Source organism: Aegilops tauschii, chromosome 3, assembly GCF_002575655.3.
Source record: "Aegilops tauschii subsp. strangulata cultivar AL8/78 chromosome 3, Aet v6.0, whole genome shotgun sequence".
Classification (NCBI taxonomy): domain Eukaryota; kingdom Viridiplantae; phylum Streptophyta; class Magnoliopsida; order Poales; family Poaceae; genus Aegilops; species Aegilops tauschii.
In genome coordinates, this window is record NC_053037.3 from 41,985,992 (window position 1) to 42,058,080 (window position 72,089).

A 72,089-nucleotide genomic window follows, 5' to 3' on the forward strand; every position below is an offset into this window, starting at 1 on the left:
CCAGCTCCATGTCGGCTTGCGGCCGCCAGGTAGCCAGCTGGTCCAGGTTCAGGCCGGGATACCAGGCCTTGACGAACTCCAGCGCCCGCCTGGCGCCGGAGCGAGCCGCTGACGCCTTCCAAGCCTCGAAGCGGCCGACTGCCACCTCCAGCCAGTCGGCGGTCCGACTGGGGGTGCGAGGGACCACTTGGCCGGGCCAGAGGGCGGCCAAGACCTGCGACCCCGCGCGCTGAAGCCGGCGGAGCAGCCTGTGAGCCGGCTGGATGCGAGCCTGGATCGCCAGGAGCTATTCCTCCAGCGAACGGCCGGCGGTTGGCGAGATCTCGAAGCCGGCTTGCCTCTTCGCCTGGCGACGGGCTTCAATGGCCTGGTTGGCAGCAGTTGAATAGCCGGGGAAGTACTCTGCGCGAAGAAGAAAAGAAAAGAAGAACACCAGAATCGGAAAAACAAGCCAAAGTGGTAGATGGCAAGAAAGGACGAAGGGGTAGACGACTTACCGTCAACCAGATCCTCGATCTGGCCATAGCCGGAGACCAGAGTCTGCCTGGCCTCTGCCCAGCCGGCCGCCTCCGTCTCGAACTCAGCCTGGAGGGTGGCTTCGCGATCCTGCGCAGCCTTCAGCGCCGCCTTGTGGCCTTCCTCCTGGTCGGCCAGCTTCTTGACCAGGCGGTCGCGCTCCTGCACCAAGGCGGCGAGCTCCGCGTCCTTGGCACGAAGAGCAGTCTGGGACTCCCCCAGCTGTGCCCTCAGACTGGCGTTGGCCGCTGCAGAGATAGAAGAAGAAGAAGAACAATAAGAAATCATCAAGGAAGATCCGAGCCGACTGCTCAGCAGTCGGCCCGAATCTCGGGGACTACACCCAGTCGGTGCGCTGACGCGCCCCCACATGAGATAAAGATCAAGTCACATACCTCGGCTCTCAGTAAGATCGGCGGTCTTCTGAGTCAGCTCTCGAGCCTGGGAGTTGAAGGCGGCCGCTCGGAGGTTGTGGTAGTCCTGCAAGACGGACAGAAGACCGAAGTGAGAACAAAAGCAGCAAAGACAAAATCTCCAAGAAGTTCCAAGCCGCCTGCTCAGCAGCCGACTCGGAACTCGGGGACTACACCCAGTGGGTGCGCTGACGCACCCCCACGAGAGAAATCAAGATCAAGAAAGAATAAGATAGGATTGCTAACCCGGATGGCTGCCCGCGTTGCGAGGAATTCGTCGGTGAACTGCCTCAGCGCCGCGGCTTGGCTTTGGAGCCGGGTCCGGACGTCTTGTGCAGCGACGTTCACCACGGCTGTCCCTCCGCCCGGCGTCCACCCCGAGGTAGCGCTGGCCGCCTCCGCGTCTCGGGCCGACGAGCTGGAGCCCACGGCCGGCTGTGGCTCCGACGCAGCCTTCTGCGGCTCCAACGCGTCCTTCCCTGCACGCCGGCTTGGCGGAACCCGAACCGCCACCTCAGCTCCCGCGGCCGGCTCGCCCTCCGCCGACTGTGCGGGCGCAGGCTCAGGCTGGCCGCCTTGGGCCGCCCTAGTCGGAGGAGTCGGCCCCGGCGCCTCCCCCAAGATGATGACGTCGTCGCCGCTTCCTCCCAGCCCCGGCTGGGAACCGCTGGCTCCCCCTGGCGAGGGATCCACATCCCCGGGCGCCATGGTGCACAGGCGGGTGACCATCAAAGCCTCCCCTGCCGCCGCCTCGGCCTCTGCCTGGGCCTTGGCTGCGGCCTCGGCGAGCGCCTTCGCCGCCTCCTCCTCCCGAGCTGCCTGGGCGGCGGCTGCCCCCCGTGCCTCCGCCTCCCGCGCTTCCTGCTCCTCCCGCACCTCCCGCGCGTTCCTTTCCGCGCCTCCAGGAGGGCGGCGCGGGGATCTACGTGGCGGGTGGTGCTCCCAGAGCCCCCTGGCGACCCGACGACGGAGCCGGCAGCCGCCCGCTCAAGTGACAGCGGAGCTCTGACCGTTGAAAAAGAAGACGAAGGTTCAAGAACCACCAAAGGAAAGAAAGAAGGAAAGTACATAGTAAAAGAGAACTTACGCCGACACAGTCTGCGGCTGCTTCACCACTTTGCGGAAGCGAGCCGCCTTCGCGGCCGCCTCTTCCCGCCTGGTGGCTGCCGCCTCACCCCTGGGCTTCTTCGTCCGGCTGCCGAACATGCCCTGGGTGGCGCGACGTTTCTGGCCTCTACCCCGAGCAGGCTGCGCGCCGAAGGAGCCCGCGCCGCGTCCGGATGCCGGCTGGCGGTGCGGGACGGCTTCGGCTTCGTCCTCGTCCGGCCAGTCGTCGAAGGTAGCGGTGAACCCGGAGCCGCCTGCTTCGCCGCCGGCTTGGCCACCGGCTGGCTCGACGGCATCCTCCATATGGACCGCCCCCAGGTCGGGGTCTTCCTGGTCGTGCTCGGTCCGATCGGGGACGAAGCGGCGCTCCACGTCTGTCCCGCCGGCCGGCCGAAGCAGAGGACGCTGTCAGAAGAACGAGCCGACTGAGTTAGAGTCGGCCCAGAAGAACTCGGCGACAAGGCTAAGGGAGAGAGAGAAAAAGAAACGAGGGGAGCGTACCGCAGGCGGAGGATTGGCACGGCTGTATGGCTCCTTGCCGAATTGCCAGTCTTCAGAAAGTTGGCAGTTGGCAAGGTAATTCACCATGGAGGCGGCGTCGTGCTGCGGCATCTCCTTGGTGCACATTCGGCTCGGATCGAGCTGGCCGCTCATCTGACAGATCAGATGAGGCCGGCTCTGGAGCGGAAGAACCCGGCGCGTGACGAACGCGACCAGGAGGTCGGGCCCCGTCAGGCCCTCCGACTGGACCATCACCCGCAGTCGGGCGATGGCGGCATTTCCTGCTTGCGACAGCGTCACGGCCCGGAAGGACCACTGGGGCAGCCTGCCCGCCGGCGGGCCGGCCACGTAGGCCGGCAAGTTGAGGTAGTCGCCCCGGGGAGCGATGCTCCGCACGTAGAAGTATGACTTCTGCCACTTCTTCACCGATTGGATCAGCGTGATGATGGGGAAGGGGTTGTCGGCGCCTGATCTCCGCGACGCGATGAAGGCGCCGGTCTGAGCCGGCACGCCCCGCACGCGCGTGCTCAGCTTCAACTGGAAGAACTCCCCCCAGAGCTCGAGGGTGGGGAGGACGCCAAGATAGCCCTCGCATAGGGTGACGAAGGCCGACAGCAGCACCACCGCGTTGGGGGTGAGGTGGTGCGGCTGGAGCTGATAGAATTCCAGCCAGGAGCGGAAGAAGGCGCTCACTGGCAGGCCGAAGCCGCGCAGGAAGTGCGAGCGGAAGACCACTCGCTCGCCCTCCCGCGGCGCCGGCCTGATTTCCTTCTCCGGCGCGAGGCGGACCTCCACTTTGTCCGCGCTGGGCAGACGCCGGGTGTCGCGGAGGAAGTCGATGTGGTCGTTATGGACGATGGAGCCGTCCCAATCCCCGCCAAGCTGCTCTACGTGAGGAGGAAGGGCGAGGGCTAGCGCGGCGGCAGAGGAGCGTGCGGAGGAAGAGCGCGGCGGCGAGGCGCTGTCGCGAGAACGAGCAAGGGAAGAAGATGGTGGGAGTAGGAGGAGCGTGCGAGGGCCTGCCGCCCTCCGCCTCCCCCTACTTATAGCCTCACACGGCCGAAGAGGCCGGACGTGGGGGGGGAGACGTGGGATTAACTGCGCCCACTCCCCCCACGTCTCGCGTTTATTACGCATAAGTGCGAGCAGAAACTGCCGCACGGAACGTGCGGGCGGTTTCGGGATACAAAGGATCCGCGCCTGGGCCGGGGCACGGACGTGGCGGGCCCCCTCCCTGCGGCGACGTCCCGTCACGCACGTGGGCTGGCAGGCTTTCCGGCCACGTGGCACGCCGACGGCCCGAGGCCGGCCCGCGGCCCGGTGCACGTGCCTGCGGGTTCCCGCCCCCCGAGTCCAGAAGATTTCGACTAAGGCAGCGCGCCTGACCAAGGCCGGCTCCCAGCTGCCGGCTTGTCACGATAGGAAGCTGATCGAGCTTCTTGAACCCTACTCCACCTCGAAGCCCAATCAGCTTCGGGGACTACTGTCGGAGTAAGGGGCCACGGGTAGCCTAACCGACTACCCCTGGCTCTTCGGAAAATTTATCAGGCCTTTGGGCCTTCAAGCACTCCAAGCATTTGGGCCACCTTCCCTGGCCGACTACTACTAAAGCCGACTCCCGGAAGACGACCCAGCCTCACCGACTCCTCCCTAGGGCGACTACAGGGTGGCCGACTCCAAGAAGCCGGCCAAGAAGGACGCCGACTCCTAGGAGCCGGCCAAGACCGCAACCACTCCCACATAACGGCGACGCGACGGGGTGAGGCCACAGTGCGGTCCACGACCCCTGAAGCCCGAGGCGGGCATGGCTACAGGAGGCCGTACGGGGTGGACGTCTCCCGTGCGGCTCGGCACTGTAGCCACGCTAGCCTCGACGTCATCCACGACCCACTCCTGTACGGCCCAAGGACTGCGGGCCCTTTCAGCCAGAGAGAGGCGTGAAGGCGGCCCGGCTTTTCCTAGTCGGCCAAGAGTATAGCCGGCCTCCTAAAGCCAGCTACTCTCTTCCTCGAAGCAGGAGCCCCAATAAGGAGACAAGACGAGGTGAGGCTACAGTGATAGCCCCCGAGGCGGCCCACTATAGCCACGCTCACCTCGACAAAGCCCTCATCATCAGAGGCGCGGCTACAGTAAGCAGCCGCCGACAGGACCCTAGGCGGTGGGACCGGCCTGTCGACCAAGTAGCCGGCAGCCGGCGGGACCCACCAGCCGGCGCGACCCAGCAGCCGGCGGAGAAGCCGGCGAGCGTAGACACTGACGGCTGGGACCAGTTCCCAGTCGGATTACCATCGTACCCCCGGGGGGTGGGCCTATATAAACCCCCCGGAGCACCCATGCAAAGGGTTCGCTTCTAGGTTCGACCCAAGCATAGCACACACACCATAGATAGAGAGAAGCAGGAGCTAGCCTTGCTCTTCTTCTCCCTTGACCTCAACAGCTCTAGGAGCGATTGTAGCTACCCTTTATCGATCTAGTGATCATGCGGAGACCCCGCAGAGCAGGACTAGGGGTGTTATCTCCTCGGAGAGCCCCGAACCTGGGTAAGATTCGCCGGCGTGCATGCCTTCGCCTCATCCCGTTTCCGGGCACCGGCGACGTTTTATTGGCTCCCACAATGATAAGCCATCCCTTGGCATATGTCGCACCAACCACCCGACAATCTGCGTAGCTTACAACTTATACCTGCAACGATCACTTACCCATAAGACACATTTAACTTGCGACTATGATGTAGGTTGCATCTTGCATTGTCTTCTTGCTAGTACTACTTCTAATTTCTTGAAATGGCACTTACGACGAGACACTTTTTACCTGATAGAGTGATATTGGTTGCATGTTCATATGGTGCCTAGCTTTCATTTCTTCTAATTTTGTTGAAATGCCTTCTGCTTACTGTTTTTTCATACATATTCCATCCTCCTATCGTACGTGTGAATATGAAACACTGTCTTTTTTTGTATATATTCCATCCTCCTATCCTACGCTTGCCTTACATCAAAGTAGTGTTCGTCTGTATCATGCATCAACCAGTTATGCAGAGCTAATTTTATTCATCTTCTTGTGGTTTTGACTTCATAAGGCAATATCAGAAAATAGGAAGGAAAAGAGTAAGTTAGGGGATGTTGGTGGTCCTCCGCACCGACGCAAACAAAGACTCTATAGATTTGCCACTGCTACTGCTAATGAAGTTGAAGTCCCAAGTCTACATGATGAGTTCATCTCCCGTACTCCACCATCGTAGGTGCTTGCTCTAAGTTGACAGTGTGATAATTGGTTTCATGTTGCATATGTTGTCTAGCCTGTATTTCTTCTATTTTGATTAAATTGCACCTGCTGAGTTTATACGTTATACATGTGCATATGACATGGCTTTCTGTGTCTAGAATACACTGCATCTATCTATCATACCATGTTCTTACATCAAAGTACTGCTGTTGTGTATCCCGCATCAGTCACTCATGATTGGACGCTTTTAACATGGCAGTTTGATAGTGTTTGCATCTTGCATTGATTTCTACGTTGTACTGCTTCTAATTTTTCGAATTGCCACTTATGACAAGACACTTTTAACTTGGCAAAGTAATATTGGTTGCATCTTTCATATGGTGTCTAGCTTGCATTACTTCTATTTTCTTGAAAATCCTTCTACTTAGTTTGCACATCATAGCTGTGAATATGTCATGCCGTCCTGTTTTTCTTACATATTCCATCCTCATACGGTTGTCTTACATCAAAGTATTGCCTGTCTGTATCATGCATCAATGAGTTCTGAAGAGTGATTTTATTCTTTTGTGTTGTGGGTACAGCTTGACATGGCAAAGTCAAAAAAGAGCAAGGAAAATAATATAGTAGGGAGTGCTGTTACTCGTCGGGTGAAACGGAAAAGGTTCTGCCGTTGAGATTCTGCTGGTACTTATAGTGCAGTAGAAGGTCCAAGTCCACCGGCTAAATCTACAAACACAGTATCACCTGCTCCACCAGCTGCAGCATCCGCTTCAACTGTACCAGCATCTCAACCAGTTACTCGTTCGTTTGCTCCGGAACTGGCCAGTTCCCAAGCTGCCTTCACACCTAACACTACTTCCGAAGCACTGCTGACACAACAGGAGTTGGCAAGATTAGATGAACCTCATGAAAATCAACACCAAGACGGTACCTGACTGAGTCAAGTTGCAGTTGCATGCTCCTTTATATGTACTCTCACAGTTTGATGTACACTAACACTTTCCATATTCGTTGTTGAACTAGCATGACGGCGCAAGCGAAAACAGACATCAGGGATAATGCTTGACAGATTAACAAAATCTAAAGGAGGAAGAATGGAGATCCATTTTGAGGCAGGTTTAAAAAGGCCACGTGATGCTACAGAGTCAGCCTAGTTAGTATCAGAGGCAGCCGTTGCCGTTAGGTGTCATGCACGTATCCTCCCAACGTGGATCTAGTACAGGAATGAGAAAGACAATACCCAGTTTAACACCTTCCTTGACCATTTATCCGTAAGTAATGTTATTCATCGCAATTAGTAATATTGTCTTGCTCTGTCCCATACTTTCTAGCTTCCTCCTAATAAGACTCACATTATTTTTTCAACAGATGAGGTTCAAGTTGGATCCGAAAGATGATGCAACTAAAAAAGCATGCACTCATGTTTTTCAGTCTGCTCTGCGACAGTATCGGTACCACCTTAGAAAATCTCACTTTGAAGGCAAGGCTAACAATGAAATCGCCCAAACATCTCCAGTGGAATATATTATAGATGAAGACTGGACAGCCCTCGTTAAACACTGGTCTGATCCAAAGTATCAGGTAGGCTATATGTATTTGATCAGACCACATATTGAACTTGTATTTATGTATGTGCCTTACAAGTGTATCTTCTTCTAGGCTAACTGTTTGAAGAACAAAACCAACCGTTCTAAAGTGAAATTCCAACAGACAACAGGATCTCGTAGCTATATTGCACACTGCGAGGCTCTTGTAAATAGCTGCTACTTCCTTCTTTTTTTGTGCCATATTATCGTATCTATATTGACTTGTTCCAAATACAGAGGAAAGCCCGTGCGGACCAAAAAGAACCTGAACCGAATGCAGTGCAAATCTTCAAGGATTGCCACACCAGCAAGCTGAAGGGCATGAGCACACCAGTTCAAGCCGCTATTGTAAGTCCTTACTCCTCCTGCCTTGAACTGATTGGTACTGTGATGTGTTCATTTAACTACTTGGTTTGCAGCCAATGTCAGTTACTCTGTTCACTTTTATTCACAGTTGTCTTAACGTATCATTTCACCTTACATGGTTTAAAAGAGATGAAGGATATTCTTTTGGTCTTGATCTGTAATCTAGTTGTTATGTTCACGTGCGCACACAATGATAAAATAGCCTGTTTGTTTTATATCTGTTTGCCCATGATATGAATGATGTCATACTATGTTCATCCTACTTTAAACCATGTCTCTTTATCCTTAGATGTCAACGAATGTGAGGAAATAGACAATATAGTAGGCATGCTACATGGACATATGTTCCGAAAGTGATTTTATTATGTAGTTGGCACTACAATACATGCTAATGTATTACAGTAGTTCACCAAAATAAGTTATGTATAAACGTTTAACCTACTTTGTTTGTTTTTGTCTCATTAGTAACTTATCTGGTACACTAATCTACAAGTTCAAACTTTCAGGAAGCTATGGAACAAATGATTGAACAGCCAAAACCACCTGAAGGTGACGAGGCTACTACAGGCACAATGTCACCTCTTGCTGCAGTGCGTCAGTATCTCTCCACTAACAGTGCAAAAAGCACCTTCCTGCGTAATTCTGGGTTGGTTGTCAAGGTAACCTCGTCCAAATCGCCTACTGAACAAAATCTTCCTGCAAGACAGAGTGATATATCTGTGCTCCAGACACAAGTCCAATCCCTAATGGACGCTGTTTCAGAAACAAGAATAGTGGTTGAGAAATGTCGTCAAGATATGAATGGTTTTGAAACCAGACTATCAGACATTCGCTTCGTTGTTCAAGAGCAATGGCGGAAAAAAGGTGGAGATCGTGCTGCTCCATCGGATTCTACAACCTGAAACATTAGCACTCAAGTCAAATGATCTGTGCTTCTATACATCTGATGGTGCTTTTATCTAGAAGGACTGTAAACTTTATGCCAACAGGCCTTTTGTTGTATGGTTGGAATTTATTTTGTTGTGATACAACATTTATGATGCTGCCTCAGGCTGCAGTAATTACGACGCTATTTTTGTATAGTGTAGGTTTATCTTAGTAATGTATTCGGCCGAAAGCTTCATAGGAGCCCAACATGCCAACATTCGTCGGGCCCATTCCAATTGGGCTAAAACCGATTACGGGCCGAAATTGGCATGTAGCCCACTAAAAATATCTGGGCCTCAATCAGCATAAGCTTTCACATTTTTCTGGTAGGCCTGTGCCCATAGTGGGCCTTTAACAGGCCTAAACATAATTTGGGCCCTCAGTAAAAATAGGCCGTTTACAGGTGTAAATATCTCGAGGCCATAAAAACATGGGCCTTTAATAGACCGAAAGTGAGATTGGGCCCTGATTGTGCCAAATAACCTACTGGACTTAGCAGGCCGAAATGGTGGCCCATTTACGATGCGGATCTTTGACATGCCGAAATTCGGACGGCCCGTAAATGCGCCGACCTAATACACGTGCCTTTAATAGGCCGGAACTTTGGTCGGGCTAGATTATCGTCATTTTTATATGGGTCGTTAATGGGCCCGATATGACGTTGGGCCATATATGGCCCATGGTCCGGCGTTAACAGGCCGAAAATGACAACAGGCCGAAAGTGGCCCAAAGCTATAGTGGGCCTCTAACAGGCCGAATGTCAGACATGGCCGAATATGACCCAAATCCTTCACGGTCGTTTATGGGCCCAAAGTTTTGATGGCCTGTAAATGGGCCCAAATGAAGCCGGACCTTTAACAGGCCGGAAATACACCGGGCCGTAATTCGGGCCAATTACTTAGCGGACTATTAACGGGCCAGAAGTGACCATGGGCCGCGTTGATGACAAGTTTAGGACGGACCGTTGACGGGCCGATTTGACAGAGAATGTTGGGCCTTTAGCTGGGCCGGCCCATTATGGTCTGCAGAATCTTGTGGGCCTTTAGCTGGGCCGGCCCATTGTGGTCCGCAAAATCTTGTGGGCCTTTAGCTGGGCCGGCCCATTATGGTCTGCAAAATCGTGTGGGCCTTTAGCTGGGCCGGCCCATTATGGTCCGCTAAATTTTGTGGGCCTTTAGCTGGGCCGGCCCATTATGGTCCGCTAAATCTTATGGGCCTTCGGTTGGGCCGGCCCATTTAAACTTTGTGTGCCACTTTTGGGCCGTCCACATGTCAACATATCATAGGCCCATCTCGACCGTTGGATGAGTGACACCTGTGCCAACGCGGAGCTGACGCGTGGATCTGTCAGCCAATGAGAATTTTACACATGGAAGATCGGCATTGCTCGTGGCAGTTAACGGGTTATCGGATCCAAAATCCGACCCGATAGCTTAACGGCGTTCCGTTACGGTGGATGCCACGTGTCAGTCACCCTTGATGAAAGCACTTCTGTGACGCGCGATTTATCGTCATGGAAGTGGACACTTCCGTGATGATAATTTTGGCAATGTCATGGAACACTTCTACGACAGCACAGGTATGACTATCTTGATTCTGTCATAAATTTGTCATGGATGTACATGCATGACAGAAAACGCGACCTACTGTGACAAACACGTATCATCACGGAAGTGTATTTTTTTGTAGTGAAGTGAGTGGGAGCTCTGTAGCATTTCTGATATTATATGTGGATGACATATTGTTGATTGGAAATGATATAGAATTTCTGGATAGCATAAAAGGATACTTGAATAAGAATTTTTCAATGAAAGACCTCAGTGAAGCTACTTACATATCGGGCATCAAGATCTATTAAGATAGATAAAGACACTTGATAAGACTTTCGATGAGTACATACCTTGATAAGATTTTGAAGGAGTTCAACATGGATCAGTCAAAGAAGGAGTTCTTGCCTGAGTTGTAAGGTATGGAGTTGAGTAAGACTCAAAACCCGACCACGACAGAAGATAGAGAGAGAATGAAAGTCATTCCCTATGCCTCAGCCATAAGTTCTATAAAGTATGCCATGCTGTATACCAAACCTATTGTGTACCTTGCCATGAGTTTGGCAAAGGGGTACAATAGTGATCCAGGAGTATATCACTGGACAACGGTCAAAATTATCCTTAGAGGACTAAGGAAATATTTCTCAGTTATGGAGGTGATAAAGAGTTCATCGTAAAGAGTTACGTCGATGCAGGCTTTAACACCGATCTGGATGACTCTGAGTCTCAATCTGGATACATATTGAAAGTGGGAGCAATTAGCTAGAGTAGCTCCATGCAGAGCATTGTAGACATAGAAATTTGCAAAATACATACGGATCTGAATGTGGAAGACCCGTTGACTAAACTTCTCTCACAAGCAAAACATGATCACACCTTAGTATTCTTTGTGTGTTAATCACATGGCGATGTGAACTAGATTATTGACTCTAGTAAACCCTTTGGGTGTTGGTCACATGGCGATGTGAACTATGGGTGTTAATCACATGGTGATGTGAACTATTGGTGTTAAATCACATGGCGATGTGAACTAGATTATTGACTCTAGTGCAAGTGGGAGACTAAAGGAAATATGCCCTAGAGGCAATAATAAAGCTGTTATTTTATATTTCCTTATATCATGATAAATGTTTATTATTCATGCTAGAATTGTATTAACCGGAAACTTGATATATGTGTGAATACATAGACAAAACAAAGTGTCCCTAGTATGCCTCTACTTGACTAACTCGTTAATCAAAGATGGTTAAGTTTCCTAACCATAGACATGTGTTGTCATTTGATGAATGGGATCACATCATTAGAGAATGATGTGATGGACAAGACCCATCCGTTAGCTTAACATAATGATCGTTAAGTTTTATTGCCATTGCTTTCTTCATGACTTATACATATTCCTCTGACTATGAGATTATGCAACTCCCGAATACCAGAGGAACACCTTGTGTCGTGGGTTAGTCACGACAGATGTCCTAGTGTGAGGACTTAGTCATGGAGCCATCGCGACGGGTTAACTTAAAGGGGTTAAAGCGGGACAAAGAACGCAAGGAGTTTATACTGGTTCGGCCCCTTGTGGTGAAGGTAAAGGCCTAATCCAGTTGATGTGGGATTGCTAGGGTTTCGATGACGAGGGAGCGAATCCGCTTGACCTGGCTCTCCAGTTGTTCTTTTTCGAACCGCCGCCGGGTCGTCCCTTTATATACACAGGTTGACGCCCGGCGATTTATAGAATCCCGACCGGCTCATAAACGTGTCCGGCTCGGTTTCTACCCTCTCCTATCTTACAACACAAGTTACACATCATATGGCGGTTTATGTCTACGGGCCCTAATCCGCCCTTGGGCTCTGGGCCTTTAGATCTCTACAGTAAAGCGCCATACTCCTTGTCTTCATGGGCTTCAATATGGATAACTCATTATGGGTATAACCCGGCCCCTCCTGGGCGGTTTATACTCAGTAGTTATATCCCTAACATTAGGCCCCAGATTGATTTGAACCTTCGCGTAAAATTCCTTCTTCAGCACCTTCGCGTAAACCTTGTAATCCGCCATGACGTCATCTTCCAAGATTATAGTAAACCGTCATGACGTCACCTGTTTATTAAAAAACCGTATATACCTCACCTTTATTAATGAACCTCCAAAAATCGAGGTGACAGCTCTGTCACATATCCATTTTTTGGGCTCCTCGATTCTCGCGCCTGTCGCTTATCCCTTTGCCTTATAAATAGGGACGAGGGTCCCTTTTATTTTACCCTCCGTGCCTCTTCACTTCGTCTCCTTCCTTGCGTCGACCTAGCGCTCGAGCTCTACCGCCGCCGTCGACCTTCACCTCTGCCCCAACAACGGCCGCGGCATCAACCTGGTTCGATCAGATTCTCGTCTGCATGCCTCCGTGTTCAACAGCCTGGTGAGTCTTTCTTTGCTCTTCCCATAGATCCCGTTAGGGTTTCTGCGAGTTCATCAAAGCTCAGTGTTGTTATTCCCTGTTCTTCTCCGTAGCGTAAATGGCAAGTTCAAATCTGATATTTTCTATGCAGTCGTAGTTATAGTTCCCTTTTTCATCATTAGCGCATCCTCTTTGTATAGAAAAATCTCATATGGATCTGATGAACTGCTTAAGCACCTGTATTTTATATCCGAATATATTTTGATTTGTTGACACGTTGCAGATCTGAAATTATCATATCAATCTGTGAAACATGTTTTTCATCGCTTCAGATCTGTACTTTCCATACTAGTATAGGCGGTTTAACTTTATAGAAAATTATAATCCGCCAGGAACCATTAGCCCTCTCTTAAACCGCCGATCCGTCATTTTTGTAACCCTGCCCATGTCAGAGTCCGGTTTAACATGTATATATGCCTCAACGTCTTCTCCCTCTGACCTTGCGACGCATTATACTTGTGAGTCATGAATCTTAAACCGGCATTGATCTTTTTTCAGCTTTTCATTGAAATGGCCAAACAATTCTATGCTTGCAACTGGGTCCCCTCCCGGGTTACTGAAGAGAAACTAAACGGATGTGTCGTAACCGGCGCTTTAGCAAAAAAGGAAGTTATCCACTGGAGGGCCCCTGGTCTAGAAAATCCTCCTGAGCCCAAGGATGGAGAAGTAATCGTGTTCGTTGATCATCTGGGTCGAGGGTTTAGCCGTCCCGGATCAAAAAAATTCCGTGATGTGCTTGCCAGCTTTCAACTCCACTATCAAGATATCGGGCCTAACTCCGTGTCCAATATCTGTAATTTTCAAGTATTTTGCGAGGCTTATCTGCAAGAAGAACCCACTGTTGAGCTGTTCAGAGACTTTTGAAGGAAATATGCCCTAGAGGCAATAATAAAGTTATTATTTATTTCCTTATATCATGATAAATGTTTATTATTCATGCTAGAATTGTATTAACCGGAAACATAATACATGTGTGAATACATAGACAAACAGAGTGTCTCTAGTATGCCTCTACTTGACTAGCTCGTTGATCAAAGATGGTTAAGTTTCCTAGCCATTGACATGGGTTGTCATTTGATTCACGGGATCACATCATTAGGTGAATGATGTGATTGACTTGACCCATTCCGTTAGCTTAGCACTCGATCATTTAGTATGTTGTTATTGCTTTCTTCATGACTTATACATTTTCCTGTGACTATGAGATTATGCAACTCCCGTTTACGGAGGAACACTTTGTGTGCTACCAAACGTCACAACGTAACTGGGTGATTATAAAGGTGCTCTACAGGTGTCTCCGAAGGTACTTGTTGGGTTGGCGTATTTTGAGATTAGGATTTGTCACTCCGATTGTCGGAGAGGTATCTCTGGGCCCACTCGGTAATGCACATCACTTAAGCCTTGCAAGCATTGCAACTAATGAGTTAGTTGCAGGATGATGTATTACAGAACGAGTAAAGAGACTTGCGGATAATAAGATTGAACTAGGTATTGAGATACCGACGATCGAATCTTGGGCAAGTAACATACCGATGACAAAGGGAACAACGTATGTTTTTATGTGGTCTGACCGATAAAGATCTTCGTAGAATATGTGGGAGCCAATATGAGCATCCAGGTTCCGCTATTGGTTATTGACCAGAGACATGTCTCTGTCATGTCTACATAGTTCTCGAACCCGTAGGGTCCGCACGCTTAACGTTTCGATGACAGTTATATTATGAGTTTACATGTTTTGATGTACCGAAGGTTGTTCGGAGTCCCGGATGTGATCACGGACATGACGAGGAGTCTCGAAATGGTCGAGACATGAAGATTGATATATTGTAAGCCTATATTTGGATATCGGAAGTGTTCCGGGTGAAATCAGGATTTTACCGGAGTACCGGAGGGGTTACCGGAACCCCCCGGGGGTTAATGGGCCATATTGGGCCTTAGTGGAGAAGAGGAGAGGCGGCCAGGGCAAGGGCCGCGCGCCCCTCCCCCTAGTCCGAATAGGACAAAGAGAGGGGGGCGGCGCCCCCCCTTTCCCTCTTCTCCTCCACCTCTTTCCCCCTCTTCTCCTAATCCAACAAGGAAAAGGGAGGGAGTCCTACTCCCGGTGGGAGTAGGACTCCTCCTGGCGCGCCCCCTCCTGGCCGGCCGCACCTTCCCCCTTGCTCCTTTATATATGGGGGCAGGGGGGCACCCTAGAGACACAACAATTGATCGTTTGATCTTTTAGCCGTGTGCGGTGCCCCCCCACCATAGTCCACCTCGATAATACTGTAGCGGTGCTTAGGCGAAGCCCTGTGTCGGTAGAACATCATCATCTTCACCACGCCGTCGTGCTAACAAAGCTCTCCCTCAACACTCGGCTAGATCGGAGTTCGAGGGACGTCATCGGGCTGAACGTGTGCTGAACTCGGAGGTGCCGTGCGTTCGGTACTTGATCGGTCGGATCATGAAGACGTACGACTACATCAACCGCGTTGTGCTAACGCTTCCGCTTTCGGTCTACGAGGGTACGTGGACAACACTCTCCCCTCTCGTTGCTATGCATCACCATGATCTTGCGTGTGCGTAGGAAAGTTTTTGAAATTACTACGTTCCCCAACAGTGGCATCCGAGCCAGGTTTTATGCGTAGATGTCATATGCATGAGTAGAACACAACTGAGTTGTGGGCGATATAAGTCATACTGCTTACCAGCATGTCATACTTTGGTTCGGCGGTATTGTTGGATGAAGCGGCCCGGACCGACATTACGCGTACGCTTACGCGAGACTGGTTCTACCGACGTGCTTTGCACACAGGAGGCTGGCGGGTGTCAGTTTCTCCAACTTTAGTTGAACCGAGTGTGGCTACGCTCGGTCCTTGCGAAGGTTAAAACAGCACCAACTTGACAAACTATCGTTGTGGTTTTGATGCGTAGGTAAGAACGGTTCTTGCTAAGCCCGTAGCAGCCACATAAAACTTGCAACAACAAAGTAGAGGACGTCTAACTTGTTTTTGCAGGGCATGTTCTGATGTGATATGGTCAAGACATGATGCTAAATTTTATTTTATGAGATGATCATGTTTTGTAACCGAGTTATCGGCAACTGGCAGGAGCCATATGGTTGTCGCTTTATTGTATGCAATGCAATCGCCCTGTAATGCTTTACTTTATCACTAAGCGGTAGCGATAGTCGTAGAAGCATAAGATTGGCGAGACGACAATGATGCTACGATGGAGATCAAGGTGTCGCGCCGGTGTCGATGCTGATCATGACGGTGCTTTGGAGATGGAGGTCACAAGCACAAGATGATGATGGCCATATCATATCACTTATATTGATTGCATGTGATGTTTATCTTTTATGCATCTTATCTTGCTTTGATTGACGGTAACATTATAAGATGATCTCTCACTAAATTTCAAGATAAAAGTGTTCTCCCTGAGTATGCACCGTTGCCAAAGTTCGTCGTGCCCAGACAGCACGTGATGATCGGGTGTGATAAGCTCTACGTCCATCTACAACGGGTGCAAGACAGTTTTGCACACGCGGAATACTCAGGTTAAACTTGACGAGCCTAGCATATGCAGATATGGCCTCGGAACACTGAGACCGAAAGGTCGAGCGTGAATCATATAGTAGATATGATCAACATAGTGATGTTCACCATTGAAAGCTAATCCATTTCACGTGATGATCGGTTATGGTTTAGTTGATTTGGATCACGTGATCACTTAGAGGATTAGAGGGATGTCTATCTAAGTGGTAGTTCTTAAGTAATATGATTAATTGAACTTAAATTTATCATGAACTTAGTACCTGATAGTATCTTGCTTGTGTATGTTGATTGTAGATAGATGGCCCGTGCTGTTGTTCCGTTGAATTTTAATGCGTTCCTTGAGAAAGCAAAGTTGAAAGATGATGGTAGCAATTACACGGACTGGGTTCGTAACTGGAGGATTATCCTCATTGCTGCACAGAAGAATTACGTCCTGGAAGCACCGCTGGGTGCCAGGCCTGCTGCAGATGCAACTGACGACGTTAAGAACGTCTGGCAAAGCAAAGCTGATGACTACTCAATAGTTCAGTGTGCCATGCTTTACGGCTTAGAACCAGGACTTCAATGACGTTTTGAATGTCATGGAGCATATGAGATGTTCCAGGAGTTGAAGTTAATATTTCAAGCAAATGCCCGGAATGAGAGATATGAAGTCTCCAATAAGTTCTACAGCTGCAAGATGGAGGAGAATAGTTCTGTCAGTGAGCATATACTCAGAATGTCTGGGTATAACAATCACTTGATTCAACTGGGAGTTAATCTTCCGGATGATAGTGTCATTGACAGAATTCTTCAATCACTGCCACCAAGCTACAAGAGCTTCATGATGAACTATAACATGCAAGGGATGGATAAGACGATTCCCGAGCTCTTCGCAATGCTAGAGGTTGCGGAGGTAGAAATCAAGAAGGAGCATCAAGTGTTGATGGTCAATAAGACCACCAGTTTCAAGAAAAAGGGTAAAGGGAAGAAGAAGCGGAACTTCAAGAAGAACAGCAAACAAGTTGCTGCTCAAGAGAAGAAACCCAAGTCTAGACCTAAGCCTGATACTGAGTGCTTCTACTGCAAGCAGACTGGTCACTGGAAGCGGAACTGCCCCAAGTATTTGGCGGATAAGAAGGATGGCAAGGTGAACAAAGGTATATGTGATATACATGTTATTGATGTGTACCTTACCAGAGCTCGCAGTAGCACCTGGGTATTTGATACTAGTTCTGTTGCTAATATTTGCAACTCAAAACAGGGACTACGGATTAAGCGAACACTGGCTAAGGACGAGGTGACGATGCGCGTGGGAAACGGTTCCAAAGTCGATGTGATCGCCGTCGGCACGCTACCTCTACATCTACCTTCGGGATTAGTATTAGACCTAAATAATTGTTATTTGGTGCCAGCGTTGAGCATGAACATTATATTTGGATCTTGTTTGATGCGAGACGGTTATTCATTTAAATCAGAGAACAATGGTTGTTCTATTTATATGAATAATATTTTTTATGGTCATGCACCCTTAAAGACTGGTCTATTTTTGATGAATCTCGATAGTAGTGATACACATATTCATAATGTTGAAGCCAAAATATGCAGAGTTGATAACGATAGTGCAACTTATTTGTGTCACTGCCGTTTAGGTCATATTGGTATAAAGCGCATGAAGAAACTCCATACTGATGGACTTTTGGAACCACTTGATTATGAATCACTTGGTACTTGCGAACCGTGCCTCATGGGCAAGATGACTAAAACGCCGTTCTCCGGTACTATGGAGGGAGCAACAGATTTGTTGGAAATCATACATACAGATGTATGTGGTCCGATGAATGTTGAGGCTCGTGGCGGATATCGTTATTTTCTCACCTTCACAGATCATTTAAGCAGATATGGGTATATCTACTTAATGAAACATAAGTCTGAAACGTTTAAAAGGTTCAAAGAATTTCAGAGTGAAGTTGAAAATCATCGTAACAAGAAAATAAAGTTTCTACGATCTGATCGTGGAGGAGAATATTTGAGTTACGAGTTTGGTCTACATTTAAAACAATGCGGAATAGTTTCGCAACTCACGCCACCCGGAACACCACAGCGTAATGGTGTGTCCGGACGTCGTAATCGTACTTTACTAGATATGGTGCGATCTATGATGTCACTTACTGATTTACCGCTATTGTTTTGGGGTTATGCTTCAGAGACGGCTGCATTCACGTTAAATAGGGCACCATCGAAATCCGTTGAGACGACGCCTTATGAACTGTGGTTTGGCAAGAAACCAAAGTTGTCGTTTCTTAAAGTTTGGGGCTGCGATGCTTATGTGAAAAAGCTTCGACCTGATAAGCTCGAACCCAAATCGGAGAAATGTGTCTTCATAGGATACCCAAAGGAGACTGTTGGGTACACCTTCTATCACAGATCCGAATGCAAGACATTCGTTGCTGAGAATGGATCCTTTCTAGAGAAGGAGTTTCTCTCGAAAGAAGTGAGTGGGAGGAAAGTAGAACTTGATGAGGTAACTGTACCTGCTCCCTTATTGGAAAGTAGCTCATCACAGAAATCTGTTCCTGTGACGCCTACACCAATTAGTGAGGAAGTTAATGATGATGATCATGGAACTTCAGATTAAGTTGTTACTGAACCTCGTAGGTCAACCAGAGTAAGATCCGCACCAGAGTGGTACGGTAATCCTGTTCTGGAGGTTATGTTACTAGACCATGACGAACCTACGAACTATGAAGAAACGATGGTGAGCCCAGATTCTGCAAAATGGCTTGAGGCCATGAAATCTGAGATGGGATCCATGTATGAGAACAAAGTGTGGACTTTGGTTGACTTGCCCGATGATCGGCAAGCAATTGAGAATAAATGGATCTTCAAGAAGAAGACTGACGCTGACAGTAATGTTACTGTCTATAAAGCTCGACTTGTTGCAAAAGGTTTTCGACAAGTTCAAGGGATTGACTATGATGAGACCTTCTCACCCATAGCGATTGTCGGGTGGTAGGTGCGACATATGCCAACGGGTGGCTTATCATTGTGGGTGCCAGTAAGACGTCGCCGGTGCCTGGAAACGGGATGAGGCGAAGACATGCACGCCGGCGAATCTTACCCAGGTTCGGGGCTCTCCGTGGAGATAACACCCCTAATCCTGCTCTGCGGGGTCTCCGCATGATCACTAGATCAGAACGAGTAGCTACAAATGCTCCTAGAGCTGTTGGGCTTAAGGGAGAAGAAGAGCAAGGCTAGCTCTCACTTCCCTCTCTATATGGTGTGTGTGTAACTCTAAGAAGCCAACCCTTTGCATGGGTGCCCCAGGGGGTTTATATAGGCCTACCCCCCGGGGGTACAATTGTAATCTGGCTGGGCGCGGGTCCCAGTCGTCAGTGTCTGCGCTCGCCGGCTTCTCCGCCGGCCGTTGGGGCCTGCCGACTGGTGGGTCCCGCCGGCTACCGGCCTCTTGGTCGACAGGCCGGCCCCACTGCCTAGGGTCTTGTCGGCGGCTGCTTAGTGTAGCCTCGTCCCTGATGATGAGGGCTTCGTCGAGGTAAGCGTGGCTACAGTGTGCCGCCTCGAGGGCTCTCACTGTAGCCTTACCTCGTCTTGTCTCTTTAATGTGGCACATGCTTCGAGGGAGGGGGTAGCCAGCTTCTGGGGGTCGGCTACGCCCTTGGCCGACTGGGGGAGGCCGGGCCGCCTTCACGCCTCTCTCTGGCTAAAGGGGCCCGCCGCCCGTGGGCCGTACTGGCGTTGGTCGTGGATGACGTTGAGGCCAGCATGGCTACAGTGCCGAGCCGGACGGGAGATGGCTGACCCGTACGGCGTCCTGCGGCCATGCCTTCCTCAGGCTTCGGGGGTAGTGGGCCGCACTATGGCCACACCCCGTCTTGTCACCATTATGTGGGTGTAGTTTTGGTGGGTGCGGTCTTGGCCGGCTTTGTGGAGTCGGCGTGCTTCATGGCTGGCTCTTGGGAGTCGGTCCTCTTGGCGCCGGCTTCCTAGAGTCGGCCATCTCGCAACCATCTTGGGGGAGGTTACCGGGGCCGGGTCGCCTTTGGAGAGCCGGCCCCTGCGGTAGTCGGCCAGGGGAAGTCGGCCCAATGTTTCGAACGCTTGAAGGCACAATCGACCTGATAATTTTTGAAGAACCAGGGGTAGTCGGTTAGGCTACCCGTGGCCATTTACTCCGACAGTAGTCCCCGAAGCTGATTGGGCTTCGAGGTTGGGTGGGAGTCGAGAAGCTCGATCAGCTTCCTATCTTGACGAGCCGGCAGCTGGGAGCCGACTTTGGTTGGGGGCGCCGTCTCGGCGAAATTTTTTTGGGAGTCAGAGGGCGGGAGCTGGCCAGCGCGCGCACCAGGCCGCGGGCCGGCCACTTGCCGCCTGCGAACCACGTGGCAAAAAAGCCTGCCAGCCCACGCGCGCGACGGGACGTCATCACAGGTCAGGGGCCCGCCACGCCCACGCCCGGGCCCAGGGTGGATTCTCTGCGGCACGAAGCCGCCCGCACGTCTTCCTGCGGCGGTTTCGGCACGCTTTTAGGGCGTAATAATCGCGAGGCGTGGGGGGAGTGGGTGTCACGACCGGTTTTTCAATAAATTATTTATTGAGAGACCAATCCCTTTTACGGACCAGTAAAGAAGAATTCCTTCTCACTGGTAGACAATATCTTGGTCACAGAAGAAAAATACCAGGAGTACTGAATATAATACAAGGTTGAGCGGAGACTGCTCAACAATTTATTACATGAACGCTGATAAAACATAACGGCGGATAGGGTGGCATGACTACTAACTCACGATAACAACGGTGGTGGAAATATCACCGCGAAGTGGGTGATGTGACTCCTGAAAACTACGGCTCTTCGAGCGTCGGAGTGAGGCTCGAGGAGACTTATTGCGGGTGGTGGAAGCGTATATAATACAAGTGACCAATATCCGGGATCGCACAGGACTGACTGGGACTCCTCTAGGCGTCGGACGCACTATCAAACTCTTCAGCCAAGAGATCGCCTTCGTCAACATCTGGCCAAATCAACAAGCCAGGTGAATACTATGAAAGTACTCGCAAGACAGTTCGGACATAAGATATAACAAATGTAAACATGAAGCATATGAACAGATTAACAAGTGCGTTCAGACATAGAGATAATAATGCATGGGAAAATAACAGAGAAGTCGGGCGGTAGTCCTCCCGAAATCCCAAAATAAATACTGGGTGCCAAACGAGGGTCTGAATGACTCCTCGAGAGGAAACTGCAAGAATAATAATGCCGCAGTCGGGCGTCAGGGCGACACCACATAAAGGGCTTATAAAAGGTAATAAAAGATAGTGCATGCCACAGTCGGACGTCTGAGCGACATCACATAAAGGGCTTATATCAAAAGTAAATAATCAATATGCCACAGTCGGACGTCTGAGCGACATCACATAAAGGGCTTCATAACTTAACATCCTATTAGCTCAAGAATTTAAATCATATCCAGAGAATAATCAGGCATGAGATAAACAACAGGGTTAGTCCATCCACAGGAGTACCGTTCAGCTAAGTCTACTACTCAGGCTCACTTACCGGAAAGAAGAACAAACCACGAGGACTTGACATAGATATGGATACACTGATCACGATACTTGACCATGGATACGATGACTCGAAAGGATTTGACTCTGCAGAGTTTGTACTTTAACCACAGCCAACGGATTTCAGTAGTCACGGGGACTAGTTCCGTCTACGGTGTTTTGGAAGAAACACATCTAACCAGTACACACCCATTCAACATTCCGAAGCCAGGAATCACCCTCGGCAACGTTCAAGAAAAACCTTGAGACGGGGAGGCTACAACCTCGCGTAGCATGGGATCAAAATTTCTATACGCGCGCTCTAAGGGGTGCCCCCCTCTCGGTCCCAACCGGAAACACCCATGCCCCCTGACCGAATGACTGGCTTTAATCCAGGGCCATGGAACCATCATCCCGGCCCCTCTGTTTGGTGTGTACACGGAAAGAGGTTACCAACTTACTAAACCGCATTCTGGCAGAAAACATGTGGTAGCACGGAAGGGGGAAGAACGATAACGTGACTCCGTCCACGTTAACGTCGGAATTTAACGGATGACGTAAGGCTGGCATGCTACAATAGTACCACCTTACTGCCCTTCATGTCACCACATGACTAGGCCATCTCTCATCAGAGATCACCGTAACTTTGGAACACACGGGTAGTTGCCTCACATGCAACGAGGTGATCACCGATACTCGTATGCCATGCACAACCTTTCACGCAATCATGCAAACACCTATCATATCAAAGGTTCAAACATGCTTGCCTGGTTCGGAGAAGTCGGAGTCTAGCTCGGCGAAGTTTGCGGCTCCATCACCTCTTCCGGAACCTACGGTATAGCGAAAAGGCATACTAACGTGAAAACCAACGCGTGCATAAAAGTTGTTCCAAATTTTTTTTCAAATAAATCCCATAAAAAACTAGACAAAATTTTAAGACCGTCAGAAAAAGAATCACTCAAAAATCACTTTTTATTAAAAAGTTATAAGGGTTTCTGTCCAGGGACTCATCTGTAATGAAACAGAAAAGTTCCAGGGGTTTAACTGAGAAAACAGAAAACGGTTCGAATAGAAACGCGCAAGCCCACAGAGAAAACGTACTCTGCCCGAAGGCGCCAACAGAAAACGGTTCGCGGGGAAAGAAAGAGAGGCTGACGTGGTGAGTCCACATGTCAGGTTTGAAAGACCTCGCCGGCGCCCGAAGGCTGCGGTGGTCGCCGGCGTCGAACCACGGCGAGTCAGGGAGATCGGAGTGTACCATGAGTATCAGCGTGTCCTTCCGCATCGGTGGGTGGTGGACTTGGGCCTCGGGGAGCACCACGTCGACGGCGACACTTCCTCCGGCGGACGGCGGCTCGGGCGATGGTGGGGAACTCCGGTGGTGTGCTGCAAAATTCGAATTGAAGCGCGGGTCAGAAGGAGGGATGCACTAGAGAGCTACTTGCAAGAGATGGGAGGCAGAGGTGCACGCACGGGAGCAAATCGAGCTGGATCCCGTGGCGGGTCGCGGCGGCCGGAGTTGAGGAAGGATACTTCCTCGGGGCTCTTCTAGTGGCTAGGCAGGGTCTTGGTGGAGTGTAGAGGTGGTGTGGGTACTAGCTGGAGCCCGGGGCCTCTATTTATAGGCGGCTCGAGGGGTGGCCGTGAACGGGGTTGCTCCGGCGAGCAATTACAGCGAGGCAGCGGCTTGGCAAGGAGTTTAGGTGGCCAGGCAGCATCAGTGAGGTGTACTGGTGCCGTTCCCCCGCTAATCCTGGTCGGTCTTGGCGTAATGGCGCCGGTCCACGGTGGGGTGGCCGCACGGGCACGACGGCGGCAGAGAGCGCGCTCCGCGCCCAGCGGTTCACGACGAGGGTGGCAGCGCGCATTGGGGAGTGGAAGACCACGCGGCGCTCTCCGGTGGCTTGGGCGGCGCTGGGTGGCGCCGTCTGCACTGCGCCTCTCTCTGGCGGCCGCAAAGCCGCCGCTGGCGTCGGTCACGGGGCGACGCACCTCCTCCAGCTCGTCGCCGACGCCCGCAAGCATCCAGGCGCTCGTGTGGTGCAGAGGACAAGGGGGAGGGGACAGGAAACACGGCGACGCCGGGCACTGGCGATATCGACAACAGACACTGAAGAAAACGACAGTGATTCAGCCACTTTTAACTGAATTTGACTGAACCTGATATTGACAGTGCTCTGAAGGTGTTCGATGAAATGATTAGGTATAAAGAAAAATTTTCCTGGAGCTAGGGCTTGGTGAGGTGACCACTCAATGCACCGAGAGGCTGCCTGATTTTACTCAGAATTTTTGGAGAAGGATTTGAATGAATTTCATCAAATTTGGCAAATCTGGTCCAAACTTGCAGCAAGTATAGTTTGAAAAATTTGAACTGGAGACCAGTGGATCTTCATGGATCTTGGTTGAGGGTTCAAAGGACTAGGAAGGGAAAAAGGTTTGGGGGCAAAAATCAAAGCAGAAAGAGTAGTTCCTTTGTAAACCTCCAATGATCAAGATATAAGGTAGAAATTGTTTTGATAAGAAATAAGTGGAAAATAAAAATATGGAGAGGTCCAACTTGCTGGATTTGAAGTAAATCATGATCCAAAGATAAGGAAAGGTTTATGAGAGTGGATTTGCACTAAGGTCATGGCAAGAGAGATTTGTTGAAAGTGGTAAAGGATTATTCCAAAAGCTATAGAGTATTTTCAAAGAAATTTTCAAAAGACATTTTTCCCAAGTGAAAAGCATTTTGGCTTGAGTCCAAAATAAAAAGCAAGAACCTCCAAGACCAAAAACAAGTCTTGGGTGAATCCAAATAAAACTCTTGCCAAAAAAATATTTTGAAAGGGAGGGTTCTTTTGATGAGAAATTTTAAATCACCTCCCTCAAGTCAAGTAAAAAATTTGGAAAATCCAAATGAAATTTTGGGTGTCACAACACCTACCCCCTTAGGAAAAATCTCTTCCTCGAGATTTCAGCTGATCCTCGAATAGATATGGATATTCTGCCTAAAGAAAATCTTCCCTTTCCCATGTAGCTTCATCCTCAGTGTGGTTGCTCCACTGAACTCTGAAAAATTTGGTCGTTTTTTGACGGGTCCTCCGTTCAGACACTCCCAGTATCTTTACTGGCCGCTCTCTGTTGGTGAGATCTGGTTGTACATCAATGCCCTCATGAGATACATGCTTCTCCGGGTTACTCATACATTTTCTCAATTGTGAGACGTGGAATACGTCATGGACATCTGACAGCTCCTTGGGTAAGTCTAGTTTGTAGGCCACTGTGCCTCTTCGTGCCTCTATACAAAATGGTCCGATAAATCTCGGGGCTAGCTTACCCTTAATTTTGAACCGTTGCAGGCCCCTCATAGGAGACACTCGTAGGTATACGGAATCACCGGGTTCAAAGCTGACCTCACGATGTTTTTGATCGTAGTAGCTCTTTTGTCGGCTCTGCGCTGTCTTGAGTCTGTCCCTGATCTGCTTAACTTTCTCCTCGGCCTCCTTAAGCATGTCTGGGCCAAAGATACGGCTGTCACCTGTTTCTGACCAATTTAGTGGGGTACGACACCTCCGCCCGTACAATGCTTCAAAGGGTGCCATTTGCAAGCTGGCTTGGTAACTGTTGTTGTAAGCAAACTCGGCATACGGCAAACTCTCTTCCCAACTGGACCCATAGGTGAGCACACAGGCTCTCAGCATATCCTCTAGGATTTGGTTCACACGTTCCGTTTGTCCAGCAGTCTGAGGGTGGTACGCTGTACTGAAAGCTAGCTGCGTGCCCAGAGCTTGTTGCAGGTGATCCCAAAATTTGGAGACAAATTGTGTTCCTCGGTCGGATATTATAGTCTTTGGGACTCCATGCAAACAAACTATACGGGAGAGATAAAGTTTGGCCAGTCTTTGTGTGGAGTAGGTAGTCTTCACGGGAATGAAATGAGCAACCTTGGTTAGTCGGTCTGTGATGACCCATATGGCGTCATTTCCCCGTTGTGATCGGGGTAGTCCGACGATGAAGTCCATTCCTATTTCATCCCATTTCCACTCCGGTATCCTATTTGGCTGGAGTAGCCCTGCTGGCTTTTGATGCTCGGCCTTGATGCGCTGACATGAATCGCAACAAGCAATAAATGCGGCTATATCCCTTTTCATACCGTGCCACCAAAATCTTTCCTGAATGTCTTTGTACATTTTGGTTCCTCCAGGATGGATCGAGTATGGAGCGGTGTGGCTTTCGGTTAGGATTTGTTGCTTGAGTTCCTCAATGTTAGGTACGCAAAGTCTGTCTCCATACCATAATATTCCTTCACTGTCTGTGACAAACTCTGAAGCCTTACCAAGGTTCATTTTCTTCTTTATACCTTTGATGCTGGGATGTCCCTGTTGAGCTTTCTTAATTTGTTCCACTAGGGTGGGTTGTATCTCCAGATTTGATCCGGTGCCCTCAGAGACTAACACCATGTTGAGCCTAGCAACTCTTGCTGAAACTCAGGCCTCAAGTTTTGCGGACCGTCATTGTCCGGGCTGGGGTTTCGACTAAGGGCATCAGCCACTACATTTGCTTTCCCTGGATGGTAGTGAATGCCGACATCATAGTCCTTGACCAATTCCAACCAGCGTCGTTGGCGTAAATTTAGCTCTGGCTATGTGAAAATATATTTGAGGCTCTTATGGTCCGTATATATTTCACAGCGATTTCCCAACAGAAAGTGCCTCAGCATGCTCTTCTGGTGTCCTTGAGTATACCAGAATATCGTCGATGAACACCACAACAAATTTGTCCATGAATTTCATGAACACTTTGTTCATGAGGTGGACGAAATATGCGGGGGCGTTTGGTAGACCAAAAGGCATCACTGTGAATTCATATAATCCGTATCTGGAGGTGAATGCTGTTTTAGGGATATCTTCTGTCCGTACTTTCAATTGATGATATCCCTATCTAAAATCAATTTTTGAGAACACCTTGGCTTGTGCGAGCTGGTCAAAAAAATCATTTATCCGTGGCATCGGATATTTGTTTTTGATGGTGACCATATTGAGAGCTCGATAGTCTATACACAGTCTCAGTGTCCCATCCTTTTTCTTGGTGAACAACACTGGCGAACCCCATGGTGAGGAGCTGGCTCGAATAAATCCTTTGTGCAATAATTCCTTTATCTACTTCTTCAACTCCACCAAGTCTGAGGGTGCCATTCTATAAGGTTTCTTATAGATGGGAGCGGTGCCAGGTGCTAGTTCGATGCTGAATTCTATCTCTCGGTCTGGTGGCATGCCTGGCAGTTCTTCAGGAAATACGTCAGGAAACTCGCATACCACTGGAATTTTTCTCAGTTCTGAAATGTCCACTTTGTTCAGTTTTAGTTGCCGTGACCGTGGCCTTTCTTGAGCTGTAACCTTTATTGTCTTGCCATGATGGTGAGTGAGAATCACGGTCCGATTGAAACAGTCAATGAATCCTTTGTTGGTGGTTAACCAGTCCATCCCTAAAATGACATCCAGTCCTTTATTTTCCAACACGATGAGATTTTCTTGGAACTGTAGTCCTTCGAACTTAATGATTACTCCTTGGCAGTAACTCTGAGCGATTTGCTTATTTCCGGGGGACTTGATGATCATAGATTTTTCCAAGGGAAGTATCGGAAAACCATGTTGCAAAACAAAACTCTTCGAAACGAACGAATGGGAAGCTCCAGAATCAAACAAAACCGTGGCAGGTACTGTGTTGACAGGGAACGTACCGAGCACGATGTCTGGGGCATTCTGCGTTTCTTCCCTGGTCACATGGTTCAGGTGACCCTTCCTGTGGTTGTTGTTGGGATTGAAATTGTTGCGCTTGGGGGCTGGATTATTCCCACCATTGTTTGGCTTGGGGGCCGAGTTCCTCGGCTTTGGGCATTGTTTAGCATAGTGCCCTTCTTCACCACAAGCATAGCAGGTGACCCCTGGACGGTACGTGAACTCCTTGTCCCTGGCATGCAACTGTCTGACGGGCCTTAGATCAGTAGTCGTGGATTTCCTTGCTTCTGTCCTTGGAACCTCAGTCTTGCTTCAGTTGTTGCGAGCAAGAGTCGTCTTGTCCCTCTTTCGCTTACGGAGATCTTCCAGACTACGGCGCTCATTCTCCAAGGTAATGGCCTTGTCAACCAGAGTTTTAAAATCCGGGAAAGTGTGTACAACCAGTTGGCATTTTAGTGCCGGTGCCAGGCCGTCCAGGAATTTTTCCATCTTCTTGTTCTCTGTCATGTGCTCGTCGTAGGCATAACGAGATAGCTGGGTAAACTGACCGTTGTATTCTGTCACTGACATGCCTCTTTGCTTGAGATCGTCAAATTCTCTCTTCTTGATTTTTATGATGCTCCTGGGGATGTGTGCCCCACGAAAGCCTTCCTTGAATTCTTCCCAGGTGATGTTGTGTTCACTGGGATGCATGTGTAAGAAGTTCTCCCACCATGCTGCAGCTGCTCCAGTAAGGTAGTGTGGTGCATAAAGCACCTTCTCATTATCTGAGCACTGAGCAATAATCAGCTTCCTCTCGATATCACGAAGCCAGTCATCGGCTTCCAGCGGCCTATCAGTGTGAGCAAAAGTTGAAGGGCGAGTCTTCTGTAACTCAGATAACTTGGAATGTGGTTGATAGGGTTCACGGTGGTTTCCCATATTGATGACGTGATTCATCATCTCTTGGTGCTGTTGCTGGCTTTGTTCGAAGAGACGACATACTTGAGACAAGGCTGCTTTGCTGTCTTGTTGACTGGACTGTCCCTGAGTGAAGTTGTTGCTAGTCCGTGTCCCATAAACTTCTTCTGGCTGATTGGGCATGGAGCGAGTCCACGGGCGAGACATTTTTCCAGTCTGGGGTATTATTTTGCATAACCCATGAGAAGAACTGTGTGGCACAAGGAAAATCTTGCAAAGGCAACAATTCAAAAGACCTCAAGGTTTTCAAGAAAACATAAACGATTTTGCACGGAGAAGAACTGCTTAGCATATATCTTACACGCGAAAAGCAAACACATGATACAGCACTCAGGATGTGCGTACACAATCCTGACATGTAATTTAGACTAGCATACTCCTCCGGAAAGCAGCGAACACACTAATACAAACTAGCGTATAGGAAAGCACATCATACAAGCAGACAAAACGCGCGGCTACTCGGCGCTCTCAGTCGGAGATGGTGACGATGTCCTTCCCCTTGCCGAGGGCAAGACTCAGCGGTGCAGGAGATTCAACCTCCTCCTCCTCTCTAGCTGGCTCCTGGCGCGTAACACTGCGCTGCGGTGATGGCGCGGGGGCGACAGGTGGTAGTGCGGGTGCGGCAGGCGGTTTAGCTCTAACTGGAGTAGGAGCGATGACTCTGTCGAACTCCTCAGTTGTAGGCAGACGGCGAGCAGTGGCCACAACGGCCGGTGCATAAGAGGCTGAAGACGAGACGAATGTCAGAGGCGGTGCTGTGAGGAGAAGCTCCTTCCTGCTGGCAGGACCGCCCCAGACTAAGTGTGACACCCAAGTTTTTATTTGGATTTTTCAAAAGATTTTTATTTGACTTGAGGGAGGTGATTTAAATTTTTTTTCAACAGAACTCTCCCTTTCAAATATTTTTTTTATGGCAAAAGTTTTATTTGGATTCACCCAAGATCTGTCTTTGGTCTTGGAGGTTCTTGCTTTTCATTTGGACTCAAGACAAAATACTTTTCACTTGGGAAAATGCCTTTTGAAAATCTCTTTGAAATTTGCACTATGGCTTTTGGAATAATCCTTTACCACTTTCAACATTTCCCTCTTGCCATGGCCTTAGTGCAAATACTCTCTCCTAACCCTCCCCTCATCTTTGGATCATGTTTGGCATCTAATCCAGCAAGTTGAACCTCCCCTATGTTTATTTTCCATTTAAATCTTATTGAAATAAATTTCTGTCTTCTATTCTATCCATTGGAGATTTACAAAGGAACCCTACTTTCTGTTTTGATTTTTGCCCCCAAACCAACTCTCCTCCCTAGTCCTTTGAATCCTCAACCAAGATCCATGAAGATCCACTGGTCTTCAGTTCAAAATTTTCAAACTACACTTGCTGCAAGTCTGGATCAGATATGTCAAATTTGGTGAAATTCATTCAAATCCTTCTCCAAAAATTCCAAGTAAAATCAGGCAGCCTCTGGGTGCATTGAGTGGTCACCTCACCAAGTTACAGCCCCAGAAAAATTTATCTCATAGCCAAATCTTTCTGTCGAACACCTGCAGTGCATTGTCAATGTCAAGTTTCAGATAAGTTCAGAGAACATTGCAGTGCACTGTCGTTTTCTTCAGAACCCGATGTCGATCTCACCAGTGCCACTGTGTCGCCTTGCTCCTCGTCCCCTCCCCCTTGTTCCTGCACCGCACGAACGCCTGGCACCTTGCGGACGTCGGCGACAAGCAGCAGAAGGTGCGCCGCCCCGTGACCGACGCCAGCGGCGGCTTTGCGACCGCCAGCGGGAGGCACGGCGCTGACGGCGCCACCCAGCGCCGCCCAAGCCACCGGAGCTCGCCACGTGGCCTTCCACTCCCCCGATCGCGCTGCCGCTCTCGTCGTGAACCGCAGGGCGCGGAGCGCGCTCTCTGCCGCCGTCGAGCCCGTGCGGCCATCTCACCGTGGACCGACGCCATTACGCCAAGACCAACTCCGTTTAGCTGTGGAATGACACCAGTAACCTCCACTGATGCTGCCTGGCCACTCAAACCTCCTGTCAATCCACTGCATCGCCGTAATCGCTCGCCGGAGATTCTCCGTTCACGGCCACCCCGTCGATCCGCCTATAAATAGAGGCCCCGAGCTTCAACTCGAGCACACACCATCCCTGCACTCCACCTAGAGCACGCCTAGCCACTGGAAGAGCCCCGAGAAGGTCTCCTTCCTCGACTCCGGCCGCCGCGACCCGCCACGGGATCCAGCTCGATTCGCCCCCGTGTGTGCACCTCCGCCTCCCTTCTCTTGCCAGTAGCTTCACTATGCATCCCTCCTTCTGACCCGCGCTTCAATTCGAAGTTTGCAGCCCTCCACCGGAGTTCCCCACCATCACCCGAGCCGCCGTCCGCCGGAGATAGTGTCGCCGTCGACGTGGTGCTCCCCGTTGGTTGAGTCCACCACCCACCGATGCGGAAGAACAAGCTGAAGCTCTTGGTACCCTCCGATCCTCCTAACTCGCCGTGGTTCGACGCCGGCGTCCACCGCAGTCTTCGGGCGCCGGCGAGCTTTTCAAACCTGACATGTGGACCCCGCTTGTCAGCCTCTATTCTATTCTTTCGCGAACCGTTTTCTGTTGGCACCTTCCGGCATAATACGTTTTCTCTCTTGAGCTTGCGCATTTCCAATCGAACCGTTTTCTGTTTTCTCAGTTAAAACCCTGGAACTTTTCTGTTTCATTACAGATAAGTCCCTGGACAGAAACCTTTATAACTTTTTAATAAAAAGGGATTTTTGAGTTATTCTTTTTCTGAGAACCTTCAAATTTTGTCTAGTTTTTTATGGGATTTATTTGAAAAATATTTGGAAAAGTTTCTGTGCACGCGTTGGTTTTCACGTTAGTGCCCGTTTTCGTGATTGCCGTAGGTTCCGGAAGAGGTGACGGAGCCGCGAACTTCGCCGAGCTAGACTCCGACTTCTCCGAACCAGGCAAGCATGTTTGAACATTTGATATGATAAGTGTTTTGCATGTTTGCTTGAAAGTTTGTGCGTGGCATATGAGTGCCGGTAAATACCTCGTTGCTTGTAAGGCAACTACCCGCTTGTTCCAAAGTTGCGATGATCTCTGATGAGAGATGGCCTAATCATGTGGTGACATGAAGGGCAGCAAGGTGGTACTGTTGTAGCATACCAGCCTTGCGTCATCCGACTATTTCCGACGTTAACGTGGACAGAGTCACGTTATCGTTCTTATCCCCTCCGTGCTACCACATGTTTCATTTGCCAGGATGCGGTTTAGTAAGTTGGTAACCTCTTTTCGTGTACACACCAAACAGAGAGGCCGGGATGATGGTACCTTGGCCCAGGATTAAAGCCAGTCATCCGGTCAGGGGGCATGGGTGTTTCCGGTTGGGACCGAGAGGGGGGGCACCCCCTTAGAGCGCGCGTATAGAAATTTGATCCCATGCTACGCGAGGTTGTAGCCTCCCCGTCTCAAGGTTTTTCTTGAACGTTGCCGAGGGTGATCCCTAGCTTCGGAAGGTTGAATTGGGTGTGTACTGGTTAGACGTGTTTCTTCCAAAACACCGTAGACGGAACTAGTCCCCGTGACTACTGAAATCCGTTGGCTGTGGTTAAGTACAAACTCTGCAGAGTCAATTCCTTCCAAGTCATCGTATCCATGATCAAGTAGTGAAATCAGTATATCCATATCTATCCGCGTGGAAAACTTGTCCCCGGTGAACAAGCTCAAGTGGTAAATCTAGTTTAATTATTATTCCTGTGGATGGACTAAATTCTTATTCGTCTCGTACTTGTGATAATTTATGTTCCCGAACTATTAAATTATTGAACTGCAATATAAGCCCTTTATGTGACGTCGCTCAGACGTCCGACTGCGGCATGTCTTTTGTTTCTTACTTTAATTATAAGCCCTTTATGTGATGTCGCTCAGACGTCCGACTGTGGCACGCACTGCCTTTATTTTCTGTTATAAGCCCTTTATGTGGTGTCGCCCCGACGCCCGACTGTGGCATTATTATTCTCGCAGTTTCCTCTCGAGGAGTCATTCAGACCCTCGTTTGGCACCAGCATTATTATTCTCGCAGTTTCCTCTCGAGGAGTCATTCAGACCCTCGTTTGGCACCAGCATTATTATTCTCGCAGTTTCCTCTCGAGGAGTGATTCAGACCCTCGTTTGGCACCAGTATTACTGTTCTGCAGTTTCCGCTCGAGGCGTCATTCAGACCCTCGCTTGGCACCCAGTATTTATTATCTCTATGTCTGAACGCACTGGATAATTTGTTCATATGCTTCATGTTTACATTTGTTATATCTTATGTCCGAACTGTCTTGCGAGTACTTTCATAGTACTCACCTGGCTTGTTGATTTGGCCAGATGTTGATGAAGGCGATCTCTTGGATGAAGAGTTTGATAGCGCGTCCGATGCCTAGAGGAGTCCCAGTCAGTCCTGCGCGATCCCGGATATTGGTCACTTGTATTATATACGCTTCCGCCACCCGTAATAAGTCTCCTCGAGCCTCACTCCGACGCTCGAAGAGCTGTAGTCTTCAAGAGTCATATCACTCGCTTCGCGGTGATATTTCCACCACCGTTATTATCGTGAGTTAGTAGTATGCCACCCTATCCGCCGTCTTGTTTTATCGGCGTGCATGTAATCAATTGTTGGGAAGTCTCCGCTCAACCTTGTATTATATTTAGTACTCTTGGTATTTTTCTTCTGTGACCAAGATATTGTCTACCAGTGAGAAGGAATTCTTCCTTACTGGTCCGTAAAAGGGATTGGTCTCTCAATAATTATTTTATTGAAAAACCGGTCGTGACAAGCTTGGTATCAGAGCCAGGCTGACTGTAGGAAGCCACTAGGTGCGATCGCTAATCGGTTATTAGCGTCTTTTGTGCTTTTTCAGCATTTTGCAATTGTAGCTATTTTCTGTTGGTCATCATAAATTTATGACATGACTACTCAGAATTTTTGCCTACTTTTGTAGATGGCTGGCAGCAACTATGAGAATCGAGTGTTCACGAACGTGCCCGAGGGGTTTGTCAAGCTCCTCGTCTCCATCACCAAGCTCGCGATCGGGCCAGCAGCTCGCCGGAGTTCACGCTCTACCAGCACAAGCTCAATGACGACGTGTCTATGCACCAAGCTGTGGTGCAATTCAAGGGAGGACGTTCTGCAGCTCGCCACTTCCGTTTTGTGGGAAGGGCCATGCCTACGGAGAGGCATGCCATGCAGATGGCTGCCCATGAGGCGATAGCTCGCCTTCGGGACATCCTTCCTACGATGAAGACTCATCGCTACCGCTACCTCCCATGCCATGTGCCATACACCAGCCACTATGCGTTCGCCTGCCATCGGGGAGAACGAGATGAAGCCATCGAGATGGTTGTGGAGTATCTCAAGGCTCTGGAGGAGTCTTTCGACAACCTCGTGGACGATCTTGTGGCTGCTCGCATGGACTTAGTCCGGGGCGGTCCTGCCAGCAGGAAGGAGCTTCTCAACGCGGCGCCGCCTCTGACATTCGTCTCGTCTTCAGCCTCGTATGCACCGGCCGTTTTGGCCACTGCTCGCCGTCTGCCTACCACTGAGGAGTTCGACCGAGTCATCGCTCCTACTCCAATCAGAGCCGCACCGCCTGCCGCACCCACCCTACCACCAGTCGCCCCCGCACCATCACCGCAGCGCAGCGTTGCGCGCCAGGAGCCAGCTAGAGAGGAGGTGGAGGTGGATTCTCCTGGACCGCTGAGTCTTGCCATCGGCAAGGGAAAGGAAATCTTCACCATCTCTGACTGAGAGCACCGAGTAGCCGCGCGTTATGTCTGCTTGTATGATGTGCTGTTTTATCTATACGCTAGTTTGTATTGGTGTGTTTGCTGCCTTCCGGAGTAGCACGCTAGTCTAAATAACATGTCAGGAATGTGTACGCGCATCCTGAGTGCTGTATCGTGTGTTTGCTTTTCGCATGTAAGATAGTTGCTAAGCAGTTCTTCTCCATGCAAAATCGCTTATGTTTTCTTGAAAACCTTGAGATCTTCTAAATTTGTTGCCTTTGCAAGATTTTCCTTGTGCTGCACAGTTTTTCTCATGGGTTTTGCACAATAATACCCCAGACTGGAAAAATGTCTCGCCCGTGGACTCGCTCCATGCCCAATCAGCCAGAAGAGGTTTACGGGACACAGACTAGCAACAATTTCACTCAGGGTCAGTCCAGCCAACAAGACAGCGAAGCAGCCCTGTCTCAAGTATGCCGTCTCTTCGAGCAAAGTCAGCAACAGCACCAAGAGATGATGAATCATGTCATCAATATGGCAAACCACCGTGAACCCTATCAACCACATTCCAAGTTATCTGAGTTACAGAAGACTCGCCCCTCAACTTTTGCTCACACCGATAGGCCACTGGAAGCCGATGATTGGCTTCGTGACATTGAAAGGAAACTGATTATTGCTCAGTGCTCAGATCATGAGAAGGTGCTTTATGCACCACACTACCTTACGGGAGCAGCTGCAGCATGGTAGGAAAACTTCCTACACATGCATCCCAGTGAACACAACATCACCTGGGAAGAGTTCAAGGAAGGCTTCCGTGGGGCACACATCCCCAGGAGCATCCTAAAGATCAAGAAGAGGGAGTTTGATGACCTGAAGCAGAGAGGCATGTCAGTAACAGAATACAATGGTCAGTTTACCCAGCTGTCTCGTTATGCCTACGACGAGCACATGACAGAAAATAAGAAGATGGAAAAATTCCTGGACGTCCTGGCACCAGCACTAAGATGCCAACTGATTGTACACACCTTTCCGGATTTTAAAACTCTGGTAGACAAGGCCATTACCTTGGAGAACGAGCGCCGTAGTCTGGAAGATATCCGTAAGTGAAAGAGGGACAAGACGACTCTTGCTCGCAACAACCGAAGCAGGACTGAGGTTCCACGGACAGACACAAGGAGACCCACGACTACTGAACCAAGGCCCGTCGGACAGTTTCATGCCAGGGACAAGGAGTACACGTACCGTCCAGGGGTCACCTGCTATGCTTGTGGTCAAGAAGGGCACTATGCTAAACAGTGCCCAAAGCCAAAGAACCCGGCACCCAAGCCAAACAATGGTGGGAACAATCCAGCCCCCAAGCGCAACAATTTCAACCCCAACAACAACCACAGGAAGGGTCACCTGAACCATGTGACCAGGGAAGAGGCGCAGAATGCCCCAGACATCGTGCTCGGTACGTTCCCTGTCAACACAGTACCTGCCACGGTTTTGTTTGATTTTGGAGCTTCCCATTCATTCGTTTCGAAGAGTTTTGTTTTGCAACATGGTTTTCCGATACTTCCCTTGGAAAAATCTATGATCATCAAGTCCCCCGGAAATAAGCAAATCGCTCAGGGTTACTGCCAAGGAGTGGTCATTGAGTTCGAAGGACTACAATTCCACGCAAATCTCATCGTGTTGGAGAGTAAAGGACTGGATGTCATTTTAGGGATGGACTGGTTGAGCACCAACAAAGGATTCATTGACTGTTTCAATCGGACCGTGATTCTCACTCACCATCACGGCAAGACAATAAGAGTTTCCGCTCAAGAAAGGCCACGATCACAGCAACCAAAACTGAACAAAATGGACATTGCAGAACTGAGAAAAGTTCCAGTGGTATGCGAGTTTTCCTGATGTGTTCCCTGAAGAACTACCAGGCATGCCACCAGACCGAGAGATAGAATTCAGCATCGAACTAGCACCTGGCACCGCCCCCATCTATAAGAAGCCATATAGAATGGCACCCTCAGAATTGGTGGAGTTGAAGAAGTAGATAAAGGAATTATTGGACAAAGGATTTATTCGAGCCAGCTCTTCACCATGGGGTTCGCCAGTGTTGTTCGCCAAGAAGAAGGATGGGACACTGAGACTGTGTATAGACTATCGAGCCCTCAATATGGTCACCATCAAAAACAAATATCCGATGCCACGGATAAATGATTTGTTTGACCAGCTCGCACAAGCCAAGGTATTCTCAAAGATTGATTTGAGATCGGGATATCACCAATTGAAAGTACGGACAGAGGATATCCCCAAGACAGCATTCCCTTCCAGATATGGGTTATACGAGTTTACAGTGATGCCTTTTGGACTAACGAACGCCCCCGCATATTTCGTCCACCTCATGAACAAAGTGTTCATGAAATTCATGGACAAATTTGTGGTGGTATTCATTGACGATATTCTGGTTTACTCCAGGACACCAGAAGAGCATGCTGAGCACCTCAGAATTGTTTTGAGAGAATTGAGGAAACATCAGTTGTACGCCAAATTTAGCAAGTGCGAATTTTGGCTAAGACAAGTTGGTTTCTTAGGCCATATACTGAACCAAGAAGGCGTGGCCGTAGACCCAGAAAAAGTCAAGGCCATACTGGACTGGAAGCCACCCGCCAACGTTACTGATGTGCGGAGTTTCCTAGGAATGGCCGGATATTACAGAAGATTTATTGAAGGATTCTCCACTGTGGCAAAACCTATAACACAGTTGCTCAAGAAGGACAAGAAATTTGTATGGACGGAAGCATGCGAGAAAAGCTTCCAAGAACTCAAGAAGAAGCTGACAACTGCATCGGTCTTAACTGTGCCAGACATACACAAGAGCTTTGAAGTGTATTGTGACGCGTCCCGAAAAGGTCTCTGATGTGTACTAATGCAGGATGGCAAAGTAGTCGCATATGCCTCACGGCAGCTGCGAAAACATGAGGAAAATTACCCAACACATGACTTGGAGCTAGCAGCAGTTATTCATGCACTCAAGGAGTGGAGGCACTTTCTGTTGGGGAATCGCTGTGAAATATACACGGACCATAAGAGCCTCAAATATATCTTCACACAGCCAGAGCTAAATTTACGCCAACGACGCTGGTTGGAATTGTTCAAGGACTATGATGTCGGCATTCACTACCATCCAGGGAAAGCAAATGTAGTGGCAGATGCCCTTAGTCGAAACCCCAGCCCGGACAATGACGGTCCGCAGAACTTGAGGCCTGAGTTTCAGCAAGAGTTCACTAGGCTCAACATGATGTTAGTTTCTGAGGGCACCGTGTCAAATCTAGAGATACAACCCACCCTGGTGGAACAAATTAAGAAGGCTCAACAGGGACATCCCAGCATCGAAGGCATAATGGAGAAAATGAACCTTGGTAAGGCTTCAGAGTTCGTCACCGACAGTGAAGGGACACTATGGTACGGAGACAGACTTTGCGTACCAAACATTGAGGAACTCAAGCAACAAATCTTAACCGAAAGCCACACCGCTCCATACTCGATCCATCCTGGAGGAACCAAAATGTACAAGGACATTCAGGAAAGATTTTGGTGGCACGGTATGAAAAGAGATATAGCCACATTTATTGCTTGTTGCGATTCATGTCAGCGCATCAAGGCCGAGCATCAAAAGCCAGCAGGGCTACTCCAGCCAAACAGGATACCGGAGTGGAAATGGGATGAAATAGGAATGGATTTCATCGTCGGACTACCCCGATCACAACGCGGGAATGACGCCATATGGGTCATCACAGACCGACTAACCAAGGTTGCTCATTTCATTCCCGTGAAGACTACCTACTCCACACAAAGACTGGCCAAACTTTATCTCTCCCGTATAGTTTGCTTGCACGGAGTCCCAAAGACGATAATATCAGACCGAGTCACCCAATTCGTCTCCAAATTTTGGGATCACCTACAACAAGCCCTGGGCACGCAACTAGCTTTCAGTACAGCATACCACCCTTAGACTGATGGACAAACGGAACGTGTAAACCAAATCCTAGAGGATATGCTAAGAGCCTGTGTGCTCACCTATGGATCCAGTTGGGAAGAGAGTTTGTCGTATGCCGAATTTGCTTACAACAACAGTTACCAAGCCAGCTTGCAAATGGCACCCTTTGAAGCATTGTACAGACGAAGGTGTCGTACCCCACTGAATTGGTCAGAAACAGGTGACAGCCGTATCTTCGGCCCGGACATGCTTAAAGAGGGCGAGGAGAAAGTTAAACAAATCAGGGACAGACTCAAGACAGCACAGAGCCGACAAAAGAGCTACTATGATCAGAAGCATCGTGAGGTCAGCTTTGAACCCGGTGATTCCGTATACCTTCGAGTATCTCCGATGAGGGGTCTGCAACGGTTCAAAATTAAGGGGAAGCTAGCCCCAAGATTTATTCGACCATTTTGTGTAAAGGCACGAAGAGGCACGGTAGCCTACCAACTAGACCTACCCAAGGAGCTGTCAGACGTCCATGACGTATTCCACGTCTCACAATTGAGGAAATGTGTGAGTAACCTGGAGAAGCATGTACCTCATGAGAACATTGATATGCAGCCAGATCTCACCTACAGAGAAAGGCCGGTAAAGATATTGGAGGAATCTGAAAGAAGGACCCGTCAGAAAACGACAAGATTTTTCAGGGTTCAGTGGAGCAACCACACTGAGGATGAAGCTACATGGGAAAGGGAAGATTTTCTTCAGGCAGAATATCCATATCTATTCGAGGATCAGCTGAAATCTCGAGGACGAGATTTTTCCTAAGGGGGTAGGTGTTGTGACACCCAAGTTTTTATTTGGATTTTTCTAAAGATTTTTATTTGACTTGAGGGAGGTGATTTAATTTTTTTTCAAAATAACTCTCCCTTTCAAATATTTGTTTTATGGCAAAAGTTTTATTTGGATTCACCCAAGATCTGTCTTTGGTCTTGGAGGTTCTTGCTTTTCATTTGGACTCAAGACAAAATAGTTTTCACTTGGGAAAATGCCTTTTGAAAATCTCTTTGAAATTTGCACTATGGCTTTTGGAATAATCCTTTACCACTTTCAACATTTCCCTCTTGCCATGGCCTTAGTGCAAATACTCTCTCCTAACCCTCCCCTCATCTTTGGATCATGTTTGGCATCTAATCCAGCAAGTTGAACCTCCCCTATGTTTATTTTCCATTTAAATCTTATTGAAATAAATTTCTGTCTTCTATTCTATCCATTGGAGATTTACAAAGGAACTCTACTTTATGTTTTGATTTTTGCCCCCAAACCAACTCTCCTCCCTAGTCCTTTGAACCCTCAACCAAGATCCATGAAGATCCACTGGTCTTCAGTTCAAATTTTTCAAACTACACTTGCTGCAAGTCTGGACCAGATATGTCAAATTTGGTGAAATTCATTCAAATCCTTCTCCAAAAATTCCAAGTAAAATCAGGCAGCCTCTGGGTGCATTGAGTGGTCACCTCACCAAGTTACAGCCCCAGAAAAATTTATCTCATAGCCAAATCTTTCTGTCGAACACCTGCAGTGCATTGTCAATGTCAAGTTTCAGATAAGTTCAGAGAACATTGCAGTGCACTATCGTTTTCTTCAGAACCCGACGTCGATCTCACCAGTGACACTGTGTCGCCTTGCTCCTCGTCCCCTCCCCCTTGTTCCTGCACCGCACGAACTCCCGACACCTTGCGAACGTCGGCGACGAGCAGCAGAAGGTGCGCCACCCCGAGACCGACGCCAGCGGCGGCTTTGCGGCCGCCAGCGGGAGGCACGGCGCTGGCGGCGCCACCCAGCGCCGCCGAAGCCACCGGAGCTCGCCGCGTGGCCTTCCACTCCCCCGAACACGCTGCCGCTCTCGTCGTGAACCGCAGGGCGTGGAGCGCGCTCTCTGCCGCCGTCGAGCCCGTGCGGCCATCTCACCGTGGACCGACGCCATTACGCCAAGACCAACTCCGTTTAGCTGTGGAATGACACCAGTAACCTCCACTGATGCTGCCTGGCCACTCAAACCTCCTGCCAATCCACTGCATCGCCGTAATCGCTCGCCGGAGATTCTCCGTTCACGGCCACCCCGTCGATCTGCCTATAAATAGAGGCCCCGAGCTTCAACTCGAGCACACACCATCCCTGCACTCCACCTAGAGCACGCCTAGCCACTGGAAGAGCCCCGAGAAGGTCTCCTTCCTCGACTCCGGCCGCCGCGACCCGCCACGGGATCCAGCTCGATTTGCCCCCGTGTGTGCACCTCCGCCTCCCTTCTCTTGCCAGTAGCTTCACTATGCATCCCTCCTTCTGACCCGCGCTTCAATTCGAAGTTTGCAGCCCTCCACCGGAGTTCCCCACCATCACCCGAGCCGCCGTCCGCCGGAGATAGTGTCGCCGTCGACGTGGTGCTCCCCGTTGGTCGAGTCCACCACCCACCGACGCGGAAGAACAAGCTGAAGCTCTTGGTACCCTCCGATCCTCCTAACTCCCCGTGGTTCGACGCCGGCGTCCACCGCAGTCTTCGGGCGCCGGCGAGCTTTTCAAACCTGACATGTGGACCCCGCTTGTCAGCCTCTATTCTATACTTTCGCGAACCGTTTTATGTTGGCGCCTTCGGGCAAAATACGTTTTCTCTCTTGAGCTTGCGCATTTCCAATCGAACCGTTTTCTGTTTTCTCAGTTAAAACCCTGGAACTTTTCTGTTTCATTACAGATAAGTCCCTGGACAGAAACCTTTATAACTTTTTAATAAAAAGGGATTTTTGAGTTATTATTTTTCTGAGAACCTTCAAATTTTGTCTAGTTTTTTATGGGATTTATTTGAAAAATATTTGGAAAAGTTTCTGTGCACGCGTTGGTTTTCACGTTAGTGCCCGTTTTCGTGATTGCCGTAGGTTCCGGAAGAGGTGACGGAGCCGCGAACTTCGCCGAGCTAGACTCCGACTTCTCCGAACCAGGCAAGCATGTTTGAACATTTGATATGATAAGTGTTTTGCATGTTTGCTTGAAAGTTTGTGCGTGGCATATGAGTGCCGGTAAATACCTCGTTGCTTGTAAGGCAACTACCCGCTTGTTCCAAAGTTGCGATGATCTCTGATGAGAGATGGCCTAATCATGTGGTGACATGAAGGGCATCAAGGTGGTACTGTTGTAGCATACCAGCCTTGCGTCATCCGACTATTTCCGACGTTAACGTGGACGGAGTCACGTTATCGTTCTTATCCCCTCCGTGCTACCACATGTTTCATTTGCCAGGATGCGGTTTAGTAAGTTGGTAACCTCTTTCCGTGTACACACCAAACAGAGAGGCCGGGATGATGGTACCTTGGCCCAGGATTAAAGCCAATCATCCGGTCAGGGGGCATGGGTGTTTCCGGTTGGGACCGAGAGGGGGGGCACCCCCTTAGAGCGCGCGTATAGAAATTTGATCCCATGCTACGCGAGGTTGTAGCCTCCCCGTCTCAAGGTTTTTCTTGAACGTTGCCGAGGGTGATCCCTGGCTTCGGAAGGTTGAATTGGGTGTGTACTGGTTAGACGTGTTTCTTCCAAAACACCGTAGACGGAACTAGTCCCCGTGACTACTGAAATCCGTTGGCTGTGGTTAAGTACAAACTCTGCAGAGTCAATTCCTTCCAAGTAATCGTATCCATGATCAAGTAGTGAAATCAGTATATCCATATCTATCCGCGTGGAAAACTTGTCCCCGGTGAACAAGCTCAAGTGGTAAATCCAGTTTAATTATTATTCCTGTGGATGGACTAAATTTTTATTCGTCTCGTACTTGTGATAATTTATGTTCCCGAACTATTAAATTATTGAACTGCAATATAAGCCCTTTATGTGACGTCGCTCAGACGTCCGACTGCGGCGTGTCTTTTGTTTCTTACTTTAATTATAAGCCCTTTATGTGATGTCGCTCAGACGTCCGACTGTGGCACGCACTGCCTTTATTTTCTGTTATAAGCCCTTTATGTGGTGTCGCCCCGACGCCCGACTGTGGCATTATTATTCTCGCAGTTTCCTCTCGAGGAGTCATTCAGACCCTCGTTTGGCACCAACATTATTATTCTCGCAGTTTCCTCTCGAGGAGTCATTCAGACCCTCGTTTGGCACCAGCATTATTATTCTCGCAGTTTCCTCTCAAGGAGTCATTCAGACCCTCGTTTGGCACCAGTATTACTATTCTGCAGTTTCCGCTCGAGGCGTCATTCAGACCCTCGCTTGGCACCCAGTATTTATTATCTCTATGTCTGAACGCACTGGATAATTTGTTCATATGCTTCATGTTTACATTTGTTATATCTTATGTCCGAACTGTCTTGCGAGTACTTTCATAGTACTCACTTGGCTTGTTGATTTGGCCAGATGTTGATGAAGGCGATCTCTTGGATGAAGAGTTTGATAGCGCGTCCGAGGCCTAGAGGAGTCCCAGTCAGTCCTGCGCGATCCCGGATATTGGTCACTTGTATTATATACGCTTCCGCCACCCGTAATAAGTCTCCTCGAGCCTCACTCCGATGCTCGAAGAGCTGTAGTCTTCAGGAGTCATATCACTCGCTTCGCGGTGATATTTCCACCACCGTTATTATCGTGAGTTAGTAGTATGCCACCCTATCCGCCGTCTTGTTTTATCGGCGTGCATGTAATAAATTGTTGGGCAGTCTCCGCTCAACCTTGTATTATATTTAGTACTCCTGGTATTTTTCTTCTGTGACCAAGATATTGTCTACCAGTGAGAAGGAATTCTTCCTTACTGGTCCGTAAAAGGGATTGGTCTCTCAATAATTATTTTATTGAAAAACCGGTCGTGACACTAAGTCCATGCGGGCAGCCACAAGATCGTCCACGAGGTTGTCGAAAGGCTCCTCCAGAGCCTTGAGATACTCCACAATCATCTCGGTGGCTTCATCTCGTTCTCCCCGATGGCAGGCGAATGCATAGTGACAAGTATATGGCACATGGCATGGGAGGTAGCGGTAGCGACGAGTCTTCATCATAGGAAGGATGTCCCGAAGACGAGCTATCGCCTCACGGGCAGCCATCTGCATGGCATGCCTTTCTGTAGGCATGGCCCTTCCCACAAAACGGAAGTGGCGAGATGCAGAACGTCCTCCCTTGAATTGCACCATGGCTTGGTGCATAGACACGTCGTCGCTGAGCTTGTGCTGATAAAGCGTGAACTCCGGACGAGTCGCTGGCCCGATCGCGAGCTTGGTGATGGAGACGAGGAGTTTGACAAACCCCTCGGGCACGTTCGTGAACACTCGAGTCTCACAGTTGCTGCCAGCCATCTACAAAAGTAGGCAAAAATTCTGAGTAGTCATGTCATAAATTTATGATGACCAACAAAAAATAGCTACAATTGCAAAATGCTGAAAAAGCACAAAAGACGCTAATAACCGATTAGCGATCGCACCTAGTGGCTTCCTACAGTCAGCCTGGCTCTGATACCAAGCTTGTCACGACCGGTTTTTCAATAAATTATTTATTGAGAGACCAATCCCTTTTACGGACCAGTAAAGAAGAATTCCTTCTCACTGGTAGACAATATCTTGGTCACAGAAGAAAAATACCAGGAGTACTGAATATAATACAAGGTTGAGCGGAGACTGCTCAACAATTTATTACATGAACGCCGATAAAACATAACGGCGGAAAGGGTGGCATGACTACTAACTCACGATAACAACGGTGGTGGAAATATCACCGCGAAGTGGGTGATGTGACTCCTGAAAACTACGGCTCTTCGAGCGTCGGAGTGAGGCTCCAGGAGACTTATTGTGGGTGGTGGAAGCGTATATAATACAAGTGACCAATATCCGGGATCGCACAGGACTGACTGGGACTCCTCTAGGCGTCGGACGCACTATCAAACTCTTCATCCAAGAGATCGCCTTCGTCAACATCTGGCCAAATCAACAAGCCAGGTGAGTACTATGAAAGTACTCGCAAGACAGTTCGGACATAAGATATAACAAATGTAAACATGAAGCATATGAACAGATTAACAAGTGCGTTCAGACATAGAGATAATAATGCATGGGAAAATAACAGAGAAGTCGGGCGGTAGTCCTCCCGAAATCCCAAAATAAATACTGGGTGCCAAACGAGGGTCTGAATGACTCCTCGAGAGGAAACTGCAAGAATAATAATGCCGCAGTCAGGCGTCAGGGCGACACCACATAAAGGGCTTATAAAAGGAAATAAAAGATAGTGCATGCCACAGTCGGACGTCTGAGCGACATCACATAAAGGGCTTATATCAAAAGTAAATAATCAATATGCCACAGTCGGACATCTGAGCGACATCACATAAAGGGCTTATAAAAGGAAATAAAAGATAGTGCATGCCACAGTCGGACGTCTGAGCGACATCACATAAAGGGCTTATATCAAAAGTAAATAATCAATATGCCACAGTCGGACGTCTGAGCGACATCACATAAAGGGCTTCATAACTTAACATCCTATTAGCTCAAGAATTTAAATCATATCCAGAGAATAATCAGGCATGAGATAAACAACAGGGTTAGTCCATCCACAGGAGTACCGTTCAGCTAAGTCTACTACTCAGGCTCACTTACCGGAAAGAAGAACAAACCACGAGGACTTGACATAGATATGGATACACTGATCACGATACTTGACCATGGATACGATGACTCGAAAGGATTTGACTCTGCAGAGTTTGTACTTTAACCACAGCCAACGGATTTCAGTAGTCACGGGGACTAGTTCCATCTACGGTGTTTTGGAAGAAACACATCTAACCAGTACACACCCATTCAACATTCCGAAGCCAGGAATCACCCTCGGCAACGTTCAAGAAAAACCTTGAGACGGGGAGGCTACAACCTCGCGTAGCATGGGATCAAAATTTCTATACGCGCGCTCTAAGGGGTGCCCCCCTCTCGGTCCCAACCGGAAATACCCATGCCCCCTGACCAGATGACTGGCTTTAATCCAGGGCCATGGAACCATCATCCCGGCACCTCTGTTTGGTGTGTACACGGAAAGAGGTTACCAACTTACTAAACCGCATTCTGGCAGAAAACATGTGGTAGCACGGAAGGGGGAAGAACGATAACGTGACTCCGTCCGCGTTAACGTCGGAATTTAACGGATGACGTAAGGCTGGCATGCTACAACAGTACCACCTTACTGCCCTTCATGTCACCACATGACTAGGCCATCTCTCATCAGAGATCACCGTAACTTTGGAACACACGGGTAGTTGCCTCACATGCAACGAGGTGATCACCGATACTCGTATGCCATGCACAACCTTTCACGCAATCATGCAAACACCTATCATATCAAAGGTTCAAACATGCTTGCCTGGTTCGGAGAAGTCGGAGTCTAGCTCGGCGAAGTTTGCGGCTCCGTCACCTCTTCCGGAACCTACGGTATAGCGAAAAGGCATACTAACGTGAAAACCAACGCGTGCATAAAATTTGTTCCAAAAAAAATTTCAAATAAATCCTATAAAAAACTAGACAAAATTTTAAGACCGTCAGAAAAAGAATCACTCAAAAATCACTTTTTATTAAAAAGTTATAAGGGTTTCTGTCCAGGGACTCATCTGTAATGAAATAGAAAAGTTCCAGGGGTTTAACTGAGAAAACAGAAAACGGTTCGAATAGAAACGTGCAAGCCCACAGAGAAAACGTACTCTGCCCGAAGGCGCCAACAGAAAACGGTTCGCGGGGAAAGAAAGAGAGGCTGACGTGGGGGGTCCACATGTTAGGTTTGAAAGACCTCGCCGGCACCCGAAGGCTGTGGTGGTCGCCGGCGTCGAACCACGGCGAGTCAGGGAGATCGGAGTGTACCAAGAGTATCAGCGTGTCCTTCCGCGTCGGTGGGTGGTGGACTTGGGCGTCGGGGAGCACCACGTCGACGGCGACACTTTCTCCGGCGGACTGCGGCTCGGGCGATTGTGGGGAACTCTGGTGGTGTGCTGCAAACTTCGAATTGAAGCGCGGGTCGGAAGGAGGGATGCACTAGAGAGCTACTGGCAAGAGATGGGAGGCAGAGGTGCACACACGGGAGCGAATCGAGCTGGATCCCGTGGCGGGTCGCGGCGGCCGGAGTTGAGGAAGGAGACTTCCTCGGGGCTCTTCCAGTGGCTAAGCAGGGTCTTGGTGGAGTGTAGAGGTGGTGTGGGTACTAGCTGGAGCCCGGGGCCTCTCTTTATAGGCGGCTCGAGGGGTGGCCGTGAACGGGGTTGCTCCGGCGAGCAATTACGGCGAGGCAGCGGCTTGGCAAGGAGTTTAGGTGGCCAGGCAGCATCAGTGAGGTGTACTGGTGCCGTTCCCCCGCTAATCCTGGTCGGTCTTGGCGTAATGGCGCCGGTCCACGGTGGGGTGGCCGCACGGGCACGACGGCGGCAGAGAGCGCGCTCCGCGCCCAGCGGTTCACGACGAGGGTGGCAGCGCGCACTGGGGAGTGGAAGACCACGCGGCGCTCTCCGGTGGCTTGGGCGGCGCTGGGTGGCGCCGTCTGCGCTGCGCCTCTCTCTGGCGGCCGCAAAGCCGCCGCTGGCGTCGGTCACGGGGCGGCGCACCTCCTCCAGCTCGTCGCCGACGCCCGCAAGCATCCAGGCGCTCGTGCGGTGCAGAGGACAAGGGGGAGGGGACAGGAAACACGGCGACGCCGGGCACTGGCGAGATCGACAACAGACACTGAAGAAAACGACAGTGATTCAGCCACTGTTAACTGAATTTGACTGAACCTGATATTGACAGTGCTCTGAAGGTGTTCGATGAAATGATTAGGTATGAAGAAAAAATTTCCTAGAGCTGGGGCTTGGTGAGGTGACCACTCAATGCACCCAGAGGCTGCCTGATTTTACTCAAATTTTTTGGAGAAGGATTTGAATGAATTTCATCAAATTTGGCAAATCTGGTCCAAACTTGCAGCAAGTATAGTTTGAAAAATTTGAACTGGAGACCAGTGGATCTTCATGGATCTTGGTTGAGGGTTCAAAGGACTAGGAAGGGAAAAAGGTTTGGGGGCAAAAATCAAAGCAGAAAGAGTAGTTCCTTTGTAAACCTCCAATGATCAAGATATAAGGTAGAAATTGTTTTGATAAGAAATAAGTGGAAAATAAAAATATGGAGAGGTCCAACTTGCTGGATTTGAAGTAAATCATGATCCAAAGATAAGGAAAAGTTTATGAGAGTGGATTTGCACTAAGGTTATGGCAAGAGAGATTTGTTGAAAGTGGTAAAGGATTATTCCAAAAGCTATAGAGTATTTTCAAAGAAATTTTCAAAAGACATTTTTCCCAAGTGAAAAGCATTTTGGCTTGAGTCCAAAATAAAAAGCAAGAACCTCCAAGACCAAAAACAAGTCTTGGGTGAATCCAAATAAAACTCTTGCCAAAAAAAACATTTTGAAAGGGAGGGTACTTTTGAAGAAAAATTTTAAATCACCTCCCTCAAGTCAAGTAAAAATTTTGAAAAATCCAAATGAAATTTTGGGTGTCACAGTGGGTGCAGTTAGTCCCACGTCTCACCCCACGCCCTGCCTCCCCGGCTTCACCTCACGAAGCTATAAGTAGGGGGAGGGGGAGAGCGGCAGGCTCTCGCACGCTCCTCCTCTTTCCACCATCTTCTTCCTCCTGCCCTTTCTTGCAACAGCGCCTCGCCGCCGCGCTGTTCCACCACTCGCTCCTCCGCCGCCGCGCTCGTTCTCGCCAGCCCCACGCCACGATGCAGTACGGCGGGGATTGGGACGGCTCCAACGTCCACGAGGATCACGTCGAGTTCCTCCGCAAGACGCGGCGGCTGCCCGGTGCGGATAAGGTGGAGGTCCGTCTCGCGCCGGCGAAGGAGATTACGCCGGAGCCGCAGGAAGGCGAGCGGGTAGTCTTCCGCTCGCATTTCTTGCGCGGCATCGGCCTGCCCGTGAGCGCCTTCTTCCGCTCTTGGCTCGAGTTCTACCAACTCCAGCCACACCACCTCCCCCCGAACACGGTGGTGCTGCTGTCCGCCTTCATCACCTTGTGCGAAGGCTACCTCGGCGTCCTCCCTACCCTCGAGCTCTGGGGGGAGTTCTTCCAGTCCAAGCTGGGCACGCGCATGCAAGGCGTGCCGGCTCAGAGTGGCGCCTTCATCGCGATGCGGAGGGTGGCTGCCGACAACCCCTTCCCCGTCATCACGCTGATCCAGTTGGTGAAGTTATGGCAAAAGTCATACTTCTACGTGAAGAACATCGCCCCACAGGGCGACTATGTCAATCTGCCGGCTTACGTAGCCGGCCCACCGGCGGGCAGGCGGCCCCAGTGGTCCTACCGGGCCGTGACGCTGACGCCGGCTGGAACCGCTGCCGCCGCCCGAGTGCGAGCGATGATCCATTCGGAGGGCTTGTCGGGGCCCGACCTGCTGGCCGCCTTCGTCACGCGCCGGGTACTCCCGCTCCAGAGCCGCCCTCATCTGGTCTATCAGATGAGCGGCCAGCTCGATCCGAGCCGGATGTGTACCAAAGACATGCCGCACGACGAGGTGGCCTATATGGTGAACTACCTTGCGAACTGCAAACTCTCCGCAGAGTGGCAGTTCGGCAAGGAGCCATAGTGCCGAGCCAATCCGCCGCCCACGGTATGTTCTCCTTGTCTCTTCTTCTTCTCTCAGTTTTGTCGCTGAGTTACTTTTGGCCGACTCTGACTAGTCGGCTTGCCTCGACAGAGCCCTCTTCTTCAGCCTGCAGGCGGGTCGGACGCGGAGCGCCGATTCGTCCTGGACCGGACGGAGCACGATCTGGAGGACCCCGACTTGGGGGCGGCTGCTATGGACGACAACACCGAGGCGGGCGGTGGCCAAGCCGGCGACGAAGCAGGCGGCTCCGGGGTTGGAGTCAGCTTCGACGACTGGCCGGACAACAACGAGGCTGAAGTCGTCCCACGCCGTCAGCCGGCGTCTGGGCACGGTGCGGGTTCCTCTGCTGCGCCGCATGCTCGGGGCGGCGGGCAAAAGCGTCGTGCCACGCAGGGTTTGTTCGGCAGTCGGCCGAAGAAGCCCCGAGGCGGGGCAGCGGCGACTAGGTGGGAGGAGGCGGCCGCGAAGGCGGCCCGCTTCCGCAAGGCGGTGAAGCAACCGCAGACGGTGTCGGCGTAAGTACATACTCCTTCGTGTACTCTTTTTTCTTTTCTCTGGTAACTCCTGAATCCTTGTCTTTTTCCCCAAATAACTAGAGCTCCATTGTCACTCGAGCGGGCTGCTGCCGCCTCCGTTGTTGGGTCGCCGGGAGGATCTGGGAGCACCACTCGCCGCGTGGACCCCCGTGCCGATCTTCTGGCGGCGACGGAGCAGAACGCGCGGGAGGCGCGGGAGGAGCGGGAGGCGCGGGAGGCGGAGGCTTTGAGGGCGGCTGCCGCCAAGGCGGCACAGGAGGAGGAGGCGGCGAAGGCACGCGCCAACGCCGCGGCCAAGGCCCAAGCGGAGGCTGCGGCTGCCGCGATGGCAGATGAAGCCTTGCTGGTCACCCCACTGCGTGTCGCGGCGCTTGGGGCCCCTGAGCCCCCGCCAGACGGAGCCGGCGGTGACCAGCCGGGGCTGGAGAGGGATGACGACGTCGTCATCTTGGAGAGGGCAGCGGTGCCAACCCCGCCGACTGGGGCGGCTCAAGGCGGCCGGCCTGATCTGCCGCCTGCGCAGTCGACGGGGGGCGAGCCCGCCGCGAGGACTGAGCTGGCGGTCCGGACGCCGCCGAGCCGGCGCGCGGGGAAGGCAACGTCAGAGCCACAGAAGGCTGCGTCAGAGCCACAGCCGGCCGCGGGCTCCAGCTCGTCGGCCCAGGATGTGGAGGTGGCCAGCGCCACCTCGGGGTGGACGCCGGGCAGAGGGACGGCCGTGATGAACGTGGCCGCGCAGGACGTCCGGACCCGGCTCCAGGCCCAGGCTACGGCGCTGAGGCGGTACACCGACGAATTCCTTGTGACGCGGGCGGCCATCCGGGTTAGTCTTCTTATCTTGCTTCTTCTTGATCTTGGTTTCTTCCTTGGGGGCGCGTCAGCGCACCCACTGGGTGTAGTCCCCGAGTTCCGAGTCGGCTGCTGATCAGGCGGTTTGGAACTTCTTAGTGGATTTAGCTTTGCTATTCTTGTTCTTACTTCGATCTTCTGCCTGTCTTGCAGGACTACCACAATCTTCGCGCGGCTGCCTTCAACTCTCAGGCTCGGGAGCTGACCTAGAAAACCGCCGACCTAACTGAGAGCTGGGGTAAGTGCTTCGTCCTTTATCTCACGTGGGGGCGCGTCAGCGCACCCACTAGGTGTAGTCCCCAAGATTCGGGCCGACTGCTGAGCAGTCGGGTCAGATCTTCCTTGACGACTTCCTCTTATTGCTTCTTCTTTTTCTGCCATCCTTGCAGCGGCCAACGCCAGTCTGAGGGCACAGCTAGGAGGGTCTCAGGCTGCCCTTTGTGCCAAGGAGGCCGAATTCGCCGCCTTGGTGCAGGAACGTGACCGCCTGGCCAAGAGGTTGGCCGACCAGGAGGAGGGCCACAAGGCGGCTCTGAAGACGGTGCAAGACAGCGAAGCCGCCCTCCAGGTCGAGTACGAGACAGAGGCGGCTGGCTGGGCCGAAGAAAAGCAGACTCTGATCAATGGTTATGGCCAGATCGAAGATTTGGTTGACGGTAAGCCGCCTACTTCTTCGTCCTTTCTTGCCGCCTACCGCTTTTGGCTTGTTTTCTGACTTGGTGTTTTCTCTTCTTTCTCTTTCTTTCTTGCACAGAGTACTTCCCTGGCTACTCTACCGCCGCCAACCAGCTCATGGAGCCCCGCCGCCAAGCACGAAGGCAGGCTGGCGCCGAGATTGCACCAAACGCTGGCCGTTCGCTGGAGGAGCAGCTCTTGGCGATCCAGGCACGTCTCCAGCTGGCCCACCGACTGCTCCGCCGGCTTCAGCGTCCCGGGGCGCAAGTATTGGCCGCCCTCTGGCCCGGCGAAGTGGTTCCCCGCACCCCCAGTCGGACTGCCGACTGGCTGGAGGTGGCAGTCGGCCGCTTTGAAGCCTGGAAGGCTTCGGCGGCTCGGTCCGGCGCCAGGCGGGCGCTGGAGTTCGTCAAGGCCTGGTATCCTGGCCTGAGTCTGGACCAGCTGGCTACCTGGCGGCAGCAGGCCGACACGGAGCTGGAGCCGGCGCGGCCGGCTATCATCCGGCGGGCTTCGGCGATCGCCGACTACACCGACACCAGCGCCTTCGCCCCTGGGGTAGATGACAACGGTGTTGCCCAGCCGGAGGAGTGGTTCGGGCTGAACCCGGCAGACGGTGAAGACTCGGCGGAGGAGATCGACTCCAGCGACGAGGGCGAAGAGGAGGAGGAGGAGGATGAAGACGCCGGGCCGGATGGTGGAGCGGCCGGCCAGCCTCAGCCTGACCGCGCCTCCAGCACCACGTCACCCGCAGGTGCGTCGCCTGCCACCGGTGGTGACCAGGCCGAGAGCAGCCAGCCGGCCACTCCTTCAGCCGGTGACGCCGTCTCCACCGACCAACCCGGCTCCCGCACCGCGCCTTTAGTCTAGTCTGCTATCTTTTGTTTTCCTGTCTTGTCACTTTTGGAACAATATTCTGTTAAGTTTACACAATTCCACCCACTGGGGGTGTATTCGAACTATGTCGATTGCCGGCCTGTTGGGGGCTTTATATGTATATATGACTATGCATGCGTTTGGCTTTTCCTCGTTCTTTGCTTTTCATCCTTCTGCTGTTTCCTTTGCCGCCCTCCCTTGGTTGCCGCCTCCCCAGACAAATAGTTGCTCTGCAATCTGTAGCTGGAGCAGTGCTTGGCCAATTAGGAGGGCAAGTACTCTAGCTTTGTTGGATTATAGCTAAGTGTTTAGGAAGCCAGCCAGCCGGCTGTTCTGACAGTCGGCGGGCGTGGTTGGAGGCCGTCTTTTCGCTATATAAGTTCATTAGTCCTTAGCCGTTTTTCGTGTGGGCATCCTTTCTGCCTTTGCTCTTGCTAGTCGGACAGTCGGTTCTTCGAGCTGCGACATTCAATAAGAGAGGACTCGGGAGCCGGCACACTACTTGTCTGACTTCAGGTAGAACTTTTAATATAGCTTAAGGCGGCCAGTCCTCGGGCCGACTAGTCGAACCCGGTGCCAGACAAGAAATCAAATGTAATAATACATTCATGGATATGACACTTGTCACTCATAGATAAATAAAGGCAGTCCCCGAGTGCTCCTCGGGGAGCCTGTTGTTTCATACTTAATACAAAAGGGTAGCATGATACATACTGCTTTCAACTGTAAAATCTTCTCAGGAGGTTCGCGTTCCATGGTCGCTCCGACTCCTTGCCGGAGTCGTCCCTCTTGCGTGCTCTTGGTTTTTGCGCGTCGATCAAGTAGTAGGAGTCGTTGCCTAGTGCCTTGCTGATGATGAAGGGGCCTTCCCAAGGGGCCGAGAGCTTGTTCTGGCCGGCTGTTCGCTGGATCAACCGAAGCACAAGGTCGCCCTCTTGGAAGGATCTTGGCTTGACCTTGCGGTTGTGGTAGCGGCGCAACCCCTGCTGGTAGATGGCGGACCAACTAAGTGCTAACAGCCGGCCTTCTTCCAGTAGGTCGACACCGTCTTCTCTTGCTTCCTTGGCCTCCGCCTCCGTGTACATGGTGATCTGAGGCGAGTCGAACTCGATGTCGGTTGGGATGACAGCCTCGGCACCATATACAAGGAAGAATGGAGTGAAGCCGGTTGACTTGTTGGGGGTAGTACGCAGACTCCAGAGGACAGCCGGCAGCTCATCGAGCCAGCAGCCAGCCGATCGCTCCAGTGGCACAACCAGTTGGGGCTTGATGCCGGAGAGGATGTGTCCATTTGCTCGCTCGACCTGGCCGTTTGACTGCGGGTGGGCAACGGACGCTAAGTCCAGTCGGATACCCTGTGTCGCGTAGAAACGTTTCAGTGCTCCTTTGGCAAAGTTCGTGCCGTTGTCGGTGATGATGCTGTGCGGTACGCCGTACCGAGTAGTGATGTTGGTGATGAACGTCACGGCAGTTGGCCTGTTCGGCTTTTTGATCGGCTTCGCTTTGATCCACTTGGTGAACTTGTCCACGGCGACAAGCAGATGTGTCAAGCCGCCGCGGGCTGTCTTGAAAGGGCCCACCATGTCCAGTCCCCAGACGGCAAAGGGCCAGGTGAGGGGAATGGTCTTGAGTGCAGAAGCCGGCAGGTGTTGTTTGGAACTGAAAACTTGGCATCCTCTGCAGCTCTTGACTATCTCTTTGGCATCTTCCAACGCAGTCGGCCAAAAGAAGCCGTGGCGGAAAGCTTTGGCCACAAGTGATCTTGAGGCTGCGTGGTGGCCGCATTCGCCTTGATGGATATCCTTGAGGATTGGCACTCCTTTTTCTGGCTCGACACAGCGCTAGAAGACTCCAGTGACGGTGCGCTTAACAAGCTCTCTGTTGATTATTGCATATGCTCCGGCTCGTCGTTGCACTAGTCTTGCTGAGATCTCATCAGCCGGCAGCTCTCTGCTGACTAGGAACTTGAGGATGGGCTGGGCCCATGATGGAGCTATGACTTCTTCTTCTGTTAGGACGGCCACCATGACTCGGGTGGGTGGGTCGGGAGGCGTGGAATTGGAGTCGGCCCCCGCTTCTTGTGTTGCTGCAGTCCCCGGGTCGACTACTGTAGTCCCCGGGCCGGGTTCTGAAGTCCCCGGGCCGGGTGCGACTACGGCAGTTGGCGGGCCAGTTGTCGAGGTCCCCGTGCCGCCTGCGGAATTCCTCCAGTCGGATCTGGCTGCATCGGGGACAGGTGGTACGAAGATAGAGTCTGACTCTGGAGACGGCTTGATGGATGGCTTGAGGAGGCGCTGGAGGGAGACGCCGGTCGGTATAGCCTGTCGGGTGGAGCCGATCCGTGCCAGGGCATCTGCTTGGTCGTTGTCGGCCCTTGGCACATGAAGGAACTCGCACCCTTCGAAGTACCCACTGATCTGCTGGATGAGGAATCGATAGCTCGCCATGTTCGCGTCCTTGGCGTCCAGTCGCCAGACGACTGCTGGACCACCAAGTCTGAGTCGCCGTAACACAGGATCCGGCGTATGCCGAGCTCTTTGGCTAGCCGGAGCCCATGCACGAGTGCCTCGTACTCGGCCACGTTGTTGGAGGCGGCGAAGTGGATTTGCAGCGTGTATCTGAGTTTGTCGCCTTTGGGGGAGGTGAGGACGATGCCGGCTCCCAAGCCAGTGCGCATTTTGGACCCGTCGAAGTGCATCCGCCAATGGGTAGAGTCGGGAGCCGGCGGTAGGTACTGGGTCTCGGCCCAGTCGACGAGGAAGTCGGCCAATGCTTGGGACTTGATGGCGGTGCGGGGTTGGTAGAAGATCGTGTATGGTGCCAATGCAATGGCCCATTTAGCCACCCGGCCGGATGCATCCCGGTTGCCTATGATCTCGGCGAGCGGGGGGGTGCACACGACCGTGATGGGATGCTCTTGGAAGTAGGGCTTCAGCTTCTTGGCGGCGAAGTACACCCCATAGCACATCTTTTGGTAGTGCGGGTAGTTCTGCTTTGAGCTGGATAGTACTTCGCTTAGGTAATACACCGACCTCTGGACTAGCTGGGCTCGGCCTTCTTCCGGGCGCTGGACCACAACAACTGTACTGACTACTTGGCTAGTCGCGGCAATGTAGAGGAGCATGGGCTCCTTCTCAGTCGGCGCTGCCAGGACAGGCGGAGTGGTCAGCATCTTCTTCAACTCATGGAAGGCTTGGTCGGCTTGGTCATTCCACTCGAAGTGAGTGGACTTCTTCATGAGTCGGTACAGGGGGAGAGCCTTCTCTCCTAGTCGGCTGATAAAGCGGTTTAGGGAGGCCAGGCACCCGATGAACTTCTGCACATCTCGCAATTTGGTGGGAATCTCCATCCTCTCGATGACCTTGATCTTCACAGGGTTGCACTCGATGCCGCGTTCGGAGACCAGAAAGCCTAATAGCTGGCCGGCTGGCACTCCGAACACGCATTTCTCGGGGTTGAGCTTGATTTGGAATCGGCGCAAGTTGGCGAATGTTTCTTTCAGGTCCTCCAGCAGGGTGCCATGCTTCTCTGTCTTCACCACAATATCGTCTACATAGACGTGGGCATTTCTGCCGAGTTGCTTGAGGAGGCATTTCTGCATGCAACGCTGAAAAGTGGCACCGGCGTTCCTTAAGCCGAATGTCATAGTCAGGTAACAGAAAGCTCCAAATGGTGTGATGAAGGCAGTCTTCAGGCGCTCTGCTGTGTCCAACTTGATCTGATGGTACCCTGAGTAGGCATCCAAAAAACTCAACAGCTCGCATCCGGCTGTGGAGTCTATCACTTGGTCAATCCGTGGCAAAGCAAACGGATCCTTGGGGAAGGCTTTGTTCAGGCTGGTGTAGTCTATGCACATACGCCACTTGTTATTCTTTTTCAAAACCAAGACTGGGTTGGCCAGCCACTCTGGAAAAAACACTTCCATAATAAAGCCGGCGGCAAGGAGCCGGGCTATCTCTTCTCCTACGATTCTTCGCTTCTCTTCTGACAGTCGGCGGAGGGGCTGCTTGACCGGCTTCGCGTCGGCTCGGACGTGCAATTTGTGCTCGGCGAAATCCTTCGGGACGCCCGGCATGTCCTTTGGGAACCATGCGAAGACATCTCGATTCTCACGGAGGAAGTCGACGAGCTCGCCTTCCTATTTACCGTCCAGGTTTGCCCCAATGACAGCAAACCTTTCCGGGTTCTCCGGGTCCAGGGGTATCTTCTTCATCTCTTTGGCCGGCTGGAAGGAGCCCTGCGCATCACAATCTTTGGGGTTGGGGGACAGGGCCGGCTGCTTGCCGGCCATGGCCACAACTCGCTCCAGCATCTTCTTCTCTTCTGCCACTACGAGGGACTCGGCCAGCCGGCTACTGGCCATGGTGCACTCGATGGACTTCTTGTAATCGCCGGCTACCGTGATGATCCCCTTCGAGCTCGGCATCTTCATCTTCAGGAAGGCGTAGTGGGGCACAGCCATGAACTTGGCCAGAGCAGGTCGGCCAAGCAAAGCATGGTAGGGGCTCTCCAGATCCACTACCTCGAACCAGATCGCTTCTCGGCGAAAATGATCTTTGTCTCCGAAGAGAACATCCATCTTAATCTTGACGATTGGGGAGCAAGACAAGCCGGGGACGATACCATGGAACACGGTTCGGCTTGGCATAAGCTGCTTCGCCTTGATGTTCAGCTTCTCCATGGTATCGCGGTACAGTATATTGATACTGCTTCAGCCATCTATCAGGACACGGGAGAATCGGGCGGCTCGCCTCTCCGTCGCGAGGGTGACATCCAAGACTAGTGCATAGGAGCCAGTGGATGGCATCACCTCTGGGTGGTCGGCCTGGCTCCAATTGATGGGCTTCTCGGACCAGTGCATGAACTCGGGAGCGCTAGAGGCGACCGCGTTGACCTCTTGATGCTGACGGCGCTGACTGCGCTTGTCTTCAGCTTGGCTTGTGAAGACGACGTAGGCGGCGTGCTCTTCAGGGAACTCATCTTGAATGGCTCCAACTGCCGGCTGAGCCGCCGGCTGCTGGGGGGCCGGAGGCGGCGGGCCGGGAGGCGGAGGCGGCACCAGCCCCTCGCCCTTGGAGATTCACGTGAGCCAGTGGCATTTTTGGGTCGTGTGGTTGGACGGCTTCGCGCCGCTGTGGAACTTGCAGGGGGCATCGAGAGTCTGCTCGTAAGAGAAAGCCGGCTGCCAAGCCGGCCTGCCACCCTTCTTCTTGGGAGCGGGCCGCTCTTCGGGCTGCTCATTTTCAACTGTGGCCACCTGCCGACTGGTGGAAGGCGGCATGGGGGCCTTGCGCTTGTGATCGTTCTGGTAGGGGCGCCGATTGGAGTCACCAGTCGGCGTCTTGGGAGCCGGAGCGAGCACCTTCCCAGAAGCGTCCACTCGGAGCTCGGTCTTCATCGAGGAGTCGGCCGTGGCGTACTTGTCCGCGATGATCAGCAGTTGATTGAGGGTAGCTGGCTCGTCGCAGAGGAGTCGGTGCTTGAGGAGGGTGCCCTCTCGGCACCCTGCGGTGAAGTACTCGATGGCCTGAACCTCGTGCACCCCCTCGCAAGAGTTGCGGAGCTCGGCCCACCGCGTGAGGTAGTCGCGGGTCGACTCGTTGGGCCCTTGGACGCATAGGGAGAGCTGGCGAGGCTTGGGAGGCCGCTTGTACGTGCTGGTGAAGTTGCGGACGAAGACTTCCGTGAAGTCCAGCCAGCTGTTGATGCTGTAGGGCTTGAGGCTGTTGAGCCAGGTGCGCGCCGTGCCTTGCAGCATGAGGGGGACGTACTTCACGGCCACGCGCCGATTGCCATTGGCTATGCTGACAGCAGTGTAGTAGTCGATGAGCCAATCTTCCGGCTTCACTGAGCGGTTGTACTTGGGCGTGTCTCTGGGGAGCGAGAACCCTTTGGGGAAGGGCTCGTCGCGGATGCGGGGGCCAAAGCATGGTGGGCCGACATCGTCTTCTTCTTCTAGCGCCAAGGATCGAGCAAGGCGGTCGATCCGGTAGCGGGTGTCGTTCTCTCCGACTCCTTCTCGGCGGCCTAGTCGGTCACCAAGAGTCGGGTGCGTGACGGGCGGCGGGGTGAGACGTCTCTCCCTTCGAGGCGGGGGAGGAGGCGGATTTCCTTGGCGCTCCACCGCTCGAGGGCGGTCTTCCGCGTCGCGCTCGATGGTGATACGAGTCCGGCTGTGGCTAGCAGCCGGCTCCTTGTCTTTCCTCTGGCGGGAGCCGCTCGCACTCGGCGAGCGGGACGTCGCGGCGTGCTCTCGGCGCGGGGGATGACTATCGGCGCGGGCGCCGGCTTCATGCCGTTCTGCAGCCGCGTCGATCAGCTGCTGGATCCGCCTTGTCATGTAGGGGAGCTCGTCGGCTCCCAGCCCATTTAGCTCTTCAGCGGTCGCCTGAGCAGCTCGCAGATTCTCGAGCGGGGTGGCGTAGACGGGGCGATCTGCCCCCAGCATGCTGGCGATAGCCGCGCCGCGCTTCTGGATGAAGCCGGCTCGGCTCGGCCCGCTAGGCGGCGGCGTACCGAAGGCGGCGCGGTCGACTTCGCGCTGGTGGGCCTCGGTGAGGCATCTCATGGAGGCTATCTTCTGGCCTTCCGCGACGAGGGCGAGGCGGCGTGCCTCCAGGGTCTCAGCGTCGGGATCGGCCGGGATGGGTACGGATAGGTCGTGCATCGCCGCTTGCAAGGCGTCGTGGGCGTTCTCGCCCGAGTTGGTGACATGGCTGATGACCAACACTTCGGTGACAGCGCTGCTGCCACTGTCAGCTCGAGGGACAGGATTGTCGAAGACCACCACGTCGGAGGGGTAGGCGTCGAGCGATGCTGTGTCGGAGTCGACGAGCATCGGGTCAGTGGAGCCGACCGACTCCACATCTGCAGCAGGCTTGCTAGAGACGTGAAGCTGGCCGAGGAGGCTGACGAGGCGGCTCTCGGGGTAGTCCGTGCCCGCGTCGGACGCGGGCTCGTCGGAGATGCGAGTCTCGTCGAGCAGATCGGCGAGGTAGCTCGCCGCGCAGGCGTCGTCGACGCCTTGCAGCGCGTCGAGGCAAACGCCATCGGGCGCAGCAGGCTAGCTGCGCTCGCGGGGGAGGAAGAGGGTTCCCGTCCAGAACAGGTCTCCGGACGACGGTGCACCTGGCCCCATGGTGGGCGCCAAATGTCGGGTGGTAGGTGCGACATATGCCAATGGGTGGCTTATCATGGTGGGTGCCAGTAAGACGTCGCCGGTGCCTGGAAACGGGATGAGGCGAAGACATGCACGCCGGCGAATCTTACCCTGGTTCGGGGCTCTCCGTGGAGATAACACCCCTAATCCTGCTCTGCGGGGTCTCTGCATGATCACTAGATCAGAACGAGTAGCTACAAATGCTCCTAGAGCTGTTGGGCTCAAGGGAGAAGAAGAGCAAGGCTAGCTCTCACTTCCCTCTCTATATGGTGTGTGTGTAACTCTAAGAAGCCAACCCTTTGCATGGGTGCCCCGGGGGGTTTATATAGGCCTACCCCCGGGGGGTACAATTGTAATCCGGCTGGGCGCGGGTCCCAGTCGTCAGTGTCTGCGCTCGCCGGCTTCTCCGCCGGCCGTTGGGGCCTGCCGATTGGTGGGTCCCGCCGGCTACCGGCCTCTTGGTCGACAGGCCGGCCCCACTGCCTAGGGTCTTGTCGGCGGCTTCTTACTGTAGCCTCGTCCCTGATGACGAGGGCTTCGTCGAGGTAAGCGTGGCTACAGTGTGCCGCCTCAAGGGCTCTCACTGTAGCCTTACCTCGTCTTGTCTCTTTAATGTGGCACATGCTTCGAGGGAGGGGGGTAGCCGGCTTCTGGGGGCCGGCTATGCCCTTGGCCGACTGGGGGAGGCCGGGCCGCCTTCACGCCTCTCTCTGGCTAAAGGGGCCCGCCGCCCGTGGGCCGTACTGGCGTTGGTCGTGGATGACGTTGAGGCCAGCATGGCTACAGTGCCGAGCCGGACGGGAGATGGCTGACCCGTACGGCGTCCTGCGGCCATGCCTGCCTCGGGCTTCGGGGGTAGTGGGACGCACTGTGGCCACACCCCGTCTTGTCACCGTTATGTGGGTGTAGTTTTGGTGGGTGCGGTCTTGGCCGGCTTTGTGGAGTCGGCGCGCTTCATGGCTGGCTCTTGGGAGTCGGTCCTCTTGGCGCCGGCTTCCTGGAGTCGGCCATCTCACAACCATCTTGGGGGAGGTTACCGGGGCCGGGTCGCCTTTGGAGAGTCGGCCCCTGCGGTAGTCGGCCAGGGGAAGTCGGCCCAATGCTTCGAATGCATGAAGGCTCAATCGACCTGATAATTTTTGAAGAACCAGGGGTAGTCGGTTAGGTTACCCGTGGCCATTTACTCCGACAGCGATGCTTAAGTCTGTCCGAATCATGTTAGCAATTGCCGCATTTTATGATTATGAAATTTGGCAAATGGATGTCAAAACTGCATTCCTGAATGGATTTCTGGAAGAAGAGTTGTATATAATGCAACCGGAAGGTTTTGTCAATCCAAAGGGAGCTAACAAAGTATGCAAGCTCCAGCGATCCATTTATGAACTGGTGCAAGCCTCTTGGAGTTGGAATAAACGCTTTGATAGTGTGATCAAAGCATTTGGTTTTGTACTGACTTTTGGAGAAGCCTGTATTTACAAGAAAGTGAGTGGGAGCTCTGTAGCATTTCTGATATTATATGTGGATGACATATTGCTGATTGGAAATGGTATAGAATTTCTGGATAGCATAAAGGGATACTTGAATAAGAGTTTTTCAATGAAAGACCTCGGTGAAGCTGCGTATATATTGGGCATCAAGATCTATAGAGATAGATCAAGACGCTTAATTGGACTTTCACAAAGCACATACCTTGACAAAGTTTTGAAGAAGTTCAAAATGGATCAAGCAAAGAAAGGGTTCTTGCCTGTGGTACAAGGTGTGAAGTTGAGTAAGACTCAATGCCCGACCACTGCAGAAGATAGAGAGAAAATGAAAGATGTTCCCTATGCTTCAGCCATAGGCTCTATCATGTATGCAATGCTGTGTACCAGACCTGATGTGTGCCTTGCTATAAGTCTAGCAGGGAGGTACCAAAGTAATCCAGGAGTGGATCACTGGACAGCAGTCAAGAACATCCTGAAATACCTGAAAAGGACTAAGGATATGTTTCTCGTTTATGGAGGTGACAAAGAGCTCATCATAAATGGTTACGTTGATGCAAGCTTTGACACTGATCCGGACGATTCTAAATCGCAAACCGGATACGTGTTTACATTGAACGGTGGAGCTGTCAGTTGGTGCAGTTCTAAACAAAGCGTCGTGGTGGGATCTACGTGTGAAGCGGAGTACATAGCTGCTTCGGAAGCGGCAAATGAAGGAGTCTGGATGAAGGAGTTCATATCCGACCTAGGTGTCATACCTAGTGCATCGAGTCCAATGAAAATCTTTTGTGACAATACTGGTGCAATTGCCTTGGCGAAGGAATCCAGATTTCACAAGAGAACCAAGCACATCAAGAAACGTTTCAATTCCATCCGGGATTTAGTCCAGGTGGGATACATAGAAATTTGCAAGATACATACGGATCTGAATGTTGCAGACCCGTTGACTAAGCCTCTTCCACGAGCAAAACATGATCAGCACCAAGGCTCCATGGGTGTTAGAATCATTACTGTGTAATCAAGATTATTGACTCTAGTGCAAGTGGGAGACTGAAGGAAATATGCCCTAGAGGCAATAATAAAGTTATTATTTATTTCCTTATATCATGATAAATGTTTATTATTCATGCTAGAATTCTATTAACCGGAAACATAATACATGTGTGAATACATAGACAAATAGTGTCTCTAGTATGCCTCTACTTGACTAGCTCGTTGATCAAAGATGGTTAAGTTTCCTAGCCATTGACATGGGTTGTCATTTGATTAACGGGTTCACATCATTAGGTGAATGATGTGATTGACTTGACCCATTCCGTTAGTTTAGCACTCGATCGTTTAGTATGTTGCTATTGCTTTCTTCATGACTTATACATGTTCCTATGACTATGAGATTATGCAACTCCCGTTTACCGGAGGAACACTTTGTGTGCTACCAAACGTCACAACGTAACTGGGTGATTATAAAGGTGCTCTACAGGTGTCTCCGAAGGTACTTGTTGGGTTGGGGTATTTCGAGATTAGGATTTGTCACTCCGATTGTCGAAGAGGTATCTCTGGGCCCACTCGGTAATGCACATCACTTAAGCCTTGCAAGCATTGCAACTAATGAGTTAGTTGCGGGATGATGTATTATGGAACGAGTAAAGAAACTTGCCAGTAACAAGATTGAACTAGGTATTGAGATACCGACGATCGAATCTCGGGCAAGTAACATACCGATGACAAAGCGAACAACGTATTATGTTATGCGGTCTGACCGATAAAGATCTTCGTATAATATGTGGGAGCCAATATGAGCATCCAGGTTCCGCTATTGGTTATTGACCGGAGACATGTCTCGGTCATGTCTACATAGTTCTCAAACCCATAGGGTCCGCACGCTTAACGTTTCGACGACAGTTATATTCTAAGTTTATATGTTTTGATGTACCGAAGGTTGTTCGGAGTCCCGGATGTGATCACGAACATGACAAGGAGTCTCGAAATGGTCGAGACATGAAGATTGATATATTGGAAGCCTATATTTGGATATCGGAAGTGTTCCGGGTGAAATCGGGATTTTACCGGAGTACCGGAGGGGTTACCGGAACCCCCCGGGGGTTAATGGGCCATAGTGGGCCTTAGTGGAGAAGAGGAGAGGCGGCCAGGGCAAGGGCCACGCGCCCCTCCCCCTAGTCCGAATAGGACAAGGAGAGGGGGGCGGCGCCCCCCCTTTCCTTCTTCTCCTCCACCTCTTTCCCCCTCTTCTCCTAATCCAACAAGGAAAAGAGAGGGATCCTACTCCCGGTGGGAGTAGGACTCCTCCTGGCGCGCCCCCTCCTGGCCGGCCGCACCTTCCCCCTTGCTCCTTTATATACGGGGGCAGGGGCACCCTAGAGACACAACAATTGATCGTTTGATCTTTTAGCCGTGTGCGGTGCCCCTCCACCATAGTCCACCTCGATAATACTGTAGCGGTGCTTAGGCGAAGCCCTGTGTCGGTAGAACATCATCATCGTCACCACGCCGTCGTGCTGACGAAACTCTCCCTCAACACTCGACTGGATCGGAGTTCGAGGGACGTCATTGGGCTGAACGTGTGCTGAACTCGGAGGTGCCGTGCGTTCGGTACTTGATCGGTCGGATCGTGAAGACGTACGACTACATCAACCGCGTTGTGCTAACGCTTCCGTTTTCGATCTATGAGGGTACGTGGACAACACTCTCCCCTCTCGTTGCTATGCATCACCATGATCTTGCGTGTGCGTAGGAATTTTTTTGAAATTACTACGTTCCCCAACAACTTTTTCTATTTGAACCGCCGTACTGAGTTTACAGATGGGCCCAATACTGAACTTGGCGGAGTTTCAATCCAGAAAAGAAAATATGTCAGTTTCCCTCACGCCAAGCATCATAGTCACCCCAAGGACTGGAATCAGACTTGGTTTTACTACCAAGATACGTCTCCAACTGATGAGAATCCTCTGCCGGGTTATCGTCCTCACCGGCTTACCAATACACATCCATTTCCCCAACGACTTAGCGCCAAAGAACGAGCCAAGTATGCACCACAGCTTTCAAAGCTTCGGGCCTTCGTTGCGAACGGTTTAACAGGCATTGATTTTGTTCGTTGCTGGATCTCCTGGCGTATTCGGCCTTTAAGTCGACGCCCCGGTTTAATGTGCGAGTACACAGAGGACTTAAAAGACCCTCAACGGCATATTGACATTCAACTAACAGAGGATGAAATTACTGAAGCTGTCAAGAAGATACTGAATGAACCAGAGGCTGTCTGCAGCAAGACAGGGCTAAGTCCCTTCTGCGCTTCTAATAAACCGCCAGCTGTAAGAATTATATAACTCTTTCTTTAATCCGATCCTTTTAAATATTCCCTCAAAATTTTGTCAATCTTTTACAGGGTGATGATCCGTTCTGGAAGAAGAAACCACAGGATAAACCGGCCAAGACGCCTTGCCCCAAGACTAAGGTTACCAAAAAACCTGCCAAGAAGAAAACCGCCGAGTCCTCCGAGTTAAACGTTGATGATGATCTGGATAATCCAGAATCAGAGGTAGAACTTGATTCTCTTGGCTCATTTTTCATACACCTCATTGACAATGACTATTATCAGGATGACGCTGAAGCCAGCCATGCCGATGATGTAGAGGTAATTATTCTTTCCTCCGGTTCAGATCCTCTGCCAACACAGAAAACCAGTCAAGCAAACCGGAAAGTAAGATTTTCTCACCCCTAGCTCATTTGGACCCAAACTTTCTTTTGAAGAAGCAGCAACACGAAGCTCGCCGCACAACCCGGCACAACGGCCATGTAGTTACTTCAGCCATTTTACCGAACACTCTAGTCCGAAAACGTCGATCAGAGGTCTCATATATTTCTGATACTTCTTATCCCAAGGCGGGTTATTTCCGACAACTTCTTAATCCGTCTGATTCAAACTATCAGGGAACACCTCATTCATCATCTGGTGAATCAACGGCCACACAACTCCCTCCCCTCAAGACTATTCCTGGGTGAGCATATTAAACTTAACCCTTTATGCCTTATACTTGTTTATTATACTAACCTTTATGTCTGTTCCTTTTAGTGCCAAGGCCAGACCCAGCAAAAAGGCCAAACTGAATAAACCGACTGATGATAACCCGACCACTGAACCGGAGAAGACCCCAGAACAACTGGACCCAAACGCTGATGCTATCTTGGATGATCCAGTACCTCAAGATCAGGATACTTTTGTTGAGCCGGTGGAGACAGATCCGACGAGTCAGGCTGCTGATCCGCCAAGCCCAGCAAAAGGGCTGATAAACCGCCAAGTCCAGCCAAAGCTGCTGATGACAACACAGACGATATTATGATTACCGGCGTCGGCCACACCACCCTTGGCAATCCTATCGCTTTATCAAAGCATAGTGCCAAGGAAGAACTTTCTGCTATGGACAAGGGCAGGTAGAAAACAGATTTATCAAGCTATGCCCACCTCAACGCCCAAGATATTCATTCCGGATTCTTAAACCGCCTATACACAAGCCGCGACTATGAAGCCGGTTTAGTGAGCCTGATGAAGGAGCGGTATGAGGTAAATGTCACTCACTCTGCATAAGCTTTCTTTCCTTATGACCGTTTTAGACTATCAACTCCAGTAGCCCCCAAGGACCGGTTTATAGTATCAATGTGAACCGGGACTTGTAGCAGACCAATATTTAATTTTGCTTGCGTAGCCCCCAGGGACCGGTTTATACCTTTAGGATGAACCGGTACCTTTCTATCATGAAGCTCCCAAAATTCTTGATAATCACCTTTGTAATCCTATTTAGGAGGAAAAAATCCATAACCTTGACTTGAGCAAATATGCATTAGCCCCCAAGTGTCAAGTGTATAACTTGTTATGTGCTTGGGACTTAAAATGATAGTTGATAAGAAGCAATATGCATTAGCCCCCAAGTGCCAAGTGTAAACTTGTTATGTGCTTGGGACTTAAAATGACAGTTGATAAGAAGCAATATGCATTAGCCCCCAAGTGCCAAGTGTATAACTTGTTATGTGCTTGGGACTTCAAACATGCACTACCAACTCATGAAATGTCTCTTGCAGGCTGATCTGAGCAAAAAGGAATCTCAAATTGCCGACCTTCAAGAAAATATCAAGTCCCAGCAGGCAGAAACTTCCAAGGCTAAAGAAGAGCTGACCAGCGCTTTAACAGCCATGGAACAACTGAAGGAAAGCTTTAAAAGCAAACGAGCAGGATGGGACGCTGAAAAAGCAACTCTACTAAAGCGGGCGGAGGACGCTGAAGCAGCCCTTAATCCGGTAGCAGAAGAACTGACTGGCTTGAAGCGGCAAATCAATGCTATGACCACCGCTGTCTTCGGTAAATATCCTCTTCATAAGCTTTAAAGAAGCAACATCCATGAAACTGCCGGTTTACCAATATTTTGACCATTGCAGGTAGCCGCGTTACTCATCTTGGCTCGGACATGCGCAAAAATCTAAAGGCTGCTTATACACTGATAGAGAAATTATATACCGGCGTTCAACGGGTCATCTGCACAGCTTCACATAATAAACCGCCTCCAACTTTAATCAAGGAAACATTGGAAAGGTTATCTATGATGCCTGCCCGGTTTGAGGAATTGAAGAAATCAACTGCTAGGGCCGGTGCTCTTACTGCATTGACTCGGGCCAAGGCATGGATATCTGACCTTGATTCGGAGGATATTGGAAACGGCTATGCAAGCCAAGAAGAGGACGGGTCAGATTTTGATAATGACGACCTCAGGGCCCTAACGAGGGAAATGCGTCCACTGGCAAGAAAATTGGCTGAGGACACTGATTTGTCATATTACCACTCGACTTATGACGCCAACAACAAACGGGTTAACGCACCAACTTATGATGTGCAAAATCTTATCCCGCCAATCCGTAAGCACACCTATGCCCCTGATGTTGACCCTCCACACTTATAAGTGATGAAGCTGTATTCAGAGCTTTAACTGGGATAGATTGGTCAACCATTGACTTCCAGCAACTGGATAGAGAAGAGGGGAACGAAGCGGCGCAGGATGATCCACAACCGTCAAGTCAGCCCGACGAAGAATCATGAACCGAAAGCCGGTTTATCTTCTGCATACTGCAATACTAAACAATCATCCTTTTGGGCATAAAAACGCCGTGTAATAGGCTAGTTTAAACGCTTGGTCTGCTATGCCATCGTGCATATTCACTTTGCATGATACTGTTAATCTATCTCGATTATGCTATGTCTGCTTATGATCATGAGCAGCTTTATTCAACCTGTTTCTTCATACAACAAGTTTAAAGTGTCCTGGCGCTTTACCGTTGGACGGGTCATAATGCCCAACATATAGCCCGGGTTTATAACCAGGGCTGCACTTAAGAATAATCAAATACGAAATATATCATACCTGTGACATTGAATCACATCGTTGGTTTACCAACTTTTTGTAGTAAGGGTGATAACCCAAATCATGAGTACTAATAACTCCTCCCATGTTTTGCCGGTTTATAGTAAAGCCGTACCGGGTTGTAATAAACACCGGATTATCCGTATATCATACTGGCGACTTGTAGTCGAAACCAGACCGAGTCAACAAGCACCGGATTATAACTGATCGTGTACTGACAACTTATAGTTGAAAGCCAAGCCGGGTCAATTGACACCGGTCATCTTGTCATTTTGTACTTGGCAACTCAAAAGCCAGGCCGGATTAGTAAACACCGGATTAACATAAACCTCATCAAAATAAACTGCCAAAAGAAAGGTTTCAGAAGAAAACATGCAAAAAGGCGAGGCTTTTCATGGGCTGCCAGGCCACTGAGTTAAACCATTTTACAAAGCCTTATAATATGGACCTCACATTAACCAATCGTCATTTTAACTATGACAAGTTCAGGGTCTTTATAAGATTGACTTGTCAAACGTTCGACAGGTCTTACCAGGATTACCTCGGTGGAGTGGCTTACTTAAAAAGGCAGGATAACCCGGGGTTTTAGGTGAATACACCTGGCTTCCAAGCCTGGCTTTTATAGCCTATTACAAGGTTATAGACTCTTTGTTCTTGTAGAAGCAAAGAGCCCCCGAGCAATATTTTGAGCTGTGCTCAATGGGTGCCTATGTTTGGGTTGTGCTTTTGCAACACTCTCTTTGGCCCCTTTTAACTTTGGGTAACAATCCCCCAAGTTTTTTTCATAGCCTTTGAGCCGGATTAATGATCAATCAAAACTCCGTTTTATAAACAGAAGCCCCCAAGTAATCAAAAAGATTTAAGGAATAACGGCAGAGGCCCTCCTTTAGTAGGGATGTCGGTTGATTATATTGACCATAATATATACATTGTCAAGAATATGTACATAAGAGGAGCCTATGGCTCAGGTGTAGTAAGGCCGAAGATGAGTGATATTCCATGGCCGGTGGGTCTCCTCCTCTGATTTACGTGAATCTTTGTGCTCTCGAACATCGATGAGGTAGTATGACCCGTTGTTCAGATTCTTGCTGACCACAAAGGGTCCTTCCCAAGGCGGGGATAACTTGTGCATATCAGTCTGATCCTGGATGAGCCGGAGCACCAGATCGCCTTCTTGAAAAGTTCTGGTTCTAACCCGGTGGATGTGATAACGACATGGATCTTGCTGGTAAATCGCCGAACGAGCTGCTGCAATGTCACGCTCCTCATCTAACAGGTCATGTGCTTCCTGTCGTGCCTTCTCATTGCCAGCTTCAACATAAGTCACCACACCAGGCGAGTCATGACATATGTCACTAGGGAAAACCGCCTCTGCTCCGTAAACCATGAAAAAAGGCGTGTAACCCGTAGATCTGTTGGGGGTGGTATTAATGCTCCATAACACGAAAGGTAACTCCTCCACCCAACAACCCGGCGTCCTCTGCAGGGGAACCATAAGCTGGGGCTTGATGCCTCTCAGGATCTCTTGATTGGCTCTCTCCGCTTGACCATTAGATTGAGGATGAGCCACTGATGACACATCAAGCCGGATGTGCTCACGTTGACAAAATTCTTTCATAGCACCCTTGGACAGATTAGTGCCATTATCAGTTATGATGCGTGTGGAAAACCAAACCGGAAAATCACCTTCTTGATGAATTGAACCGTCGTGGCTGCATCACACTTACTGACTGGCTCTGCCTCCACCCACTTAGTGAACTTATCAACCGCCACCAGAAGGTGGGTCTTCTTATCCTTGGACCTCTTAAAGGGCCCAACCATATCCAGCCCCCAAGTTGCAAACGGCCAAGTGATTGGAATCATCCTCAATTCTTGAGCTGGAACATGAGCTTGGCGTGAAAACTTCTGACAACCATCACACTTTTTCACCAAGTCCTCAGCATCAGCATGAGCCGTCAGCCAATAGAAGCCGTGACAAAAAGCTTTAGCAACCAGGGACTTTGAACCGACGTGGTGACCACAATCTCCTTCGTGGATCTCACGCAAAATCTCACAGCCTTCTTCAGGGGACACGCAACGCTGAAACGCCCCTGTTACACTGCAATGATGCAATTCTCCATTGACAATGGTCATTGACTTGGATCGCCGGACTATCTGCCTGGCTAAAGTTTCATCCTCAGGTAACTCGCACCGGTTCATATACGCCAAATACGGGACCATCCAATCTAGGATAACATGAAGAGCCGCCACCAACTGAGCCTCCGGATCAGGAACAGCCAAATCCTCCTCTTTAGGTAGCTTGACCGACGGGTTATGCAAAACACCCAGAAAAACATTGGGTGGAACTGGTTTACGTTGGGAACCCAAACGGCTTAAAGCGTCCGCCGCTTCGTTCTTTTGCCGGTCCACATGGCCAACCTGATATCCCTTGAAGTGACCAGCAACAATGTCCACTTCTCGACGATACACTGCCATGAGCGGGTCCTTGGAATCCCAAGTACCAGACACTTGTTGAGCCACCAGGTCCGAGTCACCGAAACACTTAACCCGGCTTAAATTTATCTCCTTAGCCATTCGAAGACCATGGAGTAAAGCCTCATATTCAGCTGCATTTTAGTGCAAGGGAACATTAAACGGAGAACATAACAAAACTTATCACCTCGTGGGGAAGTTAACACGACTCCTGCCCCCGAGCCCTCCAATTGCCTGGATCCATCGAAATGAATAGTCCAATAAGTATGATTCGGCTTTTCTTCCGGCGCCTGTAACTCTGTCCAGTCATTGATGAAGTCCACAAGCGCTTGGGACTTGATTGCCATACGAGACACATATTTTAACCCATGAGGTCCAAGCTCAATGGCCCACTTGGTAACCTGGCCAGTTGCTTCCTTGTTTTGGATTATATCTCCCAAAGGGGCAGAACTGACCACAGTGATGGGATGACCCTGAAAATACTGCTTAAGCTTCCGGCTCGCCATGAAAACTCCATACACTAGTTTCTGCCAATGTGCGTACCTCTGTTTGGACTCAATAAGCACCTCACTGATATAATAAACCGGCCGTTGAACCGGATACTCCTTCCCAGCCACCTTGCGCTCCACGACAATGACCACACTGACAGCCCGGGCATTAGCAGCCACATATAACAACAGCGGCTCTTTATCGACTGGAGCATCAAGGATAGGTGGCTCAGCTAACTGTTTCTTCAAGTCCTCAAACGCCGCATTAGCAGCATCACTCCAGACAAAATTGTCTGTCTTTTTCATCATCTGATATAGAGGGATAGCTTTCTCTCCCAATCGGCTGATAAACCGGCTCAATGCTGCGATACGACCCGCCAGACGCTGAACATCGTTAATACACGCCGGTTTAGCAAGAGACGTAATAGCTTTGATCTTTTCCGGATTAGCTTCAATGCCCCTGTTAGATACCAGAAAACCCAAGAGCTTGCCTGCCGGTACCCCAAAAACACATTTGGCCGGATTAAGCATCATCTTATAGACCCAGATATTATCAAAAGTTTCCTTCAAATCATCTATTAATGTCTCTTCTTTTCTGGACTTCAACACAATATCATCCACATAAGCATGAACATTGCGCCCAATCTGATTATGAAGACAATTCGGCACACAACGCTGATAAGTCGCCTGGGCACTCTTGAGCCCAAAAGGCATAGATACATAGCAGAAGGCTCCAAAGGGAGTTATAAAAGTTGTCTTCTCCTGGTCCTTAACTGCCATTTTGATCTGATGATAACCAGAATAAGCATCCAGAAAGCTCAAACGCCTACAACCCGCCGTAGCATCAATGATTTGATCAATACGAGGGAGAGCAAAGGGATTAGCTGGACAAGCCTTGTTCAAATCTGTGTAGTCCACACACATACACCAAGTGCCGTTCTTCTTAAGCACTAGCACCGGGTTAGCTAACCACTCAGGGTGAAAAACCTCCACCATAAACCCTACTGCCAAGAGCCGGGCTACCTCCTCACCAATGGCCTTGCGTCTTTCTTCATTGAAGCGGCGGAGAAACTGCTTGACCGGTTTAAACTTGGGATCAATATTAAGAGTGTGCTCAGCGAGTTCCCTCGATACACCTGGCATGTCAGAAGGTTTCCATGCAAAGATGTCCCGGTTCTCACGGATGAACTCGATGAGCGCGCCTTCCTATTTCGGATCCAGGTTAGCGTTGATTCTAAACTGCTTGGATGAATCGCCAGGAACAATATCAACCAGCTTAGTCTCATCAGTCGATTTAAACTTCAAGGCCGGATCATGCTCTGTAGTTGGCTTTTTCAAAGAAGTCATATCCGCCGGATCAACATTGTCCTTGTAGAACTTCAACTCCTCTGTTGCACAAACCGACTCAGCATAGGTCGCATCACCTTCTTCACATTCCGAAGCAATCTTATGGCTCCCATGTACCGTGATGGTCCCCTTATGACCCGGCATCTTGAGCTGCAGATAAACATAACAGGGCCTTGCCATGAACTTAGCATAAGCCGGCCGTCCAAACAGGGCATGATATGGGCTCTTGATTTTCACCACTTCAAAAGTCAATGTCTCTGATCTTGAATCATGATCATCTCCAAAAGTAACCTCCAGAGCTATCTTACCAACGGGATACGCCGATTTACGAGGCATCACACCATGGAAAACGGTGTTTGACGGTTTAAGATTTTTATCTGTCAACCCCATGCAACGGAAGGTTTCATAATAAAGGATGTTGATACTGCTCCCCCCATCCATGAGCACCCTGGTGAACTTATACCCTCCAACCTAAGGCGCCACCACCAATGCCAGATGACCCGGATTATCAACCCGGGGTGGATGATCCTCTCGACTCCACACAATGGGCTGTTCAGACCAGCGCAAGTAACGGGGCACTGCCCTTTTATGAAGCTTCTGATTGCGCTTGCACATGCTAGTGGTGAAAACATGATACTGCCCACTATTCAACTGCTTCGGGTTGCTCTGGTAACCTGACTGTTGCTGCTGCTGACTCCCCTGATGATTATAACCACCCTGGTTGCCCTTACTGCCTTGATTGCCATGTCCGCTTTGATTACCTTGAAATCCTGAGCCAGAACTGCCTCCACCATAACCCGGCCCATGAGACCCGGGTCCTGAACCGCCGGACAGTCCATGATCATATTGGAAAAGATCCGAGTTTTTGAACTCCCGCATAATAAAGCAATCCTTCCAGAGGTGCGTAGCTGGCCTTTCTCGCGTCCCGTGCCTTGGGCAAGGCTGGTTTAACAGGCGCTCAAGATTGACACCTGATCCTCCACTCCGCGGGGGCAGTTTACCCTTACGATGCTGACCATTATTCT